Source organism: Indicator indicator, chromosome 33, assembly GCF_027791375.1.
Source record: "Indicator indicator isolate 239-I01 chromosome 33, UM_Iind_1.1, whole genome shotgun sequence".
Lineage (NCBI taxonomy): Eukaryota > Metazoa > Chordata > Aves > Piciformes > Indicatoridae > Indicator > Indicator indicator.
This window is the reverse complement of record NC_072042.1, coordinates 1,791,312-1,862,945: the sequence shown is the minus strand read 5'-3', so window position 1 is coordinate 1,862,945 and position 71,634 is coordinate 1,791,312.

Below are 71,634 nucleotides of genomic sequence, written 5' to 3'. Positions count from 1 at the left end.
CAAGTGCCACATCCAAGCTTTTTCTTGAACACCTCCAGGGATGGTGACTCCACCACCTTCCTGGGCAGCACATTTCAATGGCCATTTACTCTTGCTGGGAAGAACTTTCTCCTCACCTCCAGCCTAAACTTCCCCTGGTGCAGCTTGAGACTGTGTCCTCTTGTTCTGGTGCTGGCAGCCTGGAAGAAGAGACCAAACCCCTCCTGGCTACAACCTCCCTTCAGGTAGTTGTACAGAGCAATGAGGTCTCCCCTGAGCCTCCTCTTCTCCAGGCTGAACACCCCCAGCTCCCTCAGCCTCTCCTCACAGGGCTTGTGCTTGACCTGCATGAGTGATCCGCAGGGTTCTTTGATTTCATAATTCATATACTTTGACTCTGCACCACCTTCTGGAGCATCTCTCTGAAGGGCAAAGGCTGAGAGCCCTGGGGCTGCTGAGCCTGGAGAATAGCAGCCCCAGAGGGGATCTGAGCAATGCTCAGCAAGAGCCAAAGGGTGGGAGGCAAGAGGTTGGGGCCAGACTCTTGTCAGTGGTGCCCAACAGGACAAGGAGCAATGGGCACAGACTGGAACCCAGGAGGTTCCACTTGAACTTAAGGAGAAACTTCTTTCCTTTGATGGTGCTGGAGCCCTGGAGCAGGCTGCCCAGAGAGGTTGTGGAGCCTCCTTCTGTGGAGAGCTTCCAAACCCCCCTGGCCATTGTGATCCTGGGCAAGCTGTTGTGGGTGCCTCTTGCTTTAGCATGGGGATTGGACTGGATGATCTCCAGAGATCCCTTCCAACCCACACCATGCTGGGCTTCTGTGATTCTTTGATCTTGATGGAGACCTGTGGGCACAGCAGCCATGTGAATAATAACAATAATTTTCAGTCAGGTCTCTAATGGCAGAGCAAACCTCTCACACACTGAAGAAATCCTTTAAACATTCCCTAGCTCTTTATCTTTTGCTTCCTTTAAATCGTGATTGAATTCAGAACTAATGAAATTGTGAGTCTGAGAGCATTTACTGGAAGGCAGCTGCTCTTGCTTTTCCATCTCAGTCTCTGTCTGCCTTTTCTGTGTCCACCCAGTGAAAGCTCCCAAAGGCATTTCTCCAAGGGAAGCTGGTGTATAATGAGGCTTTGAGCAGGCTTGGGTCATTCATCTTCATGTGGACAACAAGGCTGTGAAGGGGGCACTGCTTGCTTCTTTTCCTTCCTAATATCTTTTCTCAGCAGCAAACAGCATCTTCATCAATGGAAGCTTCCCTTTCTGTCTTTTTAGGGGCAGTAAGAAAGGGCTGTTGGAAAAGGAAAGCCTGGATGTGTGGGGTGGATGCTGGAGGTTTTTGCAGCCAGGCTGGATGTGGCTGTGAGCAACCTGCTCTAGTGTGAGGTGTCCCTGCCCATGGCAGGGGGGGTTGGAACTGACTGATCCTTGAGGTCCTTTCCAACCCTGACAATCCTGTGATGCTTTTTCTGCACCATTTGGCTCTTTTCATCTAGGATTGAAAACCCTGAACAGAGCTCAAACCTAATCCTGGTTTGGATTGCTACACCCCTAAAGGGTTGGTCAAATATGAGGAAGATCCTGACAGGATTCTTCATACTGGAGGAAAAAAAATGTTTTGCAGCAATTCATTGATATAAAAGCTCCTTCATGCTGGCACCAGCAGGTTAACCTCCACTAGGGGATGGATCTTGTTTTATTGCCCTTTCTGGGTCTCTGCTTTGATAACATAGGAGTGGTATGTGAGGGTCTTAGCAGAGGGCTCAGAGGTGTGCCACTCACCACGTCCCAGCAGCACAGGTCAGCCCAGCTGGTGCTAACCCAGGCAATAGAAACCTTTCCCCTTTGCATCTGGGCAAAGACATCAGTTAATAGGTCTTACAAATGTTGCTCCCTTTTGGTTGGAAGAGACCTTCAAAATCATTGAGTCCAACCTTTAACTGCCAGGTCACCACAGCCCTCAGCACCACATCTCCTTGGCTTTGAACCCCCTCCCTCCCCAGAAATGGGGACTCCACCACTGCCCTAGGCAGCCTCTTCCAGGCCTTGACAACCCTTTTGGGGAAGAAATTGTTCCTCATGTCCAGCCTAAACCTACCCTGGGGAAACTTGAGGCCATTTCTTCTTCTGCTGTCACTGTGATCCTGTGATGCTGTGAAAAAGAAGAGGAATGCCAGACCCTGACAAAGTAAACTTGACTCTAAATTAGAGCCCAGCTCACAGCAAAGGGGAGATTCTTTTTAATACCAGGAAAAAAAAAAAAGCCCTGCATTGTGAATCTACACTAGAAAGAGGCAGAGCAATTAGAATTTCAGGCTGCCACATACCAGGCTTGCAGGGAAAGAGGAATGTCATGTGCCAGGTCTCTCTCTGATAAAGACAAATTGTCAATAGCTTGTGATGGAAACCTGCCTGAGTGTGATCAGAGAGGAGCTGGGGAAGCACCTGCTGCTCTGCTAGGAGAGGCTGCCATGAAAGCAGATGGAAACAGGGATAGTTTGTGGCTCTGCTAGCAAAGAGCTCAGAGAAGTTGTGCTTTTCCCTCCTTCCTGTGTGCACAGTAAATGAAGGAGTTATTTGAGGGCAGACATGGAGCTGAAGTCCCAGTCTGCTCTCTCTTGGCATGGCTGTGCTCTGGGGCACACCTTCCCCTGTGTTTTTAGTCAGAGAGATGTGGTGTCCTTCCCACATACACCAGCTAAGTCCCTGCCTCCTTGACCCTGGTGGCTCACACACCCACCATGGCATGGGGAAGGGGCAGCAAGGCACTGAGTTTGCTTCATAGAATGGTTTGGGTGGGAATAAAACTTCAAAGCTTATCTAGTTCAACCCTCTGCAGTCATCAGGGACATCTACAACTACAGCAGGTTGCTCAGAGCCCCAAATAACCTCACCTGGAATGATTCCAGGCATGGGGCAAAAAGGGACAGGTTCTCATCACCCTCAGCATAAAACATCTCTTCCTTCTCTCCAGTCGGAATCTCCCTCTTTGAGGTCAAACCTTGTCCTGTCACATCAGGCCCTGCTCAAAAGTCTGTCCCCAGCATTCTGATCAGCCCTTTAAGCACTGAAAGACCACCAGAAGGTCTCCCTTGAGCCTTCTCTTCCCCAGGCTGAACAACTTCAACTCTCAGCCTGGCCTCCCAGCAGAGGGCTTCCAGCCCTCCCATCACTGCTGTGGCCTCCTCTGGCCCCACTCCAACAGGTCCCTGTCTCTGTTGTGCTGAGGACTCCAGAGTTGGCCCCAGCACTGCAGGGGGGTTGTCAGCAGAGCTCTGCAGAGGGGCAGAATCCCCTCCCTGCCCCTGCTACCCACACAGTTGAGGATCAGCCCAGGACAGGCTGGCTCTGGGCTGGCAGTGCTTGGTACCAGCTCATCTCCAGCTTTGCATCCACAGCACCCCCAAGTCCTTCTCCACAGGGATGCTCCTAATCACATCATCTCCCAGCCTGTGCTGGTCCTGGGGGATGCCCTGACCCAGGTTCACAGTAATTTCCAAGCTGCAGTCCCAGCTACCCCCTTTCCATGTTTGGATCCATCCCCTGAACAATGCTGCCCAGCACCCTGTCCAGAAAGCCCCCAAGACTTGAGGGGAAGAGGCTGTGCTTGCTCCTGCACATTAGTTTCTGATCCTACCTACAGAACAGATGGGCTGTGGGAGCTGGACAAGCCCTGGCTTCATTAGCATGAGGTTCAGAGCCAAGCCCTGGGGCAGCACAGGAGCTTTGTGCTCCAGCCTCGCTCGCAGGAGCATGGGAAGGGGAGGCAGTGGTGAGCATGGTCCCTGGTGGCAGCTCTTGTATGCAGCACATCCATCCTTGAGCAGGCTCTGGAGGCAAGAATGTGTAAGGCTGCAAGGTCCCATCCTGCCAGGCAATGTTCAGAGGAAATCCATCCACCCACCTCTCTAATTACATTGATGTAATTAGGCAGCTCCCTCAGCACTATAGCAGATTTCACTTTTACATAACATCAGCACTTGGCAGGTTTTGCTTAGCCACCTCCAAAAGAACAATCACAGAGCAACAGATTCATAGAATGGTTTGGGTTGGAAGGGACCTTAAAGATCATCCAGTTCCAACCCCCTGCCATGGGCAGGGACACCTCCCACCAGCCCAGCTTGCTCAAGGCCTCATCCAGCCTGGCCTTGAACACCTCCAGGGAGGGCACAGCCACAACCTCCCTGGGCAACCTGCTCCAGTGTCTCCCCACCTTCACTCTCAAGAATTTTTTCCTATCTCCAGTCTCAATCTCCCCTCTTCCAGCTTCAATCCATTCCCTCTCATCCTATGACAACAAGCCCTTGTAAAAAATCCCTCCTCACAACTGAGTTATCTGTGCTGTGAGGCTACATGCTCCAGCTGGGACCACTGACCTGTTGCAAAAGAACCTCTTTGTACACACTGAAGAGGTGGTCCATGCCCTGAATTTTAGCAGGATAAACAGAGTTGGTTTCTTGGATTTGCAAAGAAAGGGAAAAAAATGAATTGCCTCAAACACAATCAACAGAATCACAGAATCATGGAACTGTTTCAGCTGGAAAAGCCTTCTAGGATCATGGAATCATAGAAACATAGAATGCACTGAATTAGGAAGGGCATCTTGACGTCATCTAGTCCAACTCCCCACAGCAAGCAGGGATGTCCCCAACTAGCTCACAGGCTCACAGGATGTTAGGGGTTGGAAGGGACCTCTGGAGATCTTCAAGTACAAACCCCCTGCCAGAGCAGGACCATAGAATCCAGCACAGGTCACACAGGAACACATCCAGATGGGGTTTGAAAGTCTCCAGAGAAGGAGACTCCACAACCTCTCTGGGCAGCCTGCTCCAGTGCTCTGTGACCCTCACAGTGCAGTTCCTCCTCATGTTGAGGTGGAACCTCCTGTGCTGTAGTTTCTATCCATTGCCCCTTGTCTTATCCCAGGGTGCAACTGAGCAGGGGTTGTCTCCTCCCTCTTGCCCCCCACCCCTCAGATATTGATAGACATTCATTAAATCCCCTCTCAGTCTTCTCTTCTCCTGACTAACCAGCCCCAGGGCTCTCAGCCTCTACTCCCCAGGCAGTGCTCCAGTCCCTTCAGCACCCTTGTAGCTCTCTGTTGGATTCTTTCCAGCAGATCCCTGTCCCTCTTGAACTGGGGAGCCCAGAAGTGGATGCAACATTCCAGGTGAGCAACTGGATAAAACATTCCAGGTGATTCCTGTCTCACTGGGGCACCCCCATCAAGTCCAACCCTCAACCCAACACCACCATGGCCACCAAACCATGTCCCCAAGTGCCATGCTTACACATGCTTTGAACACCTCCAGGGGTGGTGACTCCACCACCTCCCTGGGCAGCCTGTTCCAGTGCCTGACCAGTTGTGACAGAGACAAAAACTGAAATGCTGGTAGCTGGGTTTTGAGTCAGTGATTCCTCAGCCTTCCACATGAACTTACAGAACAAACCATCAGGGTGAGCTGTGCTGTGCACACTCCACCCCCAGCATCTCCACAGGCTGGTGCCCAATCTCCAGTGAGTGCTCTATAGTTTGTGCTGAGCCTGTGGCAAGAACCTGCTTCTGTCTGCAGCAGCCTGAGCTCCTCTCAGCCAAGGTGAAATTAAAATAGACAGAAATAGACAGAAACAATTACTGCAGGGAAAGTGGAAAAGTTAATAGGGGCCTTGAGCGTGCTTGTGAGACGTTCATAGGGATTTTTGTGTTGCTTTTCTACCCTTCAGGTCTCAGAAAACAGCTCCAAAGGCAGAAAGATGTTTTAAAAAGACTTTCTGCAAATGTGCATGAAAGGGCCTAGGAGTGCTCTAATGATCAAGCAGGGATTTTGTTCCCCATAGTTTATCTCTTACAATCATGAGAATCCTGTAGAGGAGGGAAAGGAGAATCTGGATGACTTTATAGGAAAGAAGATACTTAGGAAAGCAAAGCTGCCTTGGAGGAATGAGGAGATTTGATAGATCTCTTTGGTCTTGTAGAAATCCATGTAGAGACTCCTAAAAGCCCATGGAAAACCTCTTTTTGGCATCACTGGGGGTTAGATCAGGCACTCATTGTGTGGGCACTCATTTCAGCTTCAGCATGGAGAACCTTACCTCTTTTATGCAGTGAGTGAATGGGGAGGTGAGCCAGGACCTAAAGCTTTTCCGTGGGGGATCACAACAGGAATCACCCTCACTGATGGGCTACTGCAGGAGCACTTCCACACATCAGCTTTGGCCAGTGGACACCAGCTCCTCCAGGGATGCCACATCAACATGCCCATATTTGAGGCTCTGACACACTGGCTGGCCACAGAACTACCCGAAAGGGGTCTGCAAGAAAGCCAGGAAGGGACTTTGTACAAGGGCTTGGAGTGAAAGGATGAAAGGGAATGGATTGGAGCTTGAGGAGGGGAGGTTCAGGCTGGAGATTAGGAAGAGTGAGGGTGGGGAGACACTGGAACAGGTTGCCCAGGGAGGTTGTGGATGTCCCCTCCCTGGAAGTGTTCAAGGCCAGGCTGGATGAGGCCTTGAGCAAGCTGGGCTGGTGGGAGGTGTCCCTGCCCATGGCAGGGGACTGGAACTGGATGATTTTAGAGGTCCCTTCCAACCCAAACCATTCTATGATTCTATGAATCTGTGAATGTTCTGCTCCAGCAGTGGTTGCCCAATTGGTTATTCTCCCCCCAAACCTTTTCAGCTCCAACCTCAGAGCCTAACACACCCAGCTGACAGCTTCTGCAAAACCACACACACATAAAAAGCAAAAAAAAAAAAAAAAAAACAAAAAAAAAACACCACCAGAAAACCTTGTGCTTTTTAATTTGCTTCTCACACAAGTCAGAAAGATGGATGGTTAGCTGCCTGGGTGATGGTTCCTAGATATCTCTGTCTTGTCACTTAATCATACACTATATCAAGCAAACAGTCCACATTCCTCACCCCAGAGTGGCAATGTCTGACTGATTCTCCCCATCCATAAACCACCTCCTTATCTCTTCCCATCTGCAAACATAAACCCCAGAGTGTTATTGCACAACTGATGCCATCATAAAACACTCCCCAGGTCCTCCCTGCCTTCCTCCCACTCCCACTCTCATTTTGACATCACCCTCAACCAGACCAAGAGCTTCTTCTTCTCCTGCCATCCCCTCTGCCCCCTCCCCATGGGGCTGATATAGCAACCAGACATCTGCACTTTTCATTTCACCCTTTGGTGGTGGTGCTTTGTCCCTCTGGTGGGAGCTGGAGGCAGGAGCTGTCCCCACCCCCCCTCCCTGTCCTTGCTCTGCTTGCTCTTCCTGCACCCAGGATAAATCAGGGAGGCTAAGGCATATTTTATTTGGAGCATCTGCTGGAACAGCAATTAGTCACTGTCAGGCTCGCTGAAAATCACCATTAGTTGTTGTTTTATTCTTTACTACACAAGCAGAAGAGATACATCTCCATTCCAGCCATTAATCCTCTCACTGGCTGGAGGAAGGCCAGCCCAAACCTGGCAGAAAACATCTACCACTTGATCCCAGGAAAGAAAAGAAGGAGTTCAGGTGGGAAGGTGGAAACTTGTTGGAAACAGGGACTGACCAAGGAAAGAGGGGAGACTCATGGAGTCAAAGAATTGTCAGGGTTGGAGGGGACCTCAAGGATCATCCAGTTCCAACCCTCCTGCCATGGGCAGGGACACCTCACAGTAGATCAGGTTGCTCACAGCCACATCCAGCCTGGCCTTAAAAACCTCCTGTCCTGGGCACTGCTGAGGCCACATCTGAAATCCTGGGTTCAGTTTGGGGGCTCTCATTCCAAGAAGGACATTGCGAGGCTGGAGCAGGTCCAGAGAAGGGCAACAAAGTTGGGGAAGGGTCTAGAGAAGAGCTCCTGTGGGACTTGGGGTTGTTTAGTCTGGAGATGAGAAGGCTGAGGGGAGACCTTACTGCTCTCTACAACTCCCTGAAAGGAGGTGGCAGTGAGGTGGGGGTTGGTCTCTTCTCCCTAGGATAAGGTGATAGAAGGAGAGGAAACGGCCTGAAATTGTGCCAGGGGAGGGTTGAAGGTTAGAAAAAAATGTCTTTGCTTGCAGGGATGGTCAGGGATTGGAACAGGCTGCCCAGGGAGGTGCTGGAGTCACCATCCCTGGAGGCATTCCAGAAACCTGTGGCCATTGGCACTTGGGGACAGGGTTTAGTGGCTGTGGTGGTGTTGGGTTGATGGTTGCCCTCAACTGACCTTAGAGGCCTCTTCCAACCAGAACAGTTCTGTGACTGACTTTGAACCTAGAAAGGATCCAGTCTAGATGGATACAGAACTGGCTTGATGGCAGCACCCAAAGAGTGTCTGTCAATGGCTCTATGACCCAGTGGAGGCCAGTGACAAGTGGAGACCCTCAGGGATCAGTCCTGGGACCAGGCTTGCTCAACATCTTTGTTGGTGCCATGGACAGAGGCATTGAGTGCACCCTCAGCAGGTTTGCTGCTGACACCAAGCTGTGTGGTGCAGCAGACAGGCTGGAGGGAAGGGATCCATCCAGAGGGACCTGGACAGGCTGGAGGGAAGGGATCCATCCAGAGGGACAGGCTGGAGGGAAGGGATCCATCCAGAGGGACCTGGGCAGGCTGCAGAGCTGGGCGCAAGCCAACCTCAGGAGGTTCAACAAGACCAAGGGCAAGGTCCTGCAGCTGGGTCGAGGCAATCCCAAGCACAAATCCAGGCTGGGCAGGGACTGGCTGGAGAGCAGCACTGAGGAGAGGGACTTGGGGGTGCTGGGGGAGGAGAAGCTCAGCAGGAGCCAGCAGTGAGCACTTGCAGCCCAGAGAGCCAAGCAGAGCCTGGGCTGCAGCAGGAGAAGTGTGGCCAGCAGGGCCAGGGAGGGGATTCTCCTCCTCTGCTCCACTCTGCTGAGACCACTCCTGGAGCTCTGTGTCCAGTTCTGGAGCCTCTGTTACAAGAGGGATATGGACATGCTGGAAGGTGTCCAGAGAAGGGCCACCAGGATGAGCAGAGGGCTGGAGCTGCTCTGCTATGAGGACAGACTGAGAGAGTTGGGGTTGTGCAGTCTGGAGAAGAGAAGGCTCTGAGGTGACCTTCTTGTGGCCTTCCAGGATCTGAAGGGGGCTACAAGAAAGCTGGGGAGGGACTTTTTAGGCTATCAGGGAGTGACAGAACTGGGGGGAATGGAACAAAGCTGGAAGTGGGGAGATTCAGACTGGACATGAGGAGCAAGTTCTTCCCCATGAGAGTGGTGAGAGCCTGGAATGGGTTGTGCAGGGAGGTGGTTGAGGTCCCATCCCTGGAGGTGTTTGCAGCCAGGCTGGATGAGGCTGTGGCCAGCCTGCTGTAGTGTGAGGTGTCCCTGGGCATGGCAGGGGGGTTGGAACTGGCTGAGCCTTGTGGTCCCTTCCAACTCTGACTGATTCTATGATTCTAAGTCTGAAGAGAGGAAGGAAACCTTGCAGCGCTGCAAACAGATGTTGACGTTTAACACATCAAAGGAACCGCTGCAAAGCTCTGGGAAAATTTTATTTCCTTTGCTTGTTTGCTTTGAGCTCTTTAGGCAATTAATCAAGAGGATATTCTTGGAAACTCTCTTTTTCCAAGTGGTGGCATGCAGTCAAAACAAGTGACTGTCAACTTGGCTTCCTGGGGCTCACCATTCCTTTTCCCCTCCCTTTTTTTAAGGTCAGAGGATTGTTTTCCTAAATCCTAGGACCACGAGGTCTCCTTCAAGAGGTCAAAAAAGAAAAAAAAAAAACAAAACAAAACACCAAGCTCTCTGTTTTAAGCCCCAGGCTTTGTTACCAGAAGATAGTGTCTTACAATGAGGCTTCCAAAAGATTTTTGCAGAGTCTTTTTCCTATGTCACTTAGATACTTCTGGAAAATTCCTATGATACCCAAAATTTAAGCAGCATTGCAGGGGGGCCTTACCTCAGTGGCTCTCTGCCAGGTTCAGCTCTGTAGGCTAAAAGCCAAACTACCTCAAAAGTGAGCTGATGGGATCCAAACATCAAGATCTGCTGAGAATTGCCTCACCTCTGTCTTCTTCACAGAGCTGTAGCCATGGTTTGAATATGTGCAGCAGGAGAGTGGAAGTAACACAACAGTCACACACAGGGCATGCAAAGGCTCAACCTCTCTGCCAGCACGTTTCAAGGTCTCTGTGCACAAAGCACTTAGAATCTTGGAATGGTTTGAGTGGGAAGGGACCTCTAAGGTCATCCAGTCCAACACCTCTGCAGTCAGCAGGGACATCTGCAACTAGAGCAGGCTGCTCAGAACCCCAAACAACCTGGTCTGGAATAATTCCAGGGATGGACATCTCCCACCTCTCTTGACAACATGGGACAGGGTTCCTCCACCCTCAGCATACAAAATTTCTCCTTCCTCTCCAGGCCAAATCTCCTCCTTTTAGGAAAAATGTTTTTGCTGCAAGAGTGGTCAGGGATTGGAGCAGGCTGCCCAGGGAGGTGCTGGAGTCACCATCCCTGGAGGTGTTCAAGAAACCTGTGGCCATGGCACTGTGGGACATGGTTTAGTGGCCATGGTGGTGTTAGATTGATAGTTGGACCTGATGATCTTAGAGGTCTTTTCCATCCAAACCAGTTCTAGGGTTCTATATGATTCATGTCCCACAGACATGTTGGAGAGATGGTGTGGTGCTCTGTAGGACCCAGTGGTGGATGTGGATGGGGTTCCTGCAGAGCTTCAGTCATTTGCTACCATCCATTCCCAAATCAGATTAAAATCCAGTTGCTCAGGGCTTTTTTTTTTTTTTTTCCTCCCAGCAAGTGTTCCTCAAAAATCTGTAAAATAGATCCTTAATGAATCATTTCATCTCATTGATCTCTTTAAGTGGAATCACTTATTTACTTACAGCTCTTGAATTGCTACTGTCCCTCAGGTCATTTTGTTCTTAGAGATGCAGGCTGCTAGGAAGCTAACTATGGCAAACTAGCACTTAATTTCTCACAGGCATGACAAATATTTGACTTAAAAGATGTATTTCTCTTTTGGGGAGCACCAGCCAGTTGGTCTGCTGTTAACTGCAGCAGCACATCCCTGCGAATGAAAACTTGTCCTGGAATACCTGATCAGGAGAAAAATCCTTGGTGTGAGGGTGCTGGAGGCCTGAAGCAGGCTGCCCAGAGAGGTTGTGGAGTCTCCTTCTCCAGAGATTCCAAACTCCCCCTGGCCATTGTGATCCTGAGCAATGGGTGCCTTGCTTTAGCAATGGGGTTGGACTGGATGATCTCTGCAGGTCCCTTCCACATCCACCATGCTGGGATTCTGGGATTCTGTGTCTGCTGCACTGTTTTTATCACTACTTTGCATGGGAAGCTGTTGACTGTAATTCCCAGCCCTTTCCCTGCAGAAGGCATGGTAGCTATGATTACAGATCACAGGATGTTAGGGGGTGAAAGGGACCTCTGGAGGTCATCAAGTCCAACCCCCCCTTGCCAGAGCAGGACCAGAGAATCCAGCACAGGTCACACAGGAACACATCCAGATGGGGCTTGAAAGGCTCCAGAGAAGGAGACTCCACAACCTCTTTGGGCAGCCTGTTCCAGTGCTCTGTGGCCCTCACAGCAAAGAAGTTCTTCCTTATGTTGGGGTGGAACCTCCTGCTCTGTGGTTTCCATCCATTGCCCCTGGTCCTATCCCAGGGCACAAGTGAGCAGAGCCTGTCCCTGACCCTTCCTTCTTAGCCCCCAGCCTTCAGATATTGATAGACATTTATTATATCCCCTCAGATATTGATAGACATTTATCAAATCCCCTCTCAGTCTTCTCTTCTCCAGACTCACCAGCCCCAGGGCTCTCAGCCTCTTCCTCACAGGGCAGTGCTCCAGTCCCTTCATCAAAGCCCTTGCATTACCATGGCTTAATGAGTTACTGACTAGCAAGACAGACCTGGTCATGAGCTGTCTGAATCACAGAATCACAGAAACAGAGAATCACAGAATCATGGAATCATAGAATCATAGAATCATGGAATCATGGAATCACAGAATAATGGAATCATTGAATCACAGAATCATAGAATCACAGAATCATAGAATCACAGAATCACGGAATCATAGAATCACAGAATCATAGAATCATAGAATCATGGAATCACAGAATCATAGAATCACAGAATCACAGAATCATAGAATCACAGAATCATAGAATCACAGAATCATAGAATCATAGAATCACAGAATCATAGAATCATAGAATCATGGAATCACAGAATCATAGAATCACAGAATCACAGAATCATAGAATCACAGAATCATAGAATCACAGAATCATAGAATCACAGAATCACAGAATCATAGAATCACAGAATCATAGAATCACAGAATCATAGAATCATGGAATCATAGAATCATAGAATCACAGAATCATTGAATCACAGAATCATAGAATCACAGAATCATAGAATCACAGAATCATAGAATCATGGAATCATAGAATCATGGAATCATTGAATCACAGAATCATAGAATCAACCAGGTTGGAAGAGACCTCCAAGATCCTCCAGTCCAACCTATCACCCAGCCCTATCCAAACAACCAGACCATGGCACTAAGTGCCTCATCCAGGCTTTTCTCCAGGAACAGGGACTCCACCACCTCCCTGGGCAGCCCACCCCAATGGGCAATCACTCTCTCTGTGAAGATGTTCGTTGTTCAGCTTCTTCCAAAGCAAATGGGTTAGCTCCACCAAACATAGTCAAGCCAACAGTTCTGGGGGTAGCTCAGAGCTCCTGTGAAGCTCAGCTGAGGAAAGGCAATGCCTTCACCTGTCATGTCTCAACAGCTTTCAGGGATGTGTCAGTCTAGACTGCATTTATTCTCTGTATGAGGCTGGATTTTGCCTTTTGTGAACACAAACTCTCCTGGCCAAGCTTTGCTTCCATTGGCTTATGGGAGCCATGTGGCTCACGTGGGCACTTTCACCCTCTGCAAAGTCAAGGTTGCAGAACTGAAGTGTGAAATGATATTACAGAGAAAGGCACCATCAAGGAGGAAGAGCAGGATTTGTTCAGACTGGAAACTTATTGAAAACACAATTCAAACCTCACTAGAGATTCAGAGATGAAAATAATCCTTTACTTTTATTCTTGCCTTTATTTGCAGACTGTCTCTTTTATTCTCAGCACTGGAAGGGCAGCAACACCAGTAAAAATGTCACTCCTATTGTATTTAATTGTTCCAGCTGAACATGTGAACAAGAGCCTAAGACGGAGAAGGCCTGAGGCAGCTGAAATGCCAGAGAGAGAAAATTTGAGTTTGGGGAGGAACAAAAAGCACACTGCAGGAGCTGCTGCTTCAATCAAACACCTGAACTGCTGGGTGCAGCCTCCCCTTTCCCACCTGGCAGAGGCTGGCATGTGCCAGTTTGCTCCTGCTTCTGATGGAGAACTTTTCCTGTGGGTTCAGCCCAACCCATGATGTTAGCTAACACATGCCTGTTGGAGAGCCACCCTGTTTCCTCCTGGCTCCTTTCAGCTATTTGCACAAAATAACACTAATTATCTCAACTGCAGGCTTCCTCCAAGTACCTGTTGGAACAGAAGATACAATTACCATAATTCCAGTGCAAATTTCCCTTCCCATAATCACTCCCCATTACAGCAAGTGTCTGAGGTACCTTTAGCTTCACATGGGAGATGGGGAAAGCAAAGATTCAACTTAGTTAACACTTCGCAGCCTGGTTTAGAAAGGCTCTGGTGAGACCCCACCTGGGGTACTGCATCCAGTTCTGGAGCCTCTGTTACAAGAGGGATCTGGACATGCTGGAAGGTGTCCAGAGAAGGGAAACGAGGATAAGCAGAGGGCTGGAGCTGCTCTGCTATGAGGACAGACTGAGAGAGTTGGGGTTGTGCAGTCTGGAGAAGAGAAGGCTCTAAGATGACCTTCTTGTGGCCTTCCAGGATCTGAAGGAGGCTCCAAGAAAGCTGGGGAGGGACTTTTTAGGCTATCAGGGAGTGACAGGACTGGGGGGAATGGAATGAAGCTGGAAGTGGGAGATTCAGACTGGACATGAGCAAGAAGTTCTTCCCCATGAGAGTGGTGAGAGCCTGGAATGGGTTGTGCAGGGAGGTGGTTGAGGTCCCATCCCTGGAGGTGTTTGCAGCCAGGCTGGATGAGGCTGTGGCCAGCCTGCTGTAGTGTGAGGTGTCCCTGCCCATGGCAGGGGGGTTGGAACTGGCTGAGCCTTGTGGTCCCTTCCAACCCTGACTGATTCTATGATTCTATGACTTTAGGGATGTGTTTTGTTGTGAGGAGTCTCTAGGAGCTGCACCCAAGGGCTTGCTGAGCGTGTGACTATATGGAAGGTCCTAAACTTTGGGTCTCTCTGGTTTTACTGTCTGGGCTTTCATAATGTCCAGGTGTGAAATAGGCTTTCCTAGAAGGTAGCTCATCTACCCAACCCAACTCAAATGCTATATTGGTAATATAGAATCAGAGAATCAGAGAATCAACAAGGTTGGAAAAGACCTCAGAGATCATCAAGTCCAACCTATCACCCAGGACCTCATGACTAACTAACCCATGGCTCCAAGTGCCACATCCAATCCTTTTTTGAACACCTCCAGGGATGGTGACTCCACCACCTCCCTGGGCAGCACATTCCATGGCCAATTACTCTTTCTGGGAAGAACTTTCTCCTCACCTCCAGCCTAAACTTCCCCCTGCACAGCTTGAGACTGTGTCCTCTTGTTCTGGTCTTGGTTGCCTGGGAGAAGAGACCAACCCCCTCCTGGCTACAACCTCCCTTCAGGTTGCTGTAGAAAGCAATAAGCTCTCCCCTGAGCCTCCTCTTTTCCAGGCTTTAAGCTGGAAGAGGGGAGACTGAGACTGGAGATTAGGAGGAAATTCTTGACAGTGAGGGTGGGGAGACACTGGAACAGGTTGCCCAGGGAGGGTTGTGGATGCCCCCTCCCTGGAGGTGTTCAAGGACAGGTTTGGTGAGGCCTGGGCTAGTGGAAGGTGTCCCTGCCCACAGCAGGGGAGTTGGAACTGGATGATTTTTAAGAGAGAACTGGATGATTTAACCCAACCCATTCTGTGATTCCATGGTTCCCTGATAAGTTGCTCCCTGAAGGGACCATCCATACAGATTGAGGGATATGACTTGTTCAGACTGGACCTCCCAGTTTGACAGTAGAGCTGTCAATCTGTGAACCAACATCTGCCTTCCCAGCTGTGTGGGGAGCACCTGAGGAGCTCTCTGACATTATCAGGGTACTCTGACACTGTGTGTCCTCATTTTCTTTAGATCTGAACTCTTTCAGTGGCAGAGATGAGTCAAGTACTGAGCCAGGTACCCAGCAGACTCCTTTGTGCTTGGGAGTCTCCAGGGAGAGGAAAGGCAAAGCAAAGGGTCCAGCCTGGGGGCTTGAAGGGACCACTGAGGATGGGACAGTGAGACCCAGATTACTTTGCATTTGCATGGATTAGAAACAAACATTAGGACAGCTGGCACCCCTCAGCCATGGAGAAACAGCTCCCAGCAGAGAGCTGGAGACTTCTTTAAGGAATCTAAATTTCAGCTCTTCTGCTCCTCTGCTTTTGGCTTCCTTTTCTGAGGAAAGCAGGTGAAAACTTGGGCTTCACTCTCCAGTTCTGTTGCAAACTCCCTTTCCATTCCTTGCTATACTTCTCTGAAACAAGCACTGAGGTGGTCACAAGGGAATTCCAGGCAGCATTTTGTTCATATCCGAGCTGATAATCCCACCCAGGGTCTTCCCAGACACAGCAGCACACTGCCCCTGAGATCTGGCAGAAGCAAACCTCTATGAAATCTCTCCAGGATGCTGGAAAACCAAAACTCTCTCATCAAAAATTCTTCTACCTGCTCAGCTGGAGGGTGCAGCAGGTGCTGTAATTGCTGTAACTCCTGTCTCTGCAATTACAGCTCTGAAACCCCCTGGTTCTGAGCACTTGATGGATGCTCACATCAGTAACTGAGACCTTTGAAAGATGAGGATGGGAATTCTAACAAGCTCAGGATTATTCATTCTTGCCACCCTCTGACACACAACTTCTCATTTTCCATTAAAAAAATTGAAATGTTGCAGCTCCTGTGATCTGGCAGCCATGAAAACCCTCCAGCCTGGACACAGCACCCAAGGGTTGGCTGGTAGCTGGGTGACAGAGATGGAGCTGCTGAACTTCCAGCTTGTGTGGGCCACCACCTCCCCAGAGGAGCAAGCCACACAGGAAAACTTTGCCTGGTTCTTCAGAAACAACCAGAACAGACCTTGTCCTTCTCCAAGGGACTGAACCACAGCTTCTACCAGCTCATGCACACCAGCTCACACAGAACTGACATTAACCTGGCTGCTGGCAGCCCCTTGACCACTGGTGGCTCAAACAGGGATGTAGAACAGAGGGTCTCTAATTTTAATTCCACTGGTGACCAGAAAACTGACAGAAGTTCACTAAATTAGTTAAGTGTAGAGATAAATCATGGATTTATAGAATGGTTTGGGTTGGAAGGAACCCTAAACCCCATCTAGTTCCAAGCCAGGGGAAGGGAAACCTCCTGCTAGATCAAGTTGTTCAAGGTCCCATCCAACCTGGCTTTCAACATTGCTAGGCTGAGAGCCTCCACAGCTTCTCTGGGCAGCCTGTTCCAGTGCCTCACCACCCTCATGGAGAAGAACTTCTTCCTAATGTCTCATCTAAATCCAGCTTCTTCCAGTTTGAAGCCATCACTCCTCACCCTGTCACTCCATGCTTTTGTCCCATGTCCCTCCCCAGCTCTCCTGGATCCCCTTCAGGTACTGGAAGGCTGCTCTAAGGTCTCCCTGGAGCCTTCTCTTCTCCAGGCTGAACAGCCCCAACTCTCTCAGCCTGCCCCCATAGAAGAGATGCTCCAACCCTTGTATCAGGACTAATCCTTTTTTTTTTCCTTCATGAACCTCCAAGTAGATTTGATAATCAGAACCAAGAGGGTGAGCAATTGTGGTAAACAGCTAAAAGAATGAGAAAATTGTATATCGGGTTTCTGCCCTGGCTGATTTTTCTCAGAAACTCCAATCTGGATATTTCAGAACCCTTCAGGCAGGCTTTCAAATCAGGAGGATAATGTGCTTTAAAAATAATAAGATTTCATAAATACAAATCAATAGAGAGGTTCAGTTTGGTCTGTGCAGCAGCCTGGCCTTCCTGTGCTCCTGAGTCTTACTCTTCAGCCCTGCAAATTCCAACTGTTGTCTTTTCTTTACAATAAGAAGCAGAAATCTCTTTTACCCCTGAGGCAGGGAGCTGGAGCTTCTAGAAGAATATTGAATACTCACACAGACTAACTATGGTTAGAAAAGAGCTTCAAGATCATCAAGTCCAACCATTATCTACCTCTGCCAGGGCCACTACTACACCATATCCTTGAGCACCATATGTAAATGGCTTTTAAATGGAATCATAGAATAGAATCATAGAACCATAAAGGGTGGAAAAGACCTCTGAGGTCATCAAGACCAACCTTCTACCCAACACCTCCATGGTTACTAGACCCTGTGCAGAAGTGCCACATCTACTCATTATTTTGAACACCTCAGGGATTGGAACAGGCTGCCCAGGGAGGTGGTGGAGTCACCAACCCTGGAGGTGTTCAAGAAGCTGTGGATGTGGCATTTCAGGATGTAGTTTAGTGGTCATGATAGTTGGGTTAGGGTTGGACTCCACCACCTCCTTGGGCAGCCTGTTCCAATCCCTGACCACTCTTGCAGCAAAGAAACTTTTCCTAATACCCAATCCAAACCTGACCTGGAGGAACATGAGACCATTTCCTCTTCCTGTCATTAGTTACTAGGGAGAAGAGGCCAACACTGGCTTTACTATGACCTCCTTTTAGGTAGCTGTACAGAGCAATGAGGTCTCCTCTCAGCCTCCTCCTCCTCCTCATCCTAAACAGTCCCAGCTCCCTCAGCTTCTACTCACCAGACCTGCTCTCCAAACCTCTCATCAGCTTTGCTGCCCTTCTCTGGACATGCTCCAGCCCCTCAGTGTTTTTCTTACACTGCAGTGCCCCAGACTGGACACAGTACTCAAGTTGTGGCCTCACCAGTGCCCAGTACAGGGGGACAATCCCTGCCCTGCTCCTGCTGGCCACACCATTACTGATGCAGGCCAGGCTGCTGGTGGCCTTCCTGGCCACTTGGGCACACCCTGGCTCATCTTCAGCTGCTGTCACCCATCCAGGGATGGTGAAACAATCACAGTTTTTCTTATTTTCTCTCTTTTTCTGTGGCTGAGGCTCGCTGATTCACTCTGTTAATGAATGAGCAGCTTTCAAAACCCTTCTCCTTTTCCCCCCTCCTGCCTTCTTTCAGGAGTTTATTTTTAAAAAGCACCATTCAGGGCATTGGAATAGCAATAAAGAACAGGTTAAAGCCTCTGATGTTTCATTCCAGGAAAGCTGAAAAGATTAATGCACTTGTCTGCAACTTGAGCCTTTGCTATTCCCAGCTCTCCAGAAACCAAACAGCATGTACAGCAATTTCTTTATTACTTAAATCACATTGCACCATTATTGCACCTCCTTGGCTGGAAGGCAGCAAAATTGCAGTGGCCACCAAGGTGAAAGGTGGCCAACAGAAGGTCAGCTTGGCAGCTCAGGGGAAAATGGTGTTGGCTTCAGAGGAGAACATTGTTGGAGTAGTAACTTGGATGGCCTGGTGTGTGGGGGAGGTAGAAGATACTCCCCTCCCTGTATTTTGCCTTCTTTTGTTTGGCTGTGCTGCTCGTTCTGGCAGCTGCAGTGGGTTTGGCTCTTTTTTCATGCAACCCTTTCCTGTAAATTATTGCACAGATTAATGCTTAGGCAGAGCAGCTGAGGAGAGCTTGAGGTTCACAGATTCATGGAATGGTTTGGGTTGGAAGGGACCTCTAAGATCATCCAGTTCCAACCTCCCTGCCATGGGCAGGGACACCTCTCACCAGCTCAGGTTGCTCAAGGCCTCATCCAGCCTGGCCTTGAACACCTCCAGGGAGGGCACATCCACAACCTCCCTGGGCAACCTGTTCTAGTGTCTCCCCAACTTCACTCTAAAGAATTTCTTCCTCATCTCCAGTCTCAATCTCCCCTCCTCAAACTTCAATCCATTCCCTCTTGTCCTATCACTCCAAGCCCTTGTTCTTGAAGACTTAGAGTGGGCTTCATGTCATTTAGCATTAGCTATAGAAAAGTTGGGTGTCACAGTTGGTCACTTCAAACTCCTCCCAGAGCTGAAGGAAACAGGCAGCTCTGCAACCTCATTCATCCTCTGGATGCTGGACACTGACCTGAGGATGGAAGAAATCTCCCTTTGGAGATGCCTTCATCTGGTGGCAAATATGTAGCTCCTTGACTCTAAAGATAAAGCCAGGTAGAGGCAACTTGGGGAGGTAGATCTGGTTGAGCAGTTAAACCCTGGAGTGGGTAAAAGGGATGGGATCTCCACATTCCCATTCCCATGAGGAAGCAAACATGTTTGTTTTAATGCCTCTCTCTAGGTCAGCACTAGAGACAGATCCTAGACCCATTCAGAAGGGTAATGAAGCTTGTGAAGGGTCTGGTGAGGAGCAGCTGAGGGGACTGGGGCTGCTCAGCCTGGAGAAAAGGAGGCTGAGGGGAAACCCTCACTGGAAAGAATTTCTTCCTAATCTCCAGTCTAAATCTGCCCTCTTCAAGCTTCAATCCATTGTTCCTTGTCCTGTGACTCCCAGCCCTATTCAAAAGGCCTTCCCCAGCTCTCCTGTAGGCCCCTGCAGGTACTGGAAGGCTTCATTAATGTCTCCCTGGAGCCTTCTCTTCTCCAGGCTGAACAGCCCTGAATATTTCAGCCTGTCTTTGTAGCAGAGGTGCTGCAGCTTCCTCCCACTCCAGCAGGTCCATGTCCTTCATGTGTTGAGAGCACCATAGCTGGGCACAGCAGTGCAGGTGAGGTCTCACCAGAGCAGAGCAGGGCAGAGCTGAGCAGAGGAGGTTGCCCCATGAGAAAGCAAATCTCTCTCTAACTGCCACCTTGCACTGTGGGGATGGGAGCAGCTTTTCAGTCTCCAGCCCAGAGATGAAAGATCTCATTTTGCTGAACTGCTAGGGCTCCTGTAATGACATTACACACCCTGAAGATGGGCATCCATCAGGGTGCACCTCGGTGCTGGCATTATTGCACAGCACAAACATGCAATTAGGTGGTGCATGAGGACAGAGTTAATTGCATTTCCTAACTGCTAATATTAAATTTCAGCCATTTCAGAAGATTTGGCCTTTATATTATTTTTTTTTTTCATTTAGATTTTCTTGCTCTCATCTTTTTCATTTATGTTTTGGTTTTCTTGTGTGTGTGTGTGTGTGGATTTTTTTCCCTTCTCCTAAGCTTTTTATCATAGACTGGTTTGGATTGGAAAGGACCTTAAAGATCATCTAGTCTCAGGGATGAACTAGATGGCAGGGACAGCTTCCACCAGCCCAGGTCACTCAAGGTCTCATCCAACCTGGCCTTGAACATCAAGGGTCATCCACAGCCTCCCTGACCAACCTGCTCTTCTTCTCAAAGGTTAGATCATTGCTGCTAATAATAGCTCTGAGTGTTGCTGATTTTAGCTGTAAGGTCTCATCCAACCTGACCTTGAACACCTCCAAGGAAGGGTCATCCACAACCTCCCTGACCAACCTGTTCTTCTCCTCAAAGGTTAGATCATTGCTGCTAATAATAGCTCTGAGTGTTGCTGATTTTAGCTTGTCTCTCTTTTGGAACATAACATTTTATGTGTTGAGTTTCTCTGGTAGTAGTAACCAGACTCTTCAGGAAGGCAAATATGAGTGACAGTCAAAGAAATCACTTTATAGAGGATTCCTGACACAACATTGTGACAATTTCATTTTAAGTAAGGCTCTATGATTGTCAGTTCAGTTACAATATGGTTGTGGCTCCCTAGTGGGGGAAAAAAATAAAATATATATATATATATCAGAAAATTGAAGGAAATCAAATTCCTGGCTAAGTGCTTTTCTACTGTAAAACAGTCAGGTCTTGCCCTTGCCTCTCATTGCATGTGTACAACATTGCATGATGCCTGGAATGCAGAAGGAGAAAGTAGGCATCCAGCAGGACTACTTTAAATAAGCATCCAGAAAATCTCAGTAATTCATCACTCTGTGCAGGCTGGCAGCAGAGCTTGGCCATTTCTGCTCCTTTTCTGCCTAAGGCAATGCCCAGAACAAAACACAACAGTGCTGATGGAAATGCTTTGGGGTAGAGGTGATGAGGAGGGGGTAGGAGCAGGGGGGGATTTAGGTTGGACATCAGGAGGAAGTTCTTCACAGCCTTTCCTCCTCACAGAGGTGCTCCAGGTCCCTCAGCATCTTTGTAGCCTCTGAAGGATTCTCTCCAGGAGAAATACTGGGACAGGTTGCCCAGGGATGTGGTTGAGGCTCCATCCCAGGAGACATTCCAAATCAGACTTGATGTGGCCCTGTGCAGCCTGTTCTAGTTGGAGGTGTCCTTGATGACTACAGGAGGGTTGGACAAGACGACCTTGGAGAGTCCCTTCCAACCCAATGCAGTCTGGGAGTCTGGGGGTTGGGCTCTTCTCTGCCTGGTGATAGGACAAGGGGCAATGGGTATGGATTAGGAGGTTTCACAGGAGGTTTCTCTTGGACTTAAGGAGAAACCTCTTCACTTTGAGGGTGACAGAGCACTGGAGCAGGCTGCCCAGAGAAGCTGTGGAGTCTCCCACTCTGAAATCCTGTCTGGACATGCTCCTATGCAACCAGATCTAGGGAAACCTGTGTTAGCAGTGGGGTTGGACTGGATGATCTCCAAAGGTCCCTTCCAACCCCTACCATTCTATATTTTCTTCTTACTTTGAAGCCCCAAAACCATTCTCAAAGAGTTGAAAGGAGAGAAAGCAAGACAGTGCCTCTGTACAGCTCACTTGGATGTCATGGGTGTAAAGCAGGAAGAGCATCAGGAAGAAATGAGGTGGTGCTTGTGGGGAATTGTTGGGGAAATCACAGAATCAGCTTGGAAAAGACCTCAGAGATCATCAAGTCCAAGCTATTACCTAATACCCAACACCTCCTGACAACTAAACCATGGCTCCAAGTGCCACATCCAAGCTTTTTTTGAACACCTTCAGGGTCAGTGACTCCACTCCATGTTTACTTCCATGGTAGAAAGAGAAGGTTTAAAATTGAAAACGCTACAGGAAATGTTTTGATAAATCTTCTCACTTTGCAGCAAGCACTTTGAGCAAAAAATAAAAAACAAACCAAAAAGTGCTTTTGGAATCCCCAGATCTTGGGGGCAAAGGGAACAGGTAAGGCTGGCTCTGGGGCTAGGAGTCTTAGATGGATACTTGAGGAGAAAGTCCAAGTCTTGGCTGTTCAGTGCCCATCTGAGAGCTGAGCCCTGCTCCATAACTCTTCCCTGCCTCAGTTCCTCAATAACCCTGTTTAGAAGGTTTCCCTTCTGTCCAAACACAGCATGGAAAATGCATTCTAAAGCTGTAATTATACCACTGAATGGAATGTGTGCTCTCTGGACAGCTCCAAATTGCATGCCAGAAACCCAAAGGAGGGTTAGGATTAACTGGGGCAGGTCACTGGAGTATTTTGAAGAGTTATGGGATTAAATTAAGAAAGGGAAAATTCAGGCTGAATATCAGGGAAATCTTGTTGGCAATAAGCTTATTGCTGTGATTTATAGAGCCATTACTGCCCAGAAGCTTACATCAGGGCCTCTCTCCAGATCTATGAATTAAAGATTGGGGCCTCACTGCTAGAGATAAACAACAGCTGAGAAGATCCTGAGGCTGCTGCTGCTGCTGCTGCATCAGGTGCTGGACAAAAGTATCCTTAAAGGCAGAGCAAAGAGCAAACAATTTGCAAAGCAAAATACACGAGGCAGAAATTTTGGAGCAGGAGGAAGAGCCCAAGAGAAATGCCAGTGGTGATGCAGCACCTCATGGAGAGACTGCATTGGGAATCAGGCCCTTGCTGAGCAGTCTGCCACAGAGCTACTGAACCTCAGTGCCTCCTGGTGTCCTCCTTTCTGATGACGAGATTGAGAGCAGCCCTGCAGAACAGGAGTTGAGGATATTGGTGGACATGAGCCACTGGCATCCTGGGCTGCATCCAAAGCAGCATAGCCAGCAGATGGAGGAGGGGATCCTGCCCCTCTGCTCTGCTCTGCTGAGACCTCACCTGCAGTGCTGTATCCAGCTCTGAGGTTCCCAACACAAGGACATGGACTTGCTGGAGCTGCTAAAGTAAAGAAATTGTTCCTAGTATCCAAACTAAACCTGCCCTGGTGCAATTTCAGGCCATTTCCTCTTGTCCTATCACCTGAAACTTAGAGAGAAGAGACCAACCCCTACTTGGTTCCAACCTCCTTGCAGGGAGCTGTAGAGAGCAAGGAGGTCTCCACTCAGCCTCCTCTTCTCCAGACTGAACATCCCCAGGTCCCTCAGCTGCTCCTCCCCAGCCCTGTTCTCCACACCCCCAGCTTTGCTGCCCTTCTCTGGGCACATTCCAGCACCTCAGTGTCCTTCTTGGACTGAAGCAGGAGGATCTCTGTCCCATGTCCTGAAGCAGCAGGAGGATGATCTCCATGGCCCCCACATGGCACTCCTTGATGTATCCAACTCAGGCACATCTGCACCTCTGCTGGTGTAATTTAGAATCATAGAATCAGTCAGGGTTGGAAGAGACCTCAAGGATCAGCCAGTTCCAACCCCCCTGCCATGCCCAGGGACACCTCACACTACAGCAGGCTGGCCAGAGCCTCATCCAGCCTGGCTGCAAACACCTCCAGGGATGGGATCTCAACCACCTCCCTGGACAACCCATTCCAGGCTCTCACCACTCTCATGGGGAAGAACTTCTTCCTCATGTCCAGTCTGAATCTCCCCACTTCCAGCTTTGTTCCATTCCCCCCAGTCCTGTCACTCCCTGATAGCCTAAAAAGTCCCTCCCCAGCTTTCTTGTAGCCCCCTTCAGATACTGGAATCTCACCCCCCTGCCACATTTGGGGCAATTCTAGGGATCCATTTCCCTCATCAGGGTGGAGGTGTTGGAGCTGGCTGATGAACTGCCTGGGATTTACACTCCACATTTGATTTGATATAAGGCAAGGTCACTCCTCATCCTTTAGGGCTATTCAGGATTAGGAAATTGAAGCCATTTGAACCAAGCTGATACTTCTTAATATAATCATGGCTGGGAAATGGAACTGGAAGAAGGGCTGTGTGTTATTAGTGCACAGGAGGTGCTTTTTAGAAGTCAGAGGAGGAGGAGGAGGCCAACTATAGCTTAATCCCAAGATAAATCAGGTGTCCCAAATGGCTAGCAAAGCTCACAACTTGATATGATTAGGAGACTTAGAGCTGTGGCAGGGCAAGTTAAAGCTCTCACTAATGATTTTCACTGGATTACAGAGGGATACACAGGAATTTCTGTACTCTGGCAGCTCTTCACGTCGTGACGTGCTGCAGGTGGGTTGCAGCCTGGATTCATTCTTCATACTTCAGAGTAAAGGTAAATCCCAGTCCCAGCGTGGGGAGGGTTGGAAGGGAACTCTGGAGATCATCCAGTCCAAGCCCCTTACTAAAGCAGGGCACCCACAGCAGCTTGCCCAGGATCACATAGGCCAGGGGGGACTGGAATCTCTCCACAGAAGGAGACTCCACAACCTCTCCAGGCAGCCTGCTCCAGAGCTCCAGCACCCTCACACTGAAGTTTTTTCTCATGTCCAGATGGAACCTCCTGGGTTTCAGTGTGTGCCCATTGCCCCTTGTCCTGTCTCTGGGCACCACTGAGGAGAGTCTGGCCCCCAACCTCTTGCCCCTCACCCTTTAGCTCTTGCTGAGCATTGCTCAGCTCCCCTCTGGGGCTGCTCTTCTCCAGGCTCACCAGCCCCAGGGCTCTCAGCCTTTCCTCTTCACAGAGATGCTCCAGGTCCCTCAGCACCTTTGTAGCCTCTGATGGACTCTCCAGGAGTTCCCTGTCTCACTGGGGGAGCCCAGAACTGAGCACACTTCTCCAGATCTGGCCTCACCAGGGCAGTGTAAAAGGGCAGGAGAACCTTCCTCAACCTGCTGGCCACACTTTCTGAATGCACCTCAGGAGACCATTTGCCTTCTTGGCCACAAGAAGACATTGGTGGCTGGTGGGTAACTTCCCCCAGGTCCCTGCAAGCAGTTTGTCTGATTTTCATCTCTCTTTGAGGCTGCAGACCTTTTTTAAATCTTTCTCCAAATTCTTGAAGTGTGGAAGACACCAGCAGGAGAAAACAGACCAAAGTGGTTCAAAGAATTCTACTTAGGATCTTTCCTTCTCTCTCTCCTACTCTGTGTATATTTAAGCACAGAACAGCTTTTTAACCAAAGTGAGAATTTTAGCACAAAGCTGTTGTTTGGGTTAAAATATCTCCCATTTTGATCACTGAACATTTTGATTCTTTGCATATCCTCCTCATGCATATTTTTTTTTTTAACTCTCCCTCTTGCTTGGCTTTAATCCAATGGGAAAAAAAATCAAGAGGCAGGTTTTTGGTTGGGTGGTTTTTGGGTTGGGGTTTTTTGTGTTTGATTGGGTTTTTTTGGCTTTGTTTGGTTGTTTGTTTTTTGTTTGGTTTGGTTTAGTTTGGTTTGGTTTGGTTTGGTTTGGTTTGGTTTGGTTTGGTTAGGGTTGGGTTGGGTTGGGTTGGGTTGGGTTGGGTTGGGTTGGGTTGGGTTGGGTTGGGTTGGCTTCTTTGTGTGTTTTTGGTTTTGGTTTGGTTTGGTTTGGTTTGGTTTGGGGTTTACGTGTGTTTTTGGTTTTGGTTTGGTTTGGGTTTTTGTGTGCTTTTGGGTTTTTGATTGTTTTTTGTTTTGTTTGTTTTTTCCACTTATTTTTAATTTGGGGGGGAAAAAGAAAGAGTTAAAAATTCAGCCCCAAAGCTCTCCATGCATTGGGAGTTTTTTTGGGAGATAGAAACCAACTTGTTCTCCAACAGCTGTAAGCCAGCAGCTGCTCCCAACCCTGATCCTGCGTTGGGTTGGCTTTTTTGTGTGGTTTTGGTTTTGGTTTGGTTTGGTTTGGGGGTTTTTTTTGTGGGTTTTGGGTTTAGTTTTGTTTGGTTTGGTTTTTGTGTGTTTTTTTGGGGTTTGATTTTTTTTGTTTTGTTTGTTTGTTTTTTCCCACTTATTTTTAATTTGGAGGGGAAAGAGATAAAAATTCAGCCCCAAAGCTCTCCATGCATTGGGAGTTTTTTGGGGAGCTAGAAACCAACTTGTTCTCCAACAGCTGTAAGCCAGCAGCTGCTCCTGTCTCTCTTTGCTCATCTGAATTGTTTCTCCTCTTCTTTCCTCATTAAATTCCCTCTTTCAGCTTGCCACAGTCATTGTTCAGTGATGAACTTCTGGCTGTTGGAGACATGACCTATTTAGCTGAGTTCACAGGAGGAGGAGAATAGGCTTCAGTGCTGGCTGTCTCCTAGCCCAGACCACAGGCAGTGCCACAAGCCCTGCATTCATTTTCCACCTTTATTCCAACAAAAGTCCCATTGCTGGAGCCTTGGAATCCGTGTTCAGTGTGGTGTAAAACAGGGGCTGCCCTTTGTTCTCCCCTCAGCGTTCTGCTGTTAGAGAGCTTTTGGATTGGCATCTCTGATGAATGAAGATTGTCAGAACAAAATAAAAAAAAAGTCTTATTTTCCTTTTGGAAATGCTCACTGTGACAAAAATGTTCATTGTTTGGCTGAAAAACATAATCTCTTTTTATTTACACCCCCCCTCTCCCCTCCCCCCCCCCCCCCAGCTCCTTCCCCTGAAGAATCCAAATGCAGAAGGGCCGAGCCCCTCCCCTACACAAAGTGTGAATTTGGAATGAGTTGGGATTTTATTTGTTTTGCCTAAATAGGCTTCTGTAGAAGAAGGAAACAATCTAATCTCTTTGTCCATCTTGCACAAAACAAACAAAAGCAGATTGAAATTCATGACAGAACAACTTGTTAACAGCAGGGACTGGAACAGGCATCTGGGGACAGTGAGATTTCTGTCACCAATGGGCTTTGCAGGGAGGTTAAGCAAGCCTTTCTTGCAAGGGGGGTGGATTTATACAGAATCATTGAATTGTCTGCATTGGACAGGGCCTCTAAGATCATCCAGTCCAACCATCAACCCAGCACCACCGTGGCCATTAAACCATGGCCCCAAGTGCCATGGCCACACATGTTTTGAACACCTCCAGGAATGGGGACTCCACCACCTCTCTGGGAAGCCTGTTCCAGTGCCTGACCACTCTTGCAGGAGAGAAATTGTTCCTGATATGCAACCTAACCCTCCCCGGCACAATTATCTATCTATCTATCTATCTATCTATCTATCTATCTATCTATCTATCTATCTATCTATCTATCTATCTATCTATCTATCTATCCATCTATCTATCTATCTATCCATCCATCTATCCATCTGTCTATCTATCTATCTATCTATCTATCTATCTATCTATCTATTTATCTATCTATCCATCTATCCATCTATCTATCTATATCTATCTATCTATTCATCTATCTATTCATCTATCTATCATCCATCCATCCATCCAACCATCCATCCACTTATCTATCTATCTATCTATCTATCTATCTATCTATCTATCTATCATCCATCCATCCATCCATCCATCCATCCATCCACTTATCTATCTATCTATCTATCTATCTATCATCCATCCATCCATCCATCCATCCATCCATCCATCCATCCACTTATCTATCGATCTATCTATCTATCTATCTATCTATCTATCTATCTATCTATCTATCATCCATCCATCCATCCATCCATCCATCCATCCATCCATCCATCCACTTATCTATCTATCTATCTATCTATCTATCTATCTATCTATCTATCTATCTATCTATCCATCCATCCATCCATCTATCTATCCATCCATCTATCTATCCATCCATCTGTCTATCCATCTATCTATCTATCCATCCATCTATCCATCTATCTATCTATCTATCTATCTATCTATCTATCTATCTATCTATCTATCTATGTCTGTCTAGCTATCTATCTAATCTATCTATCCATCTATCTATCTATCTATCTATCTACCTACCTACCTACCTACCTACCTACCTACCTACTTACCTATCTCTTATTGCTCTGGAATGATGTAAGTCATCCATGGGACAGCACTGTGCCCTTGTGGCCAGGAAGTCTGATGGATTCCTGGGGTGCATCAACAAAAGTGTGTCCAACAGGGCTAGGGAGGTTCTTCTCCCCCTCTACTCTGCCCTGGTGAGGTCACACCTGGAATACTGTGTTCAGTTTTGGGCTCCCCAATTCAAGAGAGGCAGAGACCTGCTGAAGAGAGTTCAACGGAGAGCTACTAGGATGGTGAAGGGACTGGAACATGAAGAAAGACTGAGAGCACTGGGGATGTTTAGTCTGGAGAAATGAAGGCTGAGAGGGGACCTCATCAATGCATATAAATATCTGAGGGGTGGGTGTCAAGATGAAGGTGCCAGGCTCCTTTTGGTTGTGCCCAGTTACAGGGCAGGGAATAGTGCTGAAACCCAGGAAATTTAACCTCAACAGGAGGAAAAACTTTTGTGTGAGGGTGCTGGAGGTCTGGAGCAGGCTGCCCGGAGAGGTTGTGGAGTCTCTTTCCCTGGAGACTTTCAAGACCAACCTGGATGCCTTCCTGTGTGACCTGCGCTAGGTGATGCTGCTTTGGCAGAGGGGTTGGACTCAACGACCTCTAGAGGTCCCTTCCAATCCCTACCATTCCATGATTCAGTGTGGACTAAGTCTGAAGAAGCTTTTTGCAGAATATACCAAGGTTGGGGAAGACCATCAAAACCTGGAAAATTTCAGTGCACCAACTGAAAATTCCTAAAAAACAAATGTTGCATTTTCAGCTGTAATTTTGTCCCTCTCTCTCTTGCTAGCTAAAACCCCAGATAATGCCCTGCAAGAATTTTGGACCCTGGTACCTAGCAAGGTGCTCAGGGTAACACCAGCCCTTGGATGTACTGGGAGAGTGGTGGTGTCCTGTTAGACTGGCTTTGAACAGCTGGAAACTGCTTCAAACTGGGTCTTAAACTGGGCAGTGTTGGCTCTACCTCACCAAAGTCAGAATTATTTCTGCTTACACCAGCTGGGAATACAGTCCCTGAGTCTCTCTATTAACATAATCCTCTGCAATGTTGCTGGAAAAGGTTTCTTTTGCCTACTAAGAGAGAGAGAGAGCTACAGAGACAGCAACAGGTAGCTTAGCCAAGCTGAGGGTGCCTCTGTGGATTAGAGTGGTGCAGGAAAGGGGAGGGGGGGAAAATGATAATTAAAGTATTGTTATCTTTTGAGAGCATTTGTAATCAAGTCCTGTCTGGGTGGTGAAGGTAGCAGAGAGGCTGCTTGGACTCTAGCTTTGCTTTATTGAAGTTTGTTGTGTGCACAGCAGGGAAGCAGATAGGGATGGGTACACGGAGGATCAACAGGCGAGGCAAAGGCTTCCACCAGCAGCTTGTAATTTTAGCTGTCAGCTGAGTTGTTTACACAGTTAAATAAACGGATCCCAGGCTCACTCCCTCTTATCTCTGGTACACACACCTGGTGGGAGCAAGTTAGAGAGGCCTCTCGAAAAACATTGCTTGCTCGCTGCTGGGCGATGGCTCAGGAGCCCAGACTTGGCTCCAGCTCCCTCCACACCTCTGCTCTCTCTTCTGGGTGCAGCTCCTCGCCCTGGGAGCTTGCACAAGCTCAGCACAGGCTGAATGGTTCCTCACAGAATGGGTTAGGTTGGGAGGGACCTTAAAGATCATTCAGCTCCAATCCCCCTGCCGTGGGCAGGGACACTTCCCACTAGCCCAGGGCTGCTCAGGGCCTCACCCAACCTGGCCTTGAACACCTCCAGGGAGGGGGCAGCCACAACTTCCCTGGGCAACTTGTTCCAGTGTCTCCCCATCCTCTCAAGAATTTCTTCATCATCTCCACCCTCAGTCTCTCCTCTTCCAGCTCAAAGCCATTGCTCCTTGTCCTGTCCCTTTCAAGCCCTTGTAAAAAGTCCCTTCCCAGAGGGACCTTCTGCCTCTGCTTTGTGCAATCCTATTTCAGGAGATCCTGGGTTCAAGCCCTGCTGGCTGCTCCAACAGACACTTTGAACTTCCCTTCATGCATGCTGAAGCTCAGCACCATCCTGAGAAGACCTTAGTCTCCCTTCCCAACCTGGTGAACTGGAAAAAGCTCAATAGAGATGAGACAGGATGAAGAAATCCTTCCCCATGAGGGTGGGAAACAGGTTGCTCAGGGAGGTTGTGGATGTCCCCTCCCTAGAGGTGCTCCAGGCCTGACTGGATGAGGCCTTGAGTAACCTGGGCTGGTGGAAGGTGTCCCTGCCCATGGCAGGGGGGTTGGAACTGGATGATCTTTAAGGTCCCTTCCAACCCAAACCTTTCTATGCATCAATGACCCTGGGCAGGGGGCTTGGACTCGATGCTCCCCAGACGTCCCTTCCAAACCAAATCACGCTGGCACCTCTGATATTTTTCCTTTGCTGTCCATTCACTGATCCACCCCAAGCACACACAAATGCTCCCTATCTGATGGCAGAAGTGAGGACACTGGCTGAAACCTGGCTCCGAGATTATCAAAGAGCCACTCAACTTCCCAAGGTCAAGCAAACCCAAGCTTAAATGTTCTTTTCCTCTTGCTGCCTCAGTTCACTCCAGGGAAGGTGACAGCCAAGTCCATGATTCTGCCAGCAGCTCCTTGCAGTAAATCAAAGCAAATCAGGCACAGATACCACAGGTTGCTAAATTCCACAGCTGATTTTATTTCAGCTGTGAGGCAGGTGATGTGTCTGACTCTAAAGCATCTTGATTTGAATTCCCTCATGGGGGAAAATATCAAATCATTATTGGTGATTCCAGTGGAAGGTTTTACCTCCTAAAGGTTTTGGTTCTGTTTGGTTTTTTTTGTGTTTGATGTTTGGTTTTTGTTTTGTTTTGTTTTGTTTTTTACAGTGGCTCTTAAGAGTTGCTTTTGTTCAAATGTTGTGAGAAATGGGCAAAAGAGACTTTCCTAGCCCTTCAACCTGGACTGGATGCTGTGGAGCAAAATGGGCAGGAAAAAGCCTTCATAGAAATGCAGCCTTAAGAGCAGAGGATGCTGAAGGACCAAGATGCAAAGCAGAAATCCCTTTGTGACAAACAGGCACTAAGGGGATTGGGAGAAGAGAGGCCACAGCAGGATGGATCTAGGGGAAGAGAGGCCACAGCAAGATGGATCTAGGGGAGGTTTAAGTTGGCTATTAGGAAAAATTTCTTTGCAGCCAGAGGGATCAGGCACTGAAACAGGCTGCCCAGGGAGGTGGTGGAGTCACCATCCCTGGAGGTGTTCAAGAAACCTATGGCCATGGCACTTGGGGACATGGTTTAAAGGCCATGGTGATGTTAGGTTGAAGGTTGGACTTGATGATCTGGGAGGTCTCTTCCATCCCAAGCAATTCTCTGATTCTAATTACAGACAAGGCTGAGGTATGATAGCTGCAACACAAGATGTTGACCATGGAGAGCTCTTTTTTCATCCTGTTAGAGAAGTGGCCTGATTTTTCCCTATTTGTGGAAGCTGCTTGCCCCCGCTCATTTCTAATTTGGTACTTATGAGCCTTTCTTTGATAATTGTGGCCAAAAAAAAAAAAAAGGGGGGGGATTTTGCTTACTCAATGATCTCAGAGGTCTTTTCCAACCAAAATGATTCTTGTGATTATCCAAAGCATCACTTCCTTAGTGACCAAAAGAAGCACAGAACTATGAGCCCACCTTGCCACACAACAGAGGCCTTTCTAAATTCTGGCTTTGCTCAAGGACTGAGATTAATCTGAGAGGTGAAAACCCCCAGGGAAAGAGGGGTTAAGAACTGGGCTGTAAATTCTCCTGCAAGTTCTCTGATGATACAAAACTGGGGGGGGTAGCTGACACCCCTCAGGCTGTGCAGCCATCCAATGTGACCTGGACAGGCTGAGAGCTGGGTGCAGGCAAACCTCATGGAGTTCAAACAGGACAAGTGCAGGGTCCTGCATCTGGGAAGGAATAACAACAGGCACCAGGACAGGTTAGAGGCTGCCCTGCTAGAAAGCAGCTCCACAGAGAAAGACCTTGGAGTGCTGGTGGGCAGCAAGTTCTGCATGGGACAGCAATGTGCTCTGGTGGCCAAGAGAGCCAATGGGATCCTGGGGTGCATCAAGAAAGGTGTCCAGCAGGGCTAGGGAAGTTCTTCTACCTCTCTGCTCTGCCCTGCTGAGACCACACCTGGAATATTGTGTCCAGTTTCGGGCTCCCCAGTTCAAGAGAGACAGAGACCTGCTGGAGAGAATCCAAGGGAGAGCCACGAGGATGATTTGGGGACTTGAGCATCTCCCCTGTGAAGAGAGACTGAGAGCCCTGGGGCTGTTTAGTCTGGAGAAGAGAAGGCTGAGAGGGGATCTGATCAATGTCTATCAATAGCTGAGGGGTGGGTGTCAAGTGGAGGGGGCCAGGCTCTTTTGGGTGGTTCACAGTGATAGGACAAGGAACAATGGATTCAAACTAGAACACAGAAGATTTCAGCTCAACATGAGGAGAATCTTCTTTACAGTGAGGGTGACAGAGCCCTGGAGCAGGCTGCCCAGGGGGTTGTGGAGTCTCCTTCTCTGGAGACTTTCCAACCCCACCTGGCTGCATTCCTGTGCAGACTCCCCTGGGTGATGCTGCTCTGGCAGGGGGATTGGACCTGAAGATCTCTGGAGGTCCCTTCCAACCTCTGGTGTGATCCTGTGACACTGTGAACACCCCCCTGCTGCTGAGGGCTCAGGGAGAAGGCTCCTGGCTGGGTGGCACGATAGCAGAGCAGGATGTCTCGGTGCGTGTCAGCGTGCTGCAGGGTTTGAATTACTGCCCTGAGGAGGGGAAGCTTCCACCTCAAGGAAGGCTGCTGTGTGAAAAACACAACCTGCCTGGAACAGGGTCAGTGAGTTCATCACATCAATATCTAGCCAGCACCTATAGATTGTTTCCAAAGCTCATTATTTCAGAGAAGGGCTCTGCATGTGTGTGAAACTCATTACCTGAGAGGCTCGTTATATTTTTCTAGTGGCTGACAAAATGTGGGCATTGCCTGGCTGCCTTAATTAATGCCAGATTACAAACTGAAATGTTTCATTTGTATTTAGGTATGTGTTTAGTTGCTGGAGCTGCAGCCACTGAAATCCATCTTTCAGGGGAGCCATCAAAGGCCAAAGAGCCTCATCTGACATGGCAATTAAAAATATTTTTCCCTCTTTGAGCAGAGAACTTAACCTCAGTGCTCCAGCAAGGCTCCAAGATCAGGTTTGAAACTGCTGCAGCAATACTGCACCCTACCCAGAGTCTGCTCTGTGGCTGTGGTCCCCTGCTCCTTAAGGTCCCATTTTAGCAGTAAAATGACACCAACCTGCCCCACATATTGCAGACAGCTTCATAAAACCTGCTACAGGTCAATGTTCTCTGCAGCAGCCTCTGGAAAGAATCCCATCCTGTCCATGGGAAGAAACCAGCCTAAATATTTCACTGTAGGTACCAACAGCAACAGTTTAGGGTGCCCCTGGGAGTCCTATGGACTTCCTGGAGGTGAAATTGAATTTGCCTGTGGATTATCCAACACTTTCCTGCTGTAACCCATATGAAAGGCTGAGAGCCCTGGGGTTGTTGAGCCTGGAGAAGAGCAGCCCCAGAGGGGATCTGAGCAATGCTCAGCAAGAGATAAAGGCTGGGGAGCAAGAGGCTGGGGCCAGGCTCTTGTCAGTGGTGCCCAGGGACAGGACAAGGGACAATGGGCACAAACTAGAACCCAGGAGGTTCCGTCTGAACCTCAGGAGAGACTTCTTTGGTGTGAGGGTGCTGGAGGCCTGGAGCAGGTTGCCCAGAGAGGTTGTGGAGTCTCCTTTTCTGGAGGGATTCCAAACCCACCTGCCCATTGTGATCTGCTTTAGCAGGGAGGGTTGGACTGGATGATCCAGAGTTGCCTTCCAACCCCCATCATGCTGGGATTCTGTGATATCCTTGTACTCCTGAGCCATAACCAGCAGTGAGTGGTGAGGATGACATCTCAGCTGGCAGGTTGGGCTGTTTCTCACCTTCTTGCTCTAACTGTGGCTGCAGTAGAAGGGACCCAACACATTCCCCTTAATTCCAAAGCCCCAGGGAAGCTGTACCAGGACAGATGAGCAGCAGAGGAGGGAAGAGATAGGAAGAGGTGATGAATATGCCTGAAGGCACCTACCAACCTGGTAGCAAGTTTGAGTAGAACTGAAGTGAGTAAAGCAGAAGTGTCAGCAGCCAGAGGGTTGAGTTAGTATCACTAAATGTGAGATTTATTGGTCCTAATTTGGTTATCTAGACCCAGGTTGAGGCAGACTATCTGTACAGGCAGCAGAGAGAACCAGGCAGCTCTGAGAGCAATTCATCTTCTCTTAGGACAGGTACTTTAGCTAGGCCAGATGGTTCACTTGATGCTTCTGGGTAGAATGAAGCTGAAATTTCCTCCCAACACCTTAAATCAGCAGTGTAATCAAAGCTAAATTAAATCCAAACCTTGACCTGCTGGAATAAACAAGGGCTGGGTGGCTGACAAATGGAGACTTGTTTTGCAAACACCATTTTAACTTGGGAGGGAATGGCACAGAGCTGAAAACTGCCAGAGCTGGGCAGGAGCTTTGGGAAGACAAAGGAGCAGGTTGGCAACAGCAGCCCCACGAATGGGGTTTGTGCCACAGCTTTAATTCTGAGTTAGGAATTCTTTTCTTTTTTCACTAAATGCTCTCAGAAATAGCTAACTCCACAAGAGCACATTTAACTGGCACGTTGGGAAGGAATGGGAAGGGGATTTTATCCTTGGTGTCTTCTCCAAATGCTCTTTTTGTTAGTTTGGAACTTTTTTTTTTTTTTTTTAAACAGAAATTTGAGAGTTCTGGAGGCCTGGAGCTGATGAGCCTGGAGAAGAGCAGCCCCAGAGGGGATCTGAGCAATGCTCAGCAAGAGCTGGAGGGTAGGGGGCAAGAGGCTGGGGGCAGACTCGGTGACACCCAGTGACAGGACAAGGGGCAGTGGGCACAAACTGGAACCCAGGAGGTGCCATCTGAACTTAAGGAGGAAAACCTCTTTAAAGTGAGGCTGCTGGAGCTCTGGAGCAGGCTGCCCAGTGAGGTTGTGGAGCCTCCCTCTCTGGGGGGATTCCAACCCCCCACTGGCTGCTGTGATCCTGGGCAAGCTGCTGGGGGGTGCCCCTGCTTTAGCAGGGGGGTTGAGCTGGATGATCTCCAGAGGTCCCTTCCATGCTGGGATTCTGTGAAATACCAATTCTGGTATCTGTTCCAGTGCTTGAATTAAAAAAAGAAAGGTTTCTTCTGATCTTGCTGCTGAATGCAGCACACAGCATTGAATGACTTCACTTTTGCTGCTGTTCTGTGTGTGTTGCAGTGGAGCACTGCCTCAGACAGTGACCATAACCACAGTCAGTGTTTGGATCTTGAAGGTTTCTTGCAACCACAACAATTCTATGACTCTGTGAACAATTAATCAACAATAACCAAAAAAGCAGCTTAAAGATTTATTGTCCCTTCAGTCTTCTAGGGCACAGGTGCTTCCAAGAAGGGGCTGAGGAACCTGGGGCTGTTCTGCCTGGAGAAAAGAAGGCTGAAGGGAGACCTTCTCACTCTCTACAGCTTCCTGAAAGGAGGTTGGAGCCAGGCTGGGGTTGGTCTCCTCTCCCTAGTAGCAAAAGGAAATGACCTCAAGTTGCACCAGGGGTGGTTTAGGTTGGATATAAGGAAAAATCCCTTCCCCAAAAATGGTTGTCAAGCCCTGGACAAGGCTTTCCAGGACAGTGGTGGAGTCACTATCCCTGAAGGGGTTTCAAAGCCCTGTAGATGTGGTGCTGAGGGACATCACTGTTTAGTGTTTGTCTTGACAGTGTTAGGTTAACAGCTGGACGTGATGATCTGGGAGGTCTTTTCCAACCTTAAAAATTCTGTTCAGCCTGCCAGAAGTATCTCCCTTTCCCTCAGAGATTTCATCTCCTCATGGAAGCATTAAGAGTTTCCCACTTATTGAACTTTTATGTTTTTTTTTCCTAAACCTGTCAGGGTTTAAGAGGGAATTAAAAGGAAAAAAAAAAAGGAAGGAAGGAAGGAAGGAAGGAAGGAAGGAAGGAAGGAAGGAAGGAAGGAAGGAAGGAAGGAAGGAAGGAAGGAAGGAAGGAAGGAAGGAAGGAAGGAAGGAAGGAAGGAAGGAAGGAAGGAAGGAAGGAAGGAAGGAAGGAAGGAAGGAAGGAAGGAAGGAAGGAATTCGGAAGGAAGGAAGGAAGGAAGGAAGAAAGAAAGAAAGAAAGAAAGAAAAAAAAGGAAAGAAAGAAAGAGAAAGAGAGAAAGAAAAAGCAAACTCAAATTCCTTTGTTCAAAGGCAGTGCAACTGTGCATTGCAAATCGCCCCTGGGAGTGAGGTCTGGTGATTAAAGGAGAGGAAGAGCAGTCAGGGTAATCATGTTAAGCCAGTGTGTGTCTTCAAGTCCTGCAGTGTTTAAGAGGTGTGGAAGCTTAGGACTCTGTTATGAGCAGAAGACTCAAGGGCAAACATTTACAAACAAAATGCAGCCCCTTCTGATCTCAGCTACATGGCACTGCCTTGCTGCCTGCATACAGCCTGCTCACAGACTGCTGCACCCTTCCTGCTGCAAGGCCAGTCCAGGAGATGGCTAAAGGCACTGTTACAGGATCATAGAGCCATTTGGGTTGGAAAAGACCTCCAAGATCATCAAGTCCAACTATTAACCCAGCACTGCCAGCTCACCACCAAACCGTGTCTTCCACTGAAACATTTTTTTGAATGTTTCCAGGGATGGGGACTCCATCACTGCCCTGGACAGCCTCTTCCAGGCCTTGACAATGTTTTCCATGAAGAAAGTGTTCCTCCTGTCCAGCCTAAACCTCCCCTGGTGCAACTTGAGGCCATTTCCTCTCTTCCTGTCACTTGTTACTAGGGAGAAGAGATCAAGCCCCAGCTGGCACCAACGTCCTTTCAGGGAGTTGTAGAGAACAAGGTCTTCCATCAGCCTCCTTTTCTCCAGGCTGAGCAGCCCCAGTCCCCTCAGCTGCTCCTCACCAGACCCTTCACAAGCTTCATTACCCTTCTGAATGGGTCTAGGATCTGTCTCTAGTGCTGACCTAGAGAGAGGCATTAAAACAAACATGTTTGCTTCCTCATGGGAATGGGAATGTGGAGATCCCATCCCTTTTACCCACTCCAGGGTTTAACTGCTCAACCAGATCTACCTCCCCAAGTTGCCTCTACCTGGCTTTATCTTTAGAGTCAAGGAGCTACATATTTGCCACCAGATGAAGGCATCTCCAAAGGGAGATTTCTTCCATCCTCAGGTCAGTGTCCAGCATCCAGAGGATGAATGAGGTTGCAGAGCTGCCTGTTTCCTTCAGCTCTGGGAGGAGTTTGAAGTGACCAACTGTGACACCCAACTTTTCTATAGCTAATGCTAAATGACATGAAGCCCACTCTAAGTCTTCAAGAACAAGGGCTTGGAGTGATAGGACAAGAGGGAAGGGATTGAAGTTTGAGGAGGGGAGATTGAGACTGGAGATGAGGAAGAAATTCTTTAGAGTGAGGGTGGGGAGACACTGGAACAGGTTGTCCAGGGAGGTTGTGGATGTCCCCTCCCTGGAGGTGTTCAAGGCCAGGCTGGATGAGGCCTTGAGCAACCTGAGCTGGTGAGAGGTGTCCCTGCCCATGGCAGGGAGGTTGGAACTGGATGATCTTAGAGGTCCCTTCCAACCCAAACTATTCAATGAGTCTATGACCATGGCAGGATGGCCCAGGATGGACTATGATGAGTACTCTTAGTAGTCCAGGGAGGGTGGCTGAGCTGCTGGCAGTGCTCCAGGATACTGAAGTAGGATTTCTACACTGAAATATTTCCAAGCTTTGACAGGTCATTGCTTGATTATCCCTGTGGAGACAGAAAAAGATCTGTATTTTGAGAGGAGGGAGAAAAGCTCTTCTATTTCTTGACCCTGTGCAGGAGAGGTTCAGATAAATAAATCTCCTTGGCAGCTGTCCTGTAATCACAGGTTGTGGTTCATGCAGCAAACCCAACCCCCTGGCTGTAAGGCTGCTTCTGGGCATGACTGACAGTGATCCACCAATTTCTTAAGCAGATGTGCTTCCCATTCACAGATCCCTTTCAGCAGTCCATTTAAGCTCCCTTCCACTAACAGCTGCTTTCTAAAGCACAGAGGAAAGGTGCAAGACAAGTGGCTCTTCCTATTGTGCCTCAGGAGCAAGCCCAGGTGGGAGGTCACCTCATTGCCAAGCCTGCTGGAACAGGACCTGTCAAGCTGCTCCAGAGGAGATGTGCTCCCTCAGGAGCACAAAGCCAGCATGCAAATTCTCCTGACTTTGCTCATTGAGTGTGTGGGGTCATGAAAACCTCCCTGCCACTCTCTAATCCATTTGTGCTGGTGTGTTGAAGGACAGGAGAAGCCTTCTTGCCAGTGGAGCTCATGGGCATGAATAAAGCATGAGCCACGTGGCTGTACCAGCAGCCTGCTGAGGCTGGGAGTGGACAGGACCTGCCAAGCAAGCCTGGAGCTACCACAGCTCCACAGCACAGGCAGGGCTCCCAGCTCCAAGTCAACCAGAGCACACTGCCTCTTAAAATCATCTTAGAATGCTCCTCCAGGAGGGTATTGCAGGGATTACTCCACATCTGTGGAACTGTTTGGATGGAATCATAGAGTCACAGAATTGTTGTGGTTGGAAAAGACCTTTCAGATCATCCAGTCCAACCATGAACCCAGCACTGCCAGGTCACCACTAAACCATGGCCCTCAGCACCACTTCTACACAGCTTTGAAACCCCTCCAGGCATGAGGACTCCACCTCTGCCCTGGGCAGCCTGCTCCAGGCCTTGACAACCCTTTCTGGAGCTCATTCTGGAGGAAACCTCTGCCACAGGAAAGCAGCTACTGCACAGTTCTGCTCCCTGGCCACGCAGAGAGCTCAGGGCAGAGCCTGCAGCCCAAGTGCTGCAGCTCCTGGGCAGTGACCCATTCACAGTCCCTGTTAGTGCCCTGCTGGGCTGGTTCTCAGGGCCAAACCACCTGGGAACAGCAAGAGGCTCCTTCCCTCCAAGCCCCAGCACTGCCACAAACTAAAGAGGTTCATGTTGATTCTATGATTCTATGTGGCTCCTGCTGCTCCAGCTTCTGCAGCAGGTTCTTCTCACAGGCTTGTAGGGCTGTGGCACCTTGCCAGGCTGTTGGACACCTCAGCCCCAGGAGCTGCCCAGGACACTCACAGCACTAATTGGATGTCTCATAAACATCCGCTGTGCCTCCCATGGAGAGCAGCAGGAGACCTAGGCCAATGCCTGCATCCCCTCAGCATCCATGTGTCTTGTAAAGGTGGGAGGTAGGCAGGCCCCAGCTGAAGGGCAGAGCACAGGTGAAGGCCAGATGAGGTCCCAGCTGCCACCCAAACTGGGCAGTAAGAACTGGGCTGCAGCACTGGGTGAGGGCTGAGTCCAAGGCTTGGCCAGAGAGGCACAGCTGGGGCATGCTCTGCCTTCTGTCTGGAGAGGAACAGGCTGACCAAGAGTGCTTCACTTCATCTTCCTCATCACCAAGCCTCCTGGGAATCACAGCTAATGAACCAAATGTCACTTCCAGCCCTGGTCTCTCTTCCTTTTCTTCCCTTTTTCTCCTCTTCCTGGACTCAATGACCTTTAAGGTCTTTTCCAGCCAAAACCATTTTGTGATTCTGTGACTCATGTATTCTGTCACCTCCTGTCCCTATCCTCACCTGAATCCCAAGATTTGGGCTCTTTTTTAGGGAACAGCTGTTTAAGAGGCAGGCCAGTGCACAGAAGATCCTTTCCCTTCCTGTCAAAAGCTTGAGCCTGAGACCTCTGCCACCCTAGGGGACAGCTAGGATGTACTGTGTGTGGTCCCCCTGCTTGCCACAGGGGTGTGGAGCTCTTGGTTTGACATGAGAGCTATGACCACATGCATAAGACACTTTATAGCTGCTTCTCATTGCAGCTTGCTGGGCAGGACATCATCTACACAGACCTCCAGCCAGCTGCAGGCACCTACCACATGAGCTCAGCTCCCTCTCCTGAGGGCAGTTCAGAGGAGGATGCTAAAGCAAGTGCCCTGAAGAACCCTTTGGAGATGTCTCTTCCTTCCCCTTGGCCACTGAAGCAGCCTGAGGTGCTGAACTCCCCAACCTCATCATCTCTCTGTGAGTCTCCTGGAGTGCTCTGCATGCCCTGGGGAGCTCCCAGCTCTTTGCAGCCACTGCAGACTGGGGACACACTTTCATTTTCATCCCCAGAGACCTGGTTTGCTGCTTAGGTTTTGTAACAGCTCCTGTCAGACTAGGCCAGAGTTAAAGCAGAGGAAGCTGCAAAACATTTCCTGAAGAATTAGCAGGAAAGGTGAGGTGGCCACAGCTAAACCCAAAGCCCCAGGCCCAAAGCTTCAAAAGAGCATCAAGAACAAGGGCTGGACTGGTGAGGATGGGAGGATTTAGGGCCAGCTCCAAGTGGACCATGGTGTCCTACCCCTCCCTCCTTCCTTCCCATCAAAAGACATTTGTCCCCCATGCCATGTTTCCCCCAACAGGAAAAAAAAAAAAAGCAAGAGGAGTGGTGTAGGAGGTTGGCTAGAGACAGAAACTGCCCATGGTGCACTAAAGAGAGACCTGACAGAGCAAGGAGATGTCACCCAAGGCAGAAAAAGCCAAAGCTGCATGAAGCACGAAGCTCCTCATGGCTCAGGGAGGTGCAACAAACTGGACCCATCTGAGCTCAGCATGGAGAGGTTCAACCTGGCCAAGGGAAAGCAGGTGTGGGGCCTCTGCTTCCTCTGCACATTGCAGGCTGATAAGGGAAGCTTTGTTTGCACAGTTGTTGTTTTGCAGGCTTTGCTCTGCTAACAGCAGGCACATGCTCAGCCCCCAGGCTGAAAGGACTCCAAGTGGGTGTGTGGCAGGGATGGGGGAGGGGAGGGCTGAATGTGAGCACTCATAGTCCTGTAGACAGGAGAAGAAAGATATCCAGTGCTCCCAGGAGGAAGAGTGGGGAAAGTCAGCCTGAAGCCCTGCCAGGGTGGATTACCACACAAGTGGAAAAGGTAGTCCTGGTCCTTCACTTGCTGACTCCAGTGGATGCTGGGAGGAACTGGGCTGCAGCAAGGATGTCTCTTCAAACCCAGGGCAGAGCAACAAGTGGTCAGTGTCAGGGCAAAGGAATCATAGAACCATAGAATTGTCAGGGTTGGAAGGGACCTCAAGGATCAGCCAGTTCCAACCCCCCTGCCATGGGCAGGGACACCTCACACTACAGCAGGTTGCTCACAGCCACATTCAGCCTGGCTGCAAACACCTCCAGGGATGAGGCTTCCACCACCTCCCTGGGCAACCTCTGCCAGTGTCTCACCACCCTCATGGGGAAGAATTTCTTCCTAACATCCAGTCTGAATCTCCCCATTTCTACTTTTTTCCCACTCCCCTGAGTCCTATCACTACCTGACACCCTCAAAAGTCCCTCCCCAGCTTTTCTGTAGCCCCCTTCATCTGGAAGGTCACAAGAAGGTCTCCTCGGAGCCTTCTCTTCTCTACACTGCACAACCCCAACTCTCTCAGTCTGTCCTCATAGCAGAGCAGCTCCAGCCCTCTGCTCATCCTCATTTCCCTTCTCTGGACACCTTCCAGCACCTCCAGATCCTTCCTGTAACAGAGGCTCCAGAGCTGGACACAGAGCTCCAGGAGTGGTCTCAGCAGAGTGGAGCAGAGGGGGAGAATCCCCTCCCTGGCCCTGCTGGCCACACTTCTCCTGCTGCAGCCCAGGCTCTGCTTGGCTCTCTGGGCTGCAAGTGCTCACTGCTGGCTCCTGGTGAGCTTCTCATCCCCCAGCACCCCCAAGTCCTTTTCTTCAGGACATCACAGACCCCTAGAATGCCAGGCTGGAAAGGGACCCCAAGGATCATCTGGTCCAACCTTTCTAGGTGATAGCACAGTTGAAATGGTCTAGCACCTGGATCCTGTCAAGCTGAGTCTTAAAACTGGGCAGTGAAAGGTTTTCTGGGCTATGTTAAGGTCTGTCAAGGAATTTGTTGCCTTGCCAAGTATGATCAGGTTGTTAGTGTGAGAGGGGTCCCCCAAAACACACCCTGAGAAGCATGAGAAGGCAGAGGACAGAGATGGGAAAAGAGAGGAGGTGCTGGGGTTGCAGCATGAGTGGGGCTGGTGGTGGATGTTCCTGTGCAGGGCCAAAGGAAGGAGGGGATGGGCTGCAGAAAGCCCAGGTGAGGCTGCAGCAGTGCTACAAGGGTCATGGCTGCTTGGGCAGAGGCCATCTCAGCCTGCCTGCCTTCCTGGACCTCTTGTTGAAGAGGCCACCAGACCTCCCAGCAGAGCATGAAGCTCCTCTGAGTGTTTCTGTGGAAACCAGGCAGTGGCTTTTTTCAGTTCCTCTCCTCAGGCTGGTACCTTTCCCAGGGGATGTCACAGCCAGAGCAACTGTTTTTCCTCTTGGCACTGCCTTGCCCTGCCAGCTACTGCAAGGAACAGAGAAGAGACAGGAGGTGATGTGGGAGAAACAGCTTCATTCCCTGCTGCCTCCCTTTGCAGAGCTCTGTCAGGGATAACAACCCCCCATTTAGTGCAATTTACAGTAACTGTGTTTTAATGGATGTTGTGGGATCCTTAGCCTTATTATGAAAATCCTCTTATGAGTAGCAGCTCCTTTAATAACCTGGGCTGCAGAAAGTGCTCATCTATTTCCATCTATTTGCATGCATTTGCATGCAAGTTGCTGCTGTGGAAAATATATAAATAAATAAACAAACATCTAAAAAGCTCTGATGACTTCACAGTTTGAAGTCTGCCCAGCATCTGGGCTGGAGGAGGAGGAATTGGAAAGCAGGATTTGGGGGCAAGCGTTGTCCCAGTGCTTGTGAAGTGACAGGCTCTAGGCCATGATTGCAGGGCTCAAAGGGTTTGAGTTTGGAAGGATCCCTAAGTGGATACTTTGACAGCCCAGCCTTGCCCAAACAGTCATAGATCCATGGTTTGAGTTGGGAGGGACCTTGAAGATCATCCAGTTCCAACCTGGGACACCTCCCACCAGCCCAGCTTGCTCAAGGTCTCATCTAACCTGACCTTGAACACCTCCAGGGAGGAAACATCCACAGCCTCCCTGGGCAACCTGTTCCAGTGTCTCCCCACCCTCACTCTCAAGAATTTCTTCCTAATCTCCAGTCTCAATCTCCCCTCCTCAAGCTCCAATCCATTCCCTTTCATCCTTTCACTCCAAGCCCTTGTACAAAGTCCCTTCCTGGCTTTCTTGCAGACCCCTTTCAGGTAGTTCTGTGGCCAGCCAGTGTGTCAGAGCCTCAAATATGGGCATGTTGATGTGGCATCTCATCTCTGGAGCCTCCCCAGCTTTTCTGGAGCCTCTTCAGGTACTGGAAGGCTGCTCTAAGGTCTCCCTGGAGCCTTCTCCAGGCTGAACAGCCCTGACCCTCCCAGCCTGTTTCTATAGGGGAGGTTCTCCAGCCCTCTGATCATCTCCATGGCCTCTCTGGACCCACTCCAACACTTCAACGTCCTTCTTGTGTTGGGAGAATCCACTGACAAATCTCCCATTAATTACTGGATATTGCTGTGACTCCTCTGAAGTCTAATTGGGAACATCTTGCAGCATGGAGCAGCCCTGCCAACCTCATTTCCCTCATCCTTGTCCTGCCCCTTCCATCTCAACCGCTGCCAATTTAGCCCTGACCTTCTCAGCAGCTGAATCCATCTGAAGGATGGATCAGGAAGATCAATCCCTGTTGACAAGCTCCTAGCCCAGGCTCATTGCACCTTCTCTCACCTCTCAGCTTTGATCACAAGGAGCACATGAAGTGCAGAGGTTCTCTTGAGAAAGGCTCTTTCCTCTGAGATTTCCAGTCCTGGTTTGCAGAGTCAGGGAGTCTGGACAGTTCAGAGAAGGAGGGAATTAAATAAAGTTTAGAAACTTGGGGGGAATTATCAAGTGATCCAATAATCTTCACCTGGCTCCCAGATAGATCCTCAGGAGAGTCACTCCCTGCACCTGGCTCCTGCTGCTTTCTCCTGCAGGTGGCCAGTTTGTGAGCAAAGCTCAGCCCCAGGGAAATAAAGCAAATGAAATAAAGCTGGTGATGTAAGATGCAATAAGCACAAGCCCAGCTAATTTAAAAATTAAATGTAAAAGGATAGCTCTCCCAGAGACAGTATCTCATGGGCAGCATCCCTAATCCCACACATTCCAAAAGTTTCTGTCTACCTTGAGAGTCCTCAGAGCTGCTGAAATACCAGGAGAGCTGCAGAGATAATGAACAGAAGGCTCTTTATCAGCTCCCTCAGATGCTCAGCCCACTGCACAGCTGCCCACATTGCCAGGCTTTTCTTTCCAGAGGCTGCAAAGGTCCAGGCTCTTTTGAAATCAGAACTGGCATTGTGTGTGCTGGCAGAGCTTCACAGAGGCTTGAGCCTGCAGAGCCTGCTGCTCCAGTAGGAGAGCAGGGCAGCCAAAGAACTTCCAGGTAATAAATAGACTTCTCCATCAATTGGTGATGACATAAATTGCCCAGAAGGACAACTGTGGAATTGAATGAAAGCCCAACCCTATGCCTCCAGATTCAGATGAACTGGGACAGTGCAGAGCTTGGGCTCTGATGATGCTGAGGGGTCTGGTGACTGGGAAGGTGAAAGCATCTTCATCAGCACTGAGAGCCCTGGGGCTGGTGAGCCTGGAGAAGAGCAGCCCCAGAGGGGATCTGAGCAATGCTCAGCAAGAGATAAAGGGTGGGGGGCAAGAGGATGGGGCCAGACTCTGCTCAGTGGTGCCCTGCAACAGGACAAGAGGCAATGGACACAAAGTGGAACCCAGGAGGTTCCATCTGACTGGAGCCCTGGAGCAGGCTGCCCAGAGAGGTTGTGGAGTTTCCTTCTGTGAGAGCTTCCAAACCCCCCTGGCCGTTGTGATCCTGAGCAAGCTGCTGTGGGTGCCCTGCTTTAGCAGGGGGCTTGGACTGGGTGATCCCCAGAGGTCCCTTCCAACCCTCACTTCTGGGATTTCTCTTATGCTTCTGATACCCAGCATTCAGCCTCTGGCCCCTGCCAGTTTTGGGGAGCCATGGGGCAGTCCCTGGGGCACCATCTCCTCTACCTCACCTTACCCTGCCTCTCTTGAGCCATCATCCTGGCACCATCTGGGAATCTGATAAAAGCTGCTATCACTTTCCTCCTGAAGCCAGCCCATCACAGCTCTGGTTTTGAGCAGCTCACAGACACAATATTCTGCCCCCATCAATTACCACTATTAGGTTAATGCCAGCAATCCAGTCCTTGGGGTGCTATCTTTAGTGCTATCAAGAAGCAGCATGAGGGTCTCTGCTCATCTGCCCCCTCTGCAAGTGAAAGCCTTTATTGGAGACTCCTTTCAACATTTCATTAATTCTCAGACACATGCTCTGGGAATGTCAGCACGTTAGGATCTTCTGGAACAGAGTGATAAACAGAGACGACATGGAATTAAACACTGGAGTACCTAGAGAGCCAGTACTGTTTATTTGGGTGTGTGTTACTATAGCTGGCAGATCCACCTCCACTCCCTAACTGTACCCAAAGCCAAAAAAATAAACCAGAGCCACCACAAAACAACCCAAAATAAGAAAGAAAAAAAAAAAAAAAGAAAAGAAAGAAATTCAAACAGAACTAAACCCTAAATCTAATCATCTTCAGGAAATGTGTGTGCCCTCTCTGCTCTGGGCTGGATGTGCTTGGTGTGGGTGACCAGCTGACTTCAGCTAATTATTTTTTGGTGGTGATATTTCTTGGCTCTGATTAGTTATGCAACAAAGATGACGGGCGAACAACTCATGCCAGTGCAGCTAATGGGAGCTAACACAAGAGCCAGGCAAAGCAGGCACTGGTGTGGTTTCTGCCTGAAGAGGAGACCCAGTCCTGCTGCTTGTCAATCAGAAAGTGCTGTCCAGGTCTCCAACATGAGGATATCAACCAAAGGCTGGAAAACAGCACAGCCTGTGAGTTGCTCCTGGGTTTTTCGGGTTCTGTGAAGCTCCAGGTTTTTGTGGAGTAAAGCTGGGGCTGGGGGCAGCAGTGTGCTGGAACAAGACCATAGAATGCATTGAGTTGGAAGGGAACCTCTTGGGTCCAGCCTTCTTGGGTTGGAAGGTCATTTTGTGCCATGCCTCCTGCAGGCAGCAGGGACATCTCCAACCAGATCAGATTGCTCAGGGCCACATCAAGTCTGACCATGAATGTCTCCAGGGATGGGGCCTCCACCACATCCCTGGGCAACCTGTTCCATTGTTCCACCACCCTCATTGTGAAGAACTTCCTCCTGATGTCCAACCTAACTCTGCCCTGCTCCAGTCTCAAACCATTGCCCCTCATCCCATCACCACAGGCCCTGCTGAACAGTCCCTCCCAGCTCTCCTTTAGGTCCCCTTCAGATACTGAAATGCTGCTCTAAGGTCTCCCTGGAGTCTTCTCTTCTCCAGGCTGAACAGCCCCAACTCTCTCAACCTATCTTCATAGGAGAGCTTCTCCAGCCCTCCTTTGTCTCCAAACCTTCCAAGGCTCTGCTGCTCAGCCCTCACCAGCAGCCCCAGCTTACTCACAGTGCAGAAGATGCTCCCAGCTGGGAAGCCACCTCCTGTCCCAGCTCCTGCCTTGTTTCCTGTCCTTCCAGGAACCTGAACAGTCATTTGCACCTGCCCCTGACAGCCCCAGCTGGTTCATGCTCAGTTTCCTCCACCATGCCAGCACACAGCAGCAACCCAGCTCCATCTCTCCAGCAGGAGTCCAGCCTCAGGGCTGTGTTGCCAACACACTTCAGAGCCTCTGGTGTGCTCACACCCTGCATGAAGAAGGGCAGTGCTGCTGTCACCACTTCCCAGTGAGGTTCAGCCTCTCAGAGCACAGTCTGACAAGGGCTGTCAAGGTGCTGAGGCAGCTGCAGCTGCAGACAGATGCCTGCTGTTATATCTGGGATGTCTAACGTGGCCTTTTTGTCTTCTTGTCTGCAGCTGGAGCTACAGGTTCTCAAACAGCCCTTGAAAGCAGACCCTAAGGCTGAGATTCATCTGGCATCTGGCAGGAGACAGGTGAGATGTCATCTCCCAGGGGCACTGGGCTCTTTCCTGTCATCCAGGTGTGAGCCATGTGCAATGAGTCCAACCTCTGCTGACTCTCTTCATGCTGGTAGCTGAGATGCACCACTCAATGCTCTCATACATCCTGCAAGCTGCTGAAGCTTTGAAGAGCTTTGGGGGCATTTCTTTGGGTGGATTCACTGGTCTCTCTTCTCCCCATGGACACCACCAGCATTTGCACCCTCCTGGTTTCAACCACCAACATTCTGCACCCTTCTGCTTTCAGCCACCAACAATTTGCACCCTCCTGCTTTCAGCCACCAACATTCTGCACCCTCTTGGTTTCAACCACCAACAATTTGCACCCTCCTGCTTTCAGCCACCAACATTCTGCACCCTCTTGGTTTCATCCACCAGCATTGTCCACCCTCCTGCTTTCAACCACCAACTTTCTGCACCCTTCTGCTTTCAGCCACCAACATTCTGCACCCTCTTGGTTTCAACCACCAACATTCTGCACCCTCTTGGTTTCACCACCACATCGCACCCTTGGTTCACCACCCTGTCCCCTCTGCTTTCAACCACCAACTTTCTGCACCCTTTTGCTCTCAGCCACCAACATTTTGCACCCTCCTGCTTTCAGCCACCAACATTTTTCATCCTCCTGCTTTCAGCCACCAACATTCTGCACCCTCTTGGTTTCAGCCACCATTTTGCACCCTTCTGCTTTCAACCACCAACATTTTGAACCCTCCTGCTTTCAGCTACCAACATTCTGCACCCTCCTGCTTTCAACCACCAACATTTTGAACCCTCCTGCTTTCAACAGTGAACAAGAAGCAACCTGGCTTGCTGCTGCCCTTTATTCCCACCGATGTTTGTTTATTTCTGGAGTGAAGACCCTGCTAATTTATGTTAATTGGCACTGTACAGGTTTTTTTTCCTCCCCCACCGTGTCCCCACACATCCTGCAGTGAAATCAAGCTGCCTTTGTAATCTCCCGCGGCCGCCTGCAGCCTGCTGGAACAACAGGAGCCTGTGGCATGCAAAGCATGCTGAGGAGTTGCCTTTTTTTTCTCTTTCCCTCCCCCCTTTCCTCGTGAGGAAGTTTGCATATTTGGATAGGCTTGAAGGCTCGCTTAGACATGATTGTAATCCCTTTTTATTTATTTATTTTGCAAGGAACCTCCACCTATGAGCCTGGCTGCCCTGGGGCAGCACTAACACGATGTGGTTTTCCTTCTCTTTTTTTGATGGCTTCCATACACTGTTTTGGGGGATTAAAAAAAAAAAAAAGGCAGGAAAAGGCATTTGAGGTCCTCCTGCCTCTGTGTTGTGCAACACTTGGAGTTTGGTCTGTGGTGTGGCTCTGAGCTGAGTGTGGGAATCAGTGGCAGCTTTGCCTTTAGCTCTCAGGGGAGCAGGGTCTGCCTGCAGCAGAAGTGGAAAAGCTCTGCTTGTCCTGCTCTTTTTTTTTTTTTTTATTCGCTCCCCTTTCAGAGCATATTTGAAGATAAACCCCTCCTTCCCCTCAGGGATGTCTATGGATGAGCAGACTGCGAGCTGGGACCTAGACACACCTCTCCCAAGCATCTCCATGGAAGGTGACAGCACTGGGGGATGGGAGGAGCTGTGAGCTCCGGGGACACACCACCCTGCTCCTATTTTAAGCAGTGCAGGGAACGCAGATCCCGAGAGTTTTGGGGGGCTTTGATTGCTAAGGGAGGCTTTAAAAACTGACTTGCATCACGAGAGGATTTGTTTTACCCAGGAGACAAGGCAGGGGCTTTTATCTCCTGGAGGGAATTAGCACAGATGCTTATCACTGCCTTGCAGATCACAACCTGACCACAGATATCTCATTAGCTTGAAAAGTTAACCTGATTCATTTCTGTCCAGAGGGTATTTTTGCTTGGGTGCTTTCATCTGAAAGAAAAAAAACCACAAAAACCAAAAACCAAAAACCAAAAAAAAAAAAAACAACAAAACCAAACCCAGAACAAACAAACCAAAGAAACACCAAACTAACCAAAAAAACAAACCAAACAAACAAATAAATCCAAACAAACCAAAAAACACCAAAGAAACAAAAACCACCAAAGAAATCAAAAAACACCAAACAAGCAAAAAAACCACCAAACAAACAAACAAAACAGCAAACAAAACAAAAAACAAAACACCAACCAACAACAACAAAACCCTCCCTGACTTTCTAGAAAGCCAAGTTTTAATGTCAGGTGTGATTTTTGCTTTCTTTGAGGAGTGGAAAAATGCCACAACAGTGTGTGGCATATGCACAGGCTTGAGTCACAGGGGAGAAAATCAACAGTCATCTTCCTTGGGTTTGATCTGTGTGCATCTGTTCCCTGGGAGAGAGGTGAAATGGGATATTTACTTGGGGAAGTTTTAGAAGCCAGCTGCACTCCGCTGTGAAATAAATAAAGGATGATATGAAAATGAACTCTGAGCAAGGGATCTGGAGCTGAGTTTTTCAGCACAAACTGGAAGGCTTTGTGTAGAGCCTGCACAACAAGAGCAGGGGTAGTCTCATCTCCAAAGTTTCTAAATGAAATGTCAGGCCCTGCAGAGATCCAACCCAAAACTTCTTGCTTTTAATGAGACTGGGATTTCCCTCTGAGCCTGCTAGGGCTGCTCTGCTGATCTTGCTGCTGGCTGTGGTTTGGGAGAAACCCAGACAAGGGTGGGCAGCTTGCAGTCTGGGCACACACAGATCAGTGCATCTCATCCCTTCCTTGACAGACAGACACTCACTGGATGGCCAAAGGCTTCAGAGGCAGCTCCAGTACCTCTGAAACACACTCAGTTCCTGGACATGAAACGTCTGGTCCGAGAACAGAATCCCAAAGCTTGGAGAAGACCTCTAAGAGCATCAAGTCCAACTGTCAACCCAACACCATGGCCACTAAACCATGTCCCCAGGTGCCACAGCTACAATTTTCCTGAACACCTCCAGGGATGGTGACTCCCTAGGCAGCCTGTTCCCATCCATGACCACTCTTGCAGCAAAGAAATTTTCCTAAACTCCAACCTAAACCTCCTCTGGTGCAACCTGAGACCATTTCCTCTCATCCTATCACTTGTTACTTGACAGAAGAGACCAACCCCTACCTCACTCCACACACAGCTCCTTTCAGGGAGTTGTAAAGAACTGAATGAAGTCCTCAGTCTAGTCATGACTTCAGAAAGGACTTACCCATTGTTACCAAGAGCAAAGTGTGATTAGATCACTATCCAAAAACAAGCTGCAGGAGCAGAATGGCCTCTGTCAGATGAATATCTGATGCTTGGAGCTCCCCAGCCCAGCAGACTGCTTTCAGTAGCTCAAAGACAGATAGAAGAAGAATTGGAGAAGCAAATAAATAGCCATGTTTTGAGCAGGTGGGTCATTTATCATCACAGAGCTTACTGGGGGATGATGCTCATGTTCTGTCACCTGGTGTCTTGGAGTCAAGACAGGATGTCTTGCTAGGAAATACATTCAGCTTTGATCACCTGTTGTTGGGCTCAGCAAAGGAATCACTCTGCCACACTGCATGACAAGAAATCAAGCTGGATGGTTGTAATTGTGCTTCTATCTGCCCTTAAAATCTATTGATCTGTGAAAATAATTGCCACAGTTTACTGATTCCCCCAAATGTTTGATGGCAGGTAAGAAATACTTCTGTCTCCTGCGGCCCAAGCTGCCCTGAGAGAATTTTCTCTGTGCCTTGAGCAGGAATTAGAAAGAAAAACAAACCCAAAAACAAACAAAAACAAAAATAAACCCACAAACAAAAATAATATTAAAAAACCCAAACAAAATGATATTAAAAAACAAAGAAACAACAAAACCCAAACCCAAAACCAAAACCAAAAACCAACCAACCAAAAAAAAAAAAACAAAAAAAACAAAAACAAACCGGACCAAACCAAACCAAACCAAAAAAAACCCCACCAAAACCAAAACCAAAAACAAAAAGCCAACCACACAAACAAAAAAAACCCCAAACCAGACCAAACCAAACCAAACCAAAACCAAAACCAAAACCAAAACCAAAACCAAAACCCCAACCACACAAACAAAAAAAATAAAAACAACAAACCAGACCAAACCAAACCCAAACCCAAACCCAAACCAAACCCAAACCCAAACCAAAACCTAAACCAAACCAAACCAGACCAAACCCAAACCCAAACCCAAACCCAAACCCAACCAAAAAACCAAACTAAACCAAAACCAAACCCCCAAATTGGTTCAGAATAACCAAAGGAAAAAATGTTCAGTGGCTCTTTGCTTAGCTGTTTGATATATTTTTTTTCTCTGCACTTGCTCAATGGGATCTGGCTGCCAGGATAGCTCAGCAGCTTGCCATGAGTGGGCCTGGGAATGCTGGTATGCAGAGAAACGTGGGCTCTTTCCTGAGTTGTCGGAGTTCATTGAGAGCCAGCACATCACCCTGGCCTGAGTGATGTGCCTAAGGTTGTGGACACAGAGCAGGATGTTCTGGTCAAGGCTGGAGAGTGAAAATAGAAAGTTGTTTTCACGTCACACGCAAAGAACAGCTCCAGCATGTGGAGCAGAGGAGATGATTGAACTTTTTCCAGGCAAGTCCTGCTCCTGCAAGGCTCTCTGCTCCCTGGGGTGCTGCTGGAGCTGAGCCATGCTGTGCTGCAGCTTCTCAATGCCTGCTGAAGCTCTCTCAGGGCAGAGTGAGCTGGGAGCAGTTGCTGAGTGTGAGTGCTGCAGGAAGGGTGCAGAGCCCTCTGTCAGTGCTAAGTGCTTCTCCCTACACACCAGGCACCTTCCCCTGACACTCTGCATTTGGCTCTCCTCCTGCGAAGCCTGCTCCTTCCTCCTGGCCAGACCTGCTTGTTCTGTCCTCACAGTGCAAACTCACTCATGATCTTAGTTTAATTAGCCATCAGCTCCTTCTAGGGAATGCAAATGCCCTATCCGACTAAATCCCCCTTCTGAAGTCAGCAGATGCAAATTAAATCCTGTGCACTGAAGTGTAATTTGCCTTTGAAATACTCTTAACGGCCCTCAGTGATTCAGTGGGTGGAGGGGAATTAGTCCTAAGCTGCATTTGTTGCTTTCTCCTCCCTTAATTTGTTTATCTGAATGCCACTGAAGCAATGCTGACTGCAGACAAAGTGCCAAGTGACACACATGAGCCCAAGCCAAGGTTGCACTGTTATTTTTTTGGAGCTGTAAATAACACAGGTCCAATCTACCTGAAATAATGGTAAATAAAGAGCCATCTGCCACTTCATGGCCCTGTCATGTTCTCAGTGACCAGCAGCCTCGGTGCAGCCAAGTGGTCCCTCCTGCAGTCACACAAAGGCAGCAGTGCTGACCTAGGGTAGTTCTGAGCACTCCAAGAGCTCATTCCTCATTCAAATACTTTTCTCTGGCTGCTACATTCATGACCTGATGCTGCTTGAAATCCCCAACCCACTTGGAGCAGTCACACAAAGGCAGCAGTGCTGATCTAGGGTGGTGCTGAGCACTCCAAGAGCTCATTCCTCATTCAAATACTTGAATTCAAATACTTGGAGCACCCTAAAAATGAACTAAGGTGGTTCCTCCAGAGAGCAGCCTTCTGCGGTGACCCTCAGGGAGAGTTGCAGTAATTTGGTCTAGGATTACAAGAAGAAGTCTGGCACTGGGGATCTGCAGGAGACTTTCAGGAGCTCACACAGGGTGTTGCTCCTCAGCTTCTTTAAGTTAACATGGACATGCTGCAGAAACAATCTATGACCATCTGGAATGGCTGCAGAGGAGGCCACAAAGATGATCTGAGGGCTGGAGCACCTCTGCTGTGTGGACAGGCTGAGAGAGTCGGGGCTGTTCAGCCTGGAGAAGAGCAGGCTCCAGGGAGAGCAGCATTCCAGTACCTGAAGGGGGCTCCAGGAGAGCTGGAGAGGGACTTTGTACAAAGGCATGGAGTGACAGGATAAAGGCTGGTGGCTTCAAACTGGAAGATGCTGGATTTAGATGAGACATCAGGAAGAAATTCTTCCCTGTGAGGGTGGTGAGGATCTGAAACAGGTTGCCCAGAGAAGCTGTGGAGGCTCCAAGCCTGGCAATGTTGAAATCCAGGTTGGAAGGGACCTTGAGCAACCCATGGCAGGGGGGAAGGGTTGGAACTAGCTGATTCTTCCAACCCAACCCATTCTATGACTCTATGATCCTCTCATATTGCCACAGTGGTTACCACACACAAATTCCACTTTGACCGTCTCCTTTTATTTCCTTTGGCTACATTTACCTGGGGGCAGATGTCCATGATTCTGGAGGGCAAATGCCATACTGTGAGTCTGCCCACACTCCACCAGTCTGACCAACCCACAGACTGCCACTCAAGCAAGGGATGTTTTACTCCAGCCCACCAGATTCATTGCAGCCCACAGCCAACACATCTCCTCTCCGTCGCTCTTCCATCAGGCTGCTTTAGCCCAAGTGTTTCTCCTTCACTGCAATGTTTCCATGGCTTTTTGGCTGTTCGTTTGGAATCTCTATCTCCTCTCCTCTGCCTCTTCTCCCTGTCTCTGATGATTTATTCTTGGGTCTGAATTCAACGCATCTCTTCATCTCCCCAGCCGGTGTCTTATCACCCCACGTAAACCGCTCGTGCCCCACACCCACCATGTGGCTTTTATCCAGCACCTTCAGGGTTGGCTTCTTGTTTTGGTTTGGGTTTTTAATCTGGTTGGTTGGTTTTCCTGAGCAGTGATTTTAAAGCCTCTCATGTGCTGTTTTGTAGGAAGGAATCTGTAGGGCCCAGGCACTTCAATTCCTGCTCCTGGTTTTCTGCTGAACGCTTTTAACAACCCAGCAAGTAAGAGCCTTTCAATTACATGCTTGTTGCAGACACTCCCTGCTTATGTTTTATAACAATGATTTCAGATCAAGAGGTTTGCAGCTAAAGGGATAAACATTTAGCCCAGATAAGCAGATTTGTAGAAATTATTGTTATCCAGAGCTGGTGTGATTCATTAGGAACCAGCAGTGGACAGCTTTTAATATCCGACAGGGATAAATTTATCCTCCCCCAAGTGAAATCTGCCAAGGGACTGAATTATGCCATATTCTTCACAGCATTTCCTTCTGCTATTTAATGTGGCCAAAATAACCATGGGAGAGAAATTATTCTCTCCACTAGTCTCCCTGACCTCCACAAAACCCTCAAGCACGCTTGTAGGGAGATTTTGGGAACCTCTCAGCAGAAGAAAAGAGGGAGCAAGGCTTCAGAATCAAAGTCTAATGGGATCTGGGACATTCATTGTGTGGGTTGCAGGGATGGGTACCAAGAACAGAGCCTTATAAATTCAGAGATGATGCTGATCCCAAACCAGTGCATTTGGGTAACAGATGGAACATTCTGCTGCTACAGAGGCATCTTTGACTCACCATATCTTGTTTGAAGACTTCTACCTTTGCTGTTCTCATCTAGCAACTCATTTATAATTTGTTCTCTCATAATCTCTCTTAGATTTCCTCTCCCCTCTACCTCCTTCCTTCTCTTTTGGTAAGCAGGGTTTCTTTCATAGAATCTTTTTGTTTGGAAAAGACCTTAATGATCATCCAGTCCAACCAGTCTCTAACTCTGCCTAGGCTGGGGCTAAACCATGGCCCTCAGCACCACATCTCTGCCTCTTTGAAACACCTCCAGGGATGAGGATTCAGCCACCTCCCTGGGCAGCCTGTGCCATCCTCTGAGAACCCTTTCAGTGAAGAAGATTCTTCTAATGTCCAACCTAAAACTCCCCTCCTGCAACTTGAGGCCATTCCCTCTTGTTTTATCACTTGATACCAGGGAGAAAAGACCAGCCCTGACCTGGCTCCAAGCTCCTTTCAGGGAGCTGTAGAGAGCAATGAGGTCTCCCCTCAGCCTCCTTTTCTCCAGGCTGAACAACCCCAGTTCCCTCAGCTGCTCCCTCAGAGCCCTGTTCTCCAGACCCTTCACCATCTGCTCCAGTACCTCAATGTCCTTTCTGGAGTAAGAGCCCCCAAACTGAAACAAGTACTCAAGATGTGGCTTCACCAGTGCTCAGTACAGGGGGACAATCACTTCCCAGGTCCTGCTGGCCACACCATTGTTGATCAAGGCCAAGATGCTGGTGGCCTTCTTGGCCACCTGGGCACACTCTGGCTCACCTTCAGCTGGCTGTCATAGAATCATAGAACTAATTTGATTGGAAAATACCTCTAAGATCCTCAAGTCCAACTGTCAGCCTAACACCACCCTGGCCATTAAACCATGCCCCAAAGTGCTAAGTCCATGTGATGGTTTGAAACTGTCTTTTTAATTTTTCCTTGCAAAGTTCAGAACAGAGAAAGTGAAAGAATGTAAATAAGTCACTATTGGGTGTAAGAAAGCAAAATAAGGATTGTTCTAAACACTTCCATTGGATAGATAGAAATGTTTAAGAACTATTACCCAAAACAAAGCAGGCACTCTGCACATTCTGCGTTCTGCAGTGGGGGCAGTTGCTGGGCTGTCTGGCTGCTGTTTCTTCTTCTCTTCTGGCTGAAGATAACACACTGACCTTGGCAGCTAAGTTAACAACTTTCTGCTTAACTAACTCTGCTTCTCTGTCCAGGGGGGTCTGGGGGGAAGCTCCTGGGAGAGGGAGGCCCCTTTGGGAGGGTCCCCTTGGGGGGAAGCAAAGGGAGCTTGGTTGTGCTTTTTCTGTTGATTGTATATATTTGTGAATGTTGTGAATTTTGTATATTTGTACATATTCATTGCATTTCATTGTAGATTTTAGACTCTGCTTGTAAATACAGCTTTTCATTTGCTTCCAGACTGAGCTAGCCTGGTTATTGTTGGTGGGGGGGGAATTTCAGCTCACACCGACACAGTCCACATTTCTTGAACACCTCCAGAGATGGTGACTCCACCATCCATTAACACCCTCAGGTCTTTCCCTGCTGGGCAGTTTGCAGCCACTCTGCCCCAAGCCTGGAGCATGGCACAGGGCTGTTTTGCATAAGGGAACATTCCTTTGGAAGAGGGGTGAGTTATTTGCCTGTCCTTCAGCTCCCAGCTGTCCCAGCTCCTTGGGCAGAAAGTCACCCAGAAAGACCTCCTACATTATGCTGTTCCCATCTCTTAACCTGAGAATGGGCCAGGGGAGAAGGGCACTGAAGTAAAGCCCAGACAAGGATGGGCAGCAAAGCATGGTCTTGTCACAGAATTAGTGCCAGAAATCCAGGGGTGATCAATCAAAGTTATGGCATGTTCTCCTTCTGCTTAGCTGATATATAACACCCCCAATCAATACCTCAAGAGAGGGGACAGAAGAATGGGATTTGATTTAATATTTGCCTAGGCTTTGTAGAAAAGTAAGATTCATTGCAACAGAAAGAAAAAAAAAAAAGAAAACCCAACCAAATTTAGCCTCTAGCTTAATAGGCAATTGGTGCCTGTGATAGTGCTGGAATCATATTTACTGTGCATCCTAATACAAAGACATTAATATCCCTGTACCTGCTCAGCTGTGTCATGCTGGGTATTAGCCAGTGTGAAGCATACATCTGGGCTTGACTTGTGGACAGCTTGCTCAAGGAAACATTTCCTTTATTGCATTCAACATCTTGAATCAGCGAGAGGCTTGCAAACCACCATGGATATCAGCAAGGAGATCTCAGGACCTGATTTGGTTTGGCCCTGGATTGCTGGGTCTGTGTCAGCCTGAATTAAAGGAAAATTGCACCTGGTGGGTCCAGCCTGGCCACTGGGTGTTTTGATCTGCCCTTGGCTGTTGGATTTGAGACATTAAATTATGAAATCAGATGAGATATTTCTTTTTCTCTTGCTTTCCTGGATCCCTTAGATCAGGGCCCTTCCTACTCTGGAGGACGTCTGGTCCATGTGATGTGGCTCATGGGGACCACATCCAGAATCCCAGAATATGTCTGGTTGGAAGAGACTTTCAAGCTCATCCAGTCCAACCTGAAGGTTCAATACCAAACCATGTCCCTAAGCACCAGCTCTAACACAGCACTTAGACACCTCCAGGGATGGTGACTCCAGCACTGCCCTGGGCAGACTATTCCCATGTTTGAGAACCTTTTCAGTGAAGAAATATTTCCTAACATCCAGCCTGAACCTCCCCTGGCACAGCCTGAAACCATTTCCTTTGCTCCTGTTCCTTGACACCTCCTCATTCCAACCTCCCTTCAGGGAGCTGTAGAGAGCAATGAGGTCTCCCCTCAGCCTCCTCTTCTCCAGCCTGAACACCCTCAGCTCCCTCAATGCCTCCTCTTAGCCCAGGTGCTCCAGGCCCTTCATGAGCCTCATTGCCCTTCTCTGGACAAGCTCCAGCTCCTCAGTGTCCTTCCTGTAGTGAGGGGCCAGGAACTGAACACAAGACTCGAGGTGTGGCCTCAGCAGTCTCATATCTTGCCACAACTCACCAGACACCACATGCAATGATGCTGCAGTAAGAGAAGGCAAATGATCCAGTTCCAGATAAAACTGTCTTCCAAAGGCTGGCCACAGCCATGCAGAAGTTTTATATGTTGAGCCTTTTTATGCCCCAGCAACTCAGGCAGGGGGAAACAAGCACAGCCTTTAGTTTCAGCTACTAATCCCTGTTCTTGGCAACAAAAGAAAGCAATTAAAAAAAAAAAGCAATGAAAAACTGTAAATGTTAGTGAAATCAGACCTTAGTTAGAGCAAACCTTGACAGAGAACACAGCAACAGGTGCTTTGATGCTGATTTCATCAATCAGAGTGTCTAGCCAGAAGCATCCCTGCCCTCATAGCCATGTTTGCTTTCAGAGCAGTGAGAGACTCTTCCAACCCTTGGCCAAACTCTCAACAGATTAGCTGAATCTGCAGAATTTGACCAGCCTGTGAGCTTTTTGGTACTCTTAAGCCCCAGACACAACACTGGAGCAGGCTGCCCAGGGGGAGTTGTGGAGTCTCCCTCTCTGGAGACATTCAAGACCTGCCTGGATGTGTTCCTGTGTGAACTGGGATAGATGATCCTGCTTTGGCAGGGAGGGTGGACTTGATGATTTCTCGAGGTCCCTTCCAGCCCCTGACATTCTATGATTCTGTGATAGGTCAAAGAACAGAAGAAGATGACAACCCTGAGGGTACTGCAACAATTCTCTCCACATCATCCACCCCAATTCCAACAGAAATGTGGGCAGAGCAGCAGTTTGCATGCCCATTTTGTTAGAAACTCAACAACCACCATCCCCTCAGTCCTCTGTCCTCCATGGATATTTGACAGTCTCCTAAAACCCCTGGAAGTCTGGTAAGAGAAAGGAACAAGCTAAGCATGGAGGAAAAGGAGGCTGAGGGGAGACCTTCTGGGTCTCTACAACAACCTGACAGGAGCTTGGAGCCAGGTGGGATTGGTCTCTCCTCCCTAGTAACAAGTGATAGAATAAGAGGAAATGGCCTCAGATTGCACCAGGGGAAGTTTAGGTTGGACATCAGAAGAAACCTCTTCACTAAAGGGGTTCTGAATAGGCTGCCCAGGGAGGTGGTTGAATCCCCATCCCTGGAGATGTTTCAAAGAGGCAGAGATGTGGTGCTGAGGGCCATGGCTTAGCATCAGCCTTGGCAGAGTTAGAGACTGGCTGGACTCTAAGGATTTTAAAAGGTCTTTTCCAACCAAAACAATGTTGTGATTCTAAAAAGTCTCAGAACTATGACACCTGCACTCAGTTCCCAGAAGTATTGCTGCAAGAACCCAACACATCCTCCCTCCTTGCTCAAGACACCAGGGTGACACCTGAATTGTGCCACACACTCAACCTTTTGACCCAGCAGGCCTTGCCTAATGGGAAGACTAATGTCCTCCAGCTTAGGAATTCCTCCATCTGTGACCTGAGCTGTGGAGGAAATCATTTAAATAATTCCTATGATGTCTCCTGGCCTTCAACTGCATCACCCACATTATTCATAGGCCTGAAATTTATGTCATCAGTTGGCAGTGAAGTGCAAGGTGAGTGCAGCCCATCAGGGGTCTCGTTGAACAGCTTGGGTTTTTTTGTAGCAGATTTGTCCAAGTACAGGTAAAAATCCAAGAAAAAAAAAAAAACAACAGAGCAAGAGAATCTCAGACAAAATCTGCTCCTCAGCTAGAATTTCACAGACTATTTATTCTTAGTCCATAAAATGAATATATCCACACCAGGACAATTCCTGGAGACAGTGCAGAAATAAATCTGAATTTCAGGATGTCATAGGACTGGGGGGAATGGAGCAAAACCAGAAATGGGGAGATTCAGATTGAATGTTAGGAAGAAATTCTTCCCCATGAAGGTGGTGAGACCCTGGCACAGGTTGCCCATGGAGGTGGTGGAAGCCTCATCCCTGGAGGTTTTTGCAGCCAGGCTGGATGAGGCTCTGGCCAGCCTGATGTAGTGTGAGATGTCCCTGCCCATGGCAGGGGGTTGGAACTGAGCCTTGAGGTCCCTTCCAACCCTGATAATTCAAGGCTACAAGGATAGTTAAGGGATTGGAACACTGCCCTGGGAGGAGAGGCTGACAGCCCTGGGGTTGGTGAGTCTGGAGAGAGAAGACTGAGAGGGGATTTGATAAATGCTTATAAATATCTGAGGGTTGGGGGTCAGGAGGTAGGGGACAGGCTCTGCTCACTTGCACCCTGGGATAGGACAAGGGGCAATGGATAGAAACTACAGCACAGGAGGTTCCACCTCAACACGAGGAGGAACTTTTTCACTCTGAGGGTCACAGAGCCCTGGAGCAGGCTGCCCAGAGAGCTTGAGGAGTCTCCTTCTCTGGAGACTTTCAAGCCCCTTCTGGATGTGTTCCTGTGTGACCTGAGCTGGATTCTATACTTCTGCTCTGGCAGGGGGTTGGACTTGAAGACCTCCAGAGGTCCATTCCAACCCCTAACATCCTGTGAGTCTGTGATGGTTCTGTGAAATCTGATGTGTGTCACCATGGGCCACGGACAGGTCCTTCCCAACAAGAAAACTCAGCTCATTTTTTTCCCTCCCAGCAAATGTCAGATGTTTTAGGCATGGTTTGTTCTTTTGACTATTTTTGTTAAATGAGTCCTATTCTAATTACTAAGGCTGGGGTCTAGAGTCAGTCCCTGGCTCCAATCTCCCCAGCCTCTGGGGGAAAAAAGGAAAAGGAAAAGGAAAAGGAAAAGGAAAAGGAAAAGGAAAAGGAAAAGGAAAAGGAAAAGGAAAAGGAAAAGGAAAAGGAAAAGGAAGAGGAAAAGGAAAAGGAAAAGGAAAAGGAAAAGGAAAAGGAAAAGGAAAAGGAAAAGGAAAAGGAAAAGGAAAAGGAAAAGGAAAAGGAAAAGGAAAAGGAAAAGGAAAAGGAAAAGGAAAAGGAAAAGGAAAAGGAAAAGGAAAAGGAAAAGGAGGAAAAGGAAAAGGAAAAGGAGAAGAAAAAGGGGGAAAATAAAAAGAAAAGGAAAAAGATAAAGAAAAAAGAAAAAGAAAAAGAAAAAGAAAAAGAAAAAGAAAAAGAAAAAGAAAAAGAAAAAGAAAAAGAAAAAGAAAAAGAAAAAGAAAAAGAAAAAGAAAAAGAAAAAGAAAAAGAAAAAGAAAAAGAAAAAGAAAAAGAAAAAAGAAAGAAAAAAAGAAAACAACAAACCCCAAAAGAAATATTTGATCTCAGTCTTGGCAGGAAGCATTGTGTTCAAGCTCCTGAAAATTCAACTCGGGGTGGGGAGGGGGTAGACACAAAGCTCCATCAGTGTTGCTGAGGTCGGGAAATGAATGCATATTTATTGCAACAATAGCTGTATTTAGCAGCCATTCACAGCTCCAAGAGCAAAACACAGGAGCTTCTTCAGAACCCAAACCAAACAGATGTCTCCTCTGAGCACGGCGATGGGATCGGCGGAAGACTTCTTTCAGCCATCTCCCTAGTAATTATTTTTTTTTTCCCCTCTGTTCTCTCAAAAAAACATTGCAGAGACTGGGAACTGAGGGAAAAAAATATCTATAACCCCACACACGCACCCCATTCTTCCTTTTCTCACCAGCTTCCTCGTCGATCCCAGGATTCCATCCCCATCTCATCCAAATGGAGAAGGCACTTGAGACAGTCCTGCTCCGGCAGCTCCCTCATTGTCCTCCTGCAGAAGCAGAGATAACAGCGCTGGGGTCTGTCCCTCCCCCCCAGCAAAGGCAGCTCAGGAAAGCATCTACCTGCAACAACAAAAGCAAGTGGCTAAAGGAGGAGGAGGCAGGCGTGGTGTTGGGGATAACACGCAATTAAAGGATTAAAAATTCATCCATTTCGCTGGGAAGTGACATTGAAATCGCTGAGCCGTTAATGACTCGGGATGAAAGGGGGAGGACTTTATCTCTTCACTCCACCGCGGGGCTCGGAACCAAGATAGACCTTTTATCAGTTTTCATTGTTCCATTCGTGGAAGGCTGGAGTTGTCTGGCTGCCACAGAAGTTGGGGGTTTTGTTTTGTTTTGGGGTTTTTTTGTTATTCCAAAGACTGAAAGACATTTTCCTAAACTTGCTGCTATTGCCTTGGGTGGTGGAGCTGCCTGGGGAGGATGAGGCAAGGGGAGGAAGAGCTCTGCTGCCTTTCTGCAAGGGCTGGGTGGAGGTGTGAGAGCTCAGTGCAGAGCCTCAAACAGAATCACAGAATGTGTTGGAAGGAATCTTTAAAGCTCATCCAGTCCAACCACCCCCAAGTCAGCAGGGCCACCTGCAAGCAGAGCAGGTTGCTCAGAGTCCCAAACAACCTGCCCTGGAATGGTCCAGGCATGAGGCACCTCTCTGGGCAACCTAGGACAGGTTCTCAGTGTCAAACATTTCTCTCTTCTCTCCAGTCTGAATCTCCCTCCTTCAGTTCAAACCATCACCCCTTGTTCTGTCACAACAGACACTGCTCAAAAAGCTCTCCCCAGATTTCTGATTGGTCCCTTTAAGAACTGAAAGACCACCAGAAGGTCTCACTGGAGCCTTCTCTCCTCCAAGCTGAACAATCTCTCTCAGCCTGGCCTCAAAGCAGAGGGCTTCCAGGATTCAGATCATTGCTGCAGCCTCCTCTGGCCCTGATCCAACAGGTCCCTGTCTGTGCTGTGCTGAGGACTCCAGAGCTGGATGCATACAGACCAAGCCTGATCTGGAGATGTTTAGTCCTCAGAGGATGGCAGCAATCACAGGATTAGTCCTTAGAGGATGGCAGCAATCACAGGATGGTACCAATCCTCCTCTGTCCTGCATTCACCTGGCTGAGCCCTTCCATTGCTGCAGGACTTTTGCTAGGAGAACATCATCCCTTTCAACAGGGCCAGCACCAAACCTAAACCCTTTATGGTCCTCAAAGGCAGGCTCAAATCAGATTTATGGGATGGAAGACCTTCTGCTGAATGACTGCCACCCTCTCTGTGTTACTTTGTAAGCACATCTGCTATTTTTAAGAAGACAGCTAGGCAATCTGCTAGTGAGGTGGATGGACATAAACAGATCTGCTGGAGAAAGACAAATTCAGACCAGCATCTTGCTGGCTGTCTCTGCAAGCAGTGTTTTGAACATTATTCTTTTCACAGCCTTAACAACAAGACAACTGTTGGGTTTTTGGTTTTGGGGTTTTTTTTTAGAGTAAGCTAAGAGTGCCACCTGATCACAGAAATGGCTGGAGTGGAGCTTGGAGAAAAACCTCAGCTGCTGGGAGAATTGCAACAGACTGTAAGTGGATGACAGCAGCTACAAGGGCCAGCAGGACCAGGGAAGTGATTGTCCCCCTGTGCTCAGCACTGCTGAGGCCACATCTCCACCTGGCTTCAGTTTTGGGTCCCTCACTCCAAGAAGGACATTGAGGGCATGCAGCAGGTCCAGCAAAGGGCAACAAAGGTGTGAAGGGTCTGGAGAACAGGGCTGGGGAGGAGCAGCTGAGGGAGCTGGGGGTGTTCAGCCTGGAGAAAAGGAGGCTGAAGGGAGACCTCATTGCTGTCTAAAACTCCCTGAAAGGCGGTCGGAGTGAAGTGGGAGTTGGTCTCTTCTCCATGGTATCAAGTGATAGAAGCGAGGCAATGGCCTCAGGTTGCACCAGGGGAGGTTTAGGTTCATAGTATCACAGCACATTAGAGGTTGGAAGGGACCTCAAGAGATTATTGAATCCAACTCTCCCTGCCAGATCAGGATCACTTAGGGTAGTCTGCACAGGAATGCATCCAGGCGGCTTTGGAAAGTCTCCAGAGAAGGAGATTCCACAGCCTCCCTGGGCAGCCTGCTCCAGGGCTCTGTCACCCTCACTGGAAAGAAGTTTCTCCTCATGTTGAGCTGAAATCTTCTGTGTTTGGGCTTGAAATTGTTGTTTTTTGTCTTCTTAGTGCACACCACTAGGTTGGAGATTAGGAAAAAATTCTTTGCTGTCAGAGTGGTCAGGAATTGGAACAGGCTGCCCAGGGAGGTGGTGGAGTCCCTATGCCTGGAGGTGTTCAAGAAACCTGTGGCCATGGCACCTGGGGACATAGTTTAGTGGCCATGGTGATGTTGGCTTGAGAGATGGACTTGATGATCTGGGAGGTCTTTTCCACCCCAAACAATTCTCTGATTCTAATTACAGACAAGGCTGAGGTATGATAGCTGCAACACAAGATGTTGACAATGGAGAGCTCTATTTTCATCCTGTTAGAGAAGTGGCCTGATTTTTCCCTATTTCTGGAAACTGATGGGCCCCCTTGATTTATAAATTGGCCATTCTGTCTGTGGTACTTGATGAGTCTTTCTTTGATAATTGTGACCAAAAATGGCCAAAAAAAAAAAAAAAAAAAAAAGAAGAAAAAGGGGAGAAAAAAGAGAGAAAGGATTTTGCTTACGGAATTCAAAGAGACAAAACAGCAAAACAAGAAATCATCTAATGAAATGGATCAATCAGTAATAATTGCAGCCTGAGAGATGAGAACTTTGGGAAGCAATGGAGGTGTGAAAAGAGGACATTGGAAAGAGTTTTTTAGGAGCTCTGGTCAGAAAAAAACATTGTCTAATAAACATCAGATAAATTTGTCTCTCTACAAGGGGTGAGAATTATCCAGTGCTGGTGTTTGCTGTTCCCTCAGTGCCCAACAAGCAGTATGCTGAGGGCCATTCCTGCAGTGCTGCCTCTTGTTCTGTTTGGAAGGCTTTAAGTAGGATTTTAATGTGTTTTGGTTTAGTTTGGTTTGGTTTGGTTTGGTTTTTCCCCCGGGGATTTAAATCTTGTGCTTGTTGGTATGGGTGAAAGAGTTCCAAAAAGGTGTAAATTTATGTAGATAATTTGGGGTTCTGCTGAACAGAAAGGAGTTGAAGTGGAATAGAATCACAGAACTGTTTCAGCTGGCAAGGATTTAGGATCAGGGAGGCTGGACAAGATGACCTTTGAGGGTCCCTGTGAATTAAGTCCATTAAACCATGTCCCCAGGTGTCATGCCCACACATTTTCTGAACACCTCCATGGATGGTGACTCCACCACCTCCCTGGGCAGCCTGTTCCAGTGCCTGACCACTCTTTCCATAAAGAAATTTTGACCTTTCTCTTCTCTTAGAGCTGGAGACTGAAGGGCACAACTAACTTGGTAGCTCTGCCCTGAGCTCCACGAGGAATGTTCACAAGCTCTTGACTTAGGAAGTTCATCTCACTCAAATACTTCAAATTTAGGTCTGTCCTTAAAATTAGGAGTGCTGCTTCCAAACAGTTCTATCATGGTTGTAACTTCAGTTCAAGAAGGACCTCGGGAACTGCTTGGAAGAGTCACAAAGCTGCTGGAGGGAGTGGAACATCTCCCTGCTGAGGACAGGCTGAGGGAGCTGAGGCTTTTTAGCTTGGAGCAGAGGAGCCTGAGGGCTGCCCTCATTGCTGGTGATAAAGATGTGCAGGGCAGTGTGGGGAGGATGGAGCCAGGCTCTGCTCAGGGATGTCCAATGATAGGACAAGGGGCACTGGGGGCAAGCTGGAGCAGAGGAGGTGCCATGGGAACTGAAGGAAAAACTTTGTCACTGTGAGGGTGCTGGAGCCCTGGAGCAGGCTGCCCAGAGAGGTTGTGGAGTCTCCTTCTCTGAAGACATTCCAAACCTGCCTGGATGTGTTCCTGTGTGACCTGCTCCAGGTGATCCTGCTCTGGAGGTCCCTTCCAACTGCTTATGTTCTGTGCTTCTGAGACTGCTGCAGAAAAGCCCTTTAGAATCTGCTGAGCTGTAAGATGCAGATGTTCCACATCTCCCTTATTTCTCCATTTGCAATGGGGAAAATACCAAGAGGTGAATTTCCTTTTTATTTTTCTTTCTTACTTTCTTTTCTTCTTTTTTTTTCTTCTTTTATTTTCTTTTTTTTTTTTAATCACTTTTTTATTGGCATTTTCATTTCTTTTAAATATAAACATCATCTGGTTCACATTACTCAGCCAGCCACACAGGAAATGGCAATAAGTTTTGTTGATAGTATTTTTCTCCGAGGGATTAACAAGGATAATATTTATATATGTATGAAGAGATTGGTGCATACCCTCAGGCAGCAGCAGACAGACTTAGGAAAGAGCAGCAGAATCAAAACAAGTTGCAGGTGTTTGGCTGCTTGTTGTGTCCTGGTGGTATGGCAGGACCAAGGGCATGGAAAGGACATCACTCTAGATGCTGGCACTGGGTTGCTCCAAGCTAAATCATAGAATCACTTTGGTTGCAAAAACCCTTTGAGATCATCCAGCCCAACCATTGCCTAACACTGCCAAGGCTGGGGCTAAACCATGGCCCTCAGCACCACACCTCTGCCTCTGAAACACCTCCAGGGATGTGGTTTCAACCTTCTCCCTGGGAAGCCTGTGCCAGGCTTTGAGAATCCCAGAAGCCAAACAAAGTGAGGGATTGTAAGGGACCTCTGGGGATCATCCAGCCCAAGCCCCCTGCTACAGCAGGGCACCCACAGCAGCTTGCCCAGGATTACAGTGGCCAGGGGGGTCTGGAAGATCTCCAGACAAGGAGACTCCACAACCTTCCCAGGCAGGCTGTGCCAGTCTTTGAGAACACTTTCAAGAGAGAAGTTTCTTCTATTGTCCAACCTAAACATCCCCTGGGGCAACCTGAGGCCATTTCTTCTTATTTTATCACTTGATACCAGGGAGAAGAGACCAACCCTCACCAGGCTCCAATCTCCTTTCAGGGAGCTGTAGAGAGCAATGAGGTCTCTCCTCAGCTTCCTTTTCTCCAGATTGAACAACCCCAAACCCTCATCTGCTCCCCACCCTCCAAGGGTCTCCAGACCCTTTCCCAGCTTTGCTGCCCTTCTCTGGACCTGTTCCAGCCCCTCAATGTCCTTCTTGGAGTGAAACACAGCTCTCTGTGGTGCATGTTGCTCTTTTCTTGCAACTCTTCTACAAGCAATAACCTCTTTAATCCACACTGGATCTGTATAGGAGGGAGAGCAGTGAAGGAAAGAAACCTCATGGCATTGGAGATGGGAGGGAAAAGGCAAGCTGTGAGTGATGCCTGTAATCCCCACCACACAAATCACAGAGCTCAGTGAAATTCCTATCATTCAAGGGAGAAATGAGAAGTGAAACACTATGCCTGTGTGACATATGATGGCTCTTGGAATAAGACAAACTCTCTGCAATCAGTGTAGACAGCAGGAGACAGAAAAGAGGCCACACACTCAAATTATAAATACTATGGACACTAAATTGTCCATTCCCAGGTCTGGGTGCCTGGCCTGACAGCACTGATCTGGACCAGCCTGCAGCATCTACTGCAGGAGACTCCTTGGAGAACACCATGAACAGCAAAGCCTCTCTCCCTGATTTAATTGCTTTCCATTCTTCCTGTGCAAAGATTTTTGCCTGAGCCAACCAACTTTTCAGGTCAACAGGACAGAAACCTTGTGACTGACTTTAATGAGATTTTGTTCATGCTCTGAAGAGTAAAGCCTGCACTGAGTAAAGCTTGAATGCTCCTAATACCCATTTACTCATACTTCTGCAAATGTAGGTCTAGCCCCTTGAGAGGACTTGCTGACCCTGTGCTGGAGTGGCTCCCTGGCCAGAGAAATTGTGGATAGAAAAGAGTAAAACTGTCCTGGTCTCATCAGTAGTGTCTGGACAGCCACATGCCTCCCAGGTGAGGTCCTGCAGAAGGAGAAATGCTTCATTTGTAACTCCTGCTTGACCTAAAGTCAAGCTTTGCTGTGTTTCTCAGTAGCACTTCAAAGCATTTAATCAGAATATTGTCCCCTCTCCCACACCATGTGCAAAGAGGAGCCTCACAGAAATCCAGCATCTAGGAGGCAGATAAGGATCAGCTTTTCCTTTTCATTCACTACAAGAAGGACATTGAGGGGCTGGAGCAGGTCCAAAGAAGAGCAACAAGGATGGTGAGGAGTCTAGAGCTCAGGTCTGGTGAGGAGCAGCTGAGGGAACTGGGGTTCTTCTGCCTGGAGAAAAGGAGGCTGAGGGAAGACCTTCCAGCTCTCTACAACTCCCTGAAAGGTTAGAGCCAGGTGGGGGTTGGTCTCTTCTTCCAAGGAAGAAGTGATAGGACAAGAGGAAATTATCTCAGGTTGCAACAGGGGAGGTTTAGGTTGGGCATGAGGAACAATTCCTTAAATCTCTCTTCCAACAAAACCAATTCTATGATTCCATGATTGTTCCAGAGCAGTGGTGTGGGCACAGGAGAGAAGGCACTGAGATAACCTGGGAAACCTTTTCATGGCTCCAGCCTGGGGTGAAAGGAGGCAGAGGTGGGAAGAGTGGCCACTGCCCTAAGGCAGATGGAGAGATGCTGCTCAGCAGATCCCCTGGTGCTCAGCAGATCCCCTGGTGCTCAGCAGAGGAGGTGGAGCTGAGCTCTCCCAGTTCCCTCCTTGCCCTGTGCCACCCTTGTCTTGCCAGGTGCAAGGGCACCTGGCCCAGCTCTTGGTGATGGAGCTGCAGAGTAACATCATGAACTCCCCTGGAGGCAGCAGCCAGGATGTGCCTGGAAGCAGCAGGATGGAGTAATGACTCCATTAGGGCCTCAGGGGCTGGCTGCTGGAGCTGTTACTAACTTCATAAAAACCTTTGGGGTCAAAAGAGTAATACAATAATGGAGGCCAAGCCCATGCTGCAATTTCCACCTCTTCTCCTTCCTTCCCACCAAATCAGCTGGCTCTGGCCTGACCTTGGAGCATGACAGCTCTGTTCAGCCTGGCAAAATGAAGATGACTTGGCCCCTTCCACCTTACTGCATTTGCTCTCACTCTGCTCCTTCAATCTGTCTGCTTCCAGCTCAGGGCTCCCTAATTGTATTCCAATGGAGACAAACCTCATGATCTGAGCTCAGACCTGAGCCCATCCAGGCTTCTGCAGTGCAGGCATCCAGGAGCCACTGAATTGCAAACTCAATCTTCCTGATGGATTTCATTTGGGGATCTGGTTTGTCACTCGTGTGTTGGGTGCAACAGAGCCCCCCCCCCCCTACCCTGCCTGCTCCTCCTTCTCTCCCTCCTCCTCCTTCCTGGTAATTTCCTTGTTGCTTAAAACTATTCAGTGAGGCTACATCAAAGTGAATATTGAGACTTGTATTGTTGTTGCCAGGGGTGACACTAGATGAGAATTATATGAAACAATAAGGGCGCTGGAGTATAATCCATTTGACATTTGGAACATGTTCCCAGTGCTCTGTGCTCCTCAAAACATTCCCTCAACAGAGCTGTCTTCATTTTCATCACAGGATTTGTGTGCACCACTAGATTTATCTCCCTTTTTATTCCTGTTTGGTCATTCTCTGCAAGGCCAACACAAAGAAAAACCTCACTGCTGGGGCTGCTGCATCTGGATCAAGGATCATCTGCATCTGTTTGTATCCATAGGACAAGGGGGACAAGTGTGCATCTGCTGGAGGGTAGGAGGCTCTACAGAGGGATCTGGCTAGGCTGGGTCCTTGGGCTGAGGTCAGGCATTTCGTTGATGGGGAGACAAAAGCCAGACAAATGTCCATGGGGTGGAAAAAATGGAATGTGTGGCTCACTCTGCATGAGGTTCAGCAAGGTCAAGTGCTGGGTCCTGTACTTGGGTCACAACAACCCCATGAACACTCCAGGCTTGGGGCAGAGTGGCTGAAAACTGCCCAGTGGGAAAGGAAAGGGAGTGCTGGTTGATGCCAGCTGAAGATGAGCCAGGGTGTGCCCAGGAGCCAACCCTGAGTGCTGCCAGCCCAGAGCCAGCCTGTCCTGGGCTGATCCCCAGCAGTGTGAGCAGCAGGAGCAGGGAGGGGATTCTGCACCTCTGCTAAGACCCCCCCCTGCAGTGCTGGGGCAGCTCTGGAGTCCTCAGCTCAGACAGGGACCTGTTGGAGTGGGGCCAGAGGAGGCCACAGCAATGCTGGGAGGGCTGGAAACCCTCTGTTGTGAGGCCAGGCTGAGAGAGTTGGGGTTGTTCAGCCTGGAGAGGAGAAGGCTCCAGGGAGACCTTCTGGTGGCCTTTTAGTGCTTAAAGGAACTGATCAAAAAGCTGGGGACAGACTTTTAAGCAGGGCCTGTTGTGACAGGACAAGGGCTGATGGTTTGAACTAAAAGAGGGAGATTTAGACTGGAGAGAAGACATTTTTGACACTGAGGATGGTGAGAGCCTGTCCCAGGTTGCCCATAGAGGTGGGAGATGCCCATCCCTGGAACCATTCCAGGTGAGGTTGTTTGGGGTTCTGAGCACGCTACTCTAGCAGGAATTGTCCCTACTGACTTGGGGGTGGTTGGACTGGATGAACCATTCCATGATTCTATGAATTGTGCTCCCTGCTTTCCCTCCTTAGGAGCAGTGGCTGCTGTGGTCCCTCTGACCAGCATCCATAGAGGCATTAAGTTCTGGATTCTTTCTGCCCAAGAAGGGGAAGACAGATCTGACCTGATTTACAAATGACTTCCCACACAGGCTAACAAGAAAGTGCAAAGCTGCTCAGATGGCAAAAGTTTGTTTATGTAACCAACACAAGGGCAAAGGGAAAAGCACTTTGGAACAAAAGGATTAACACTTTCTGGTTTGGAAACCATCATGACTTGAGAAGGTTTGGACTTTTCTCCCTATCTGGAGATTTGCTGATGTGGTTCCTTTCCCATGAACAGTCCCAGAATGATAAATCAGTGCCTCTCAATGGCAGAAGTGACAAATGTCCTTTTCTGCTCAGGGCCTCTGACCCCACTGGCTTCCCCACCTTGGTTTCCTCATGCTTTGCCCCTTTCTATGAGGAAGTGTACCCCAAGGAGTTCAGTTCTCATACTAGGAGAGGGGCCTAATGATTCACCACACTGGCAGAAAACATTTGATGGGTTCCATGATGCTTCTTCCTACCAAGAAGAATGCTTACAGGGAATAGATCCAGCCTCAACATCCCACCTCTGAGTCCCTGTGTGGCTGCCAGAGTGCTGCCCTCCATCCAGCTGAGCTCTGGCTGGAGAGCATGGCCAGGGAAAGATTTTCCCACCAAAGCAGTGCCTCTTGAGCTTTTAAATTGGAAGAAAATAGAATCAGAGAATTGTTTTGGTTGGAAAACACCTCTAAGGTAATCAAGCCCAACTGTCAAGCCACCACCACCATGGTCATTGAACCATGTCCCCAAGTGCCATGGCCACAGGTTTCTTGAACACCTCCAGGGATGGGGATTCCACCACCTCCCTGGGCAGCCTGTTCCAATCCCTGACCACTCTTGCAGCAAAGAAATTGTTCCTAATCTCCAACCTAACCCTCCCCTGGCACAATTTCAGGTCATTTCCTCTCCTTCTATCACCTGCCATGGGCAGGGACACCTCACACTACAGCAGGTTGCTCACAGCCACATCCAACCTGGCCTTAAAAACCTCCAGGGATGAGACTTCCACCACCTCCCTGTGCAACCTGTGCCAGTGTCTCACCACCCTCATGGGGAAGAATTTCTTCCTAACATCCAATTTGAATCTAGGAAGAAATTCTTCCCCATGAGGGTGAATCACCTGATACTAGGGAGAAGATCCCCACCCCCACCTCACTGCAGCCTCCTTTCAGGGAGTTGCAGAGCAATGAGGTCTTCCCTCAGCCTCCTCTTCTCCATTACTAAACAACCCCTGGTCCTTCAGCTGCTCCTTATATTGACTCCATGCAGCAGGGCAGAGGTTGGCTTCCCATAGTGAGATTTGCAGGAGCAGCCACCAGCCCTGCCAGCCCTTACAACAGGCTCCCTGGTTCTGAAGCCTTTGCAGTGTCCTTTTAACTAAGGATGAAGATAATTAAATTTTGCAGTGAGGCTACACCTCAGTAAATATTGTCTTAAAAAAAAACAAAACAAAACAAAACAAAAAAAAAAACCAACAATCAATTGGCATTTACTGTACTTAAGGTATAATAATGATTCTTATGAATCTAAATTATCCTTATAAATCTAAATTAAATGCCCAGGTTTAAATGTGTTTAGGACATTTAATTAATAAAGTGTTACCAAATCACCATTACTAATCTGTTTACTTCAAGCCTGATTTCCATTTCCAAAGGATTTATTTCTCAGCA